Source organism: Carassius gibelio, chromosome A21 (genome assembly GCF_023724105.1).
Source record: "Carassius gibelio isolate Cgi1373 ecotype wild population from Czech Republic chromosome A21, carGib1.2-hapl.c, whole genome shotgun sequence".
Taxonomy (NCBI): Eukaryota; Metazoa; Chordata; class Actinopteri; order Cypriniformes; family Cyprinidae; genus Carassius; species Carassius gibelio.
In genome coordinates this window covers 4353797-4425885 of record NC_068391.1, presented here as the reverse complement: position 1 = coordinate 4425885, position 72089 = coordinate 4353797, and the positions used below count along the sequence as shown (strand labels likewise).

Below are 72089 nucleotides of genomic sequence, written 5' to 3'. Positions count from 1 at the left end.
CCAGCACGGAGCATCAGACGTGGGGGGAGACAGAGAGAACGTGACTGGACCCCTGGACCACCAATTACACACTGGCCCCTCATAACACCAGCCGTCTTCTTCAGTCAAGACGTTTTTCCCAACCACCTCTCATGTCTTTCCATCATCCTGTCCAGACAATCATCTTTCCATCTAAACATTCATTCTTAAGCAGCAGGGGCTTCCCTGTCAGATGCCTGATCAAAAATCTACAGGGGTCCTCACAGCTGCTGAACGCCTGAGAGTGAGGAAAACGTATGTAAAGGTGTTCCTGTAGCTCAATTGGTAGAGCACTGCGTTATCAAGCGCAAGGTTGGGGATTCGATTCCAAAGGAACACATGATAGGTAAAAACTGATAGCCCGAATGCACTGTAAGTCGCTTTGGATAAAAGCGTATGCTAAATTAATAAATTTAATTTTAATTTAAATGTGTCAGCACATTCTAAATCTTCTCTTACCTCAATGTTTTTGCTTGCAACATTCTTCACCACTGCTGGGAAAAGTTCAGATGCGTTCTTTCCCTTGGCAATCAACTATATAGAGAGAAATAAAAATTTTAATGAGACAGAATGAAGCAACAACACACTGACGCTGAGTGAATGTGTTCATAAAATCACAGACTGAATCTTAAAGGGATAATTCAGCCAAAAATAAAAAAAAATAATAATTTAATCTCCCTCAAGTCGTTCCAAACCTGAATTAATTTCTTCTGTTGAACATGAAGAATGCTGGTAACCAAACAGTTGTTGGTTTCCATTTACTTCCATAGTATAGAAAAAAAATACTATGGAAGTCACTGAGAGCAGTAAATGTTTGGTTACCCACATTTAGAATTTTTGGGTGAACTGTCCCTTTAATACCAGATCACTGTCTCTCAGAATGACGTACCCCAACTATCCTCTTCATGGCCTCCAGCTTCAGAGACTCTTTGCTGCTTTCCAGCATCTCTTTCAGATCTTCATTCCTGCAGAGAAACCAAAGGATTCAGCATTACAGCAAATTCATCATACTAACCGTATCGTTTTACTTCAAATGAAAGTAGGGCCATCAATTCACTCCAATTTCATGTCAGTGATTTACCATTATTCACTCTTCGTTAACAGCTTCAGTTCTTTTATGGTAAATGAAATAAAAATTGTAATAAAATAATATCTGTATTATCCAAATACACACACACACATGTATACATATACACACACATATATACATGCATATTTATAATTAACTTTTAATATTTTTTTTTAGAATGAACATTATTTTATTATGAATGACATATTTATGCATAATTAAAGATTTGTATATGAACTATATATTTATATTATGTAATTGTATATTTGCATTTATATTATAAATACATTTTAAATTATATAAAAATCAAATAATATATGTATTATCTCTCTCTCTCTCTCTCTCTCTCTCTCTCTATATATATATATATATATAGAGAGAGAGAGAGAGAGAGAGAGAGAGAGATATTCATGTCATATATATATATATATATATATATATATATATATATATATATATATATATATATATATGACATGAACTTGTACCACAAAACCAGTCATAAAGGAAATTATATATATAATTTCCTTTATGAATATATATAATTTCCTTTAGACTGGTTTTGTGGTCCAAGTTCATGTCATATATATATATATATATATATATATATATATATATATATATATATATATATTATAACATTTGGCCAATATACAGCTATTTGATAATCTGGAATCTGAGGGTGCAAAAAATCTAAATACAGACAAAATTTCCTTTAAAGTTGTCCAAATGAATTCTTAGCCATGCATATTAAAAATTAAGTTTTAATATATATACATTAGGAAATGTACAAAATATTTTTATGGAACATGATCTTTACTTTAATATCCTAATGATTTTTGGCATAAAAGAAAAATCTCTAAATTTGACCCCTACAATGTTTTTTGTTTTGTTTTTTGGCTATTGCTACAAATATACCCCAGTGACTCTGGTTTTGTGGCCCAGGATCACAGACATACACACACACACACACCTTTTTATAATTTTATTTTAGAATCTATTTTAGATTTAAACATTATATTATAATAAACGGTATATTTATACGTAATTCAAGTTTTATATTTGCATTCATATTATAACTAAATTCTATAAAAATGTAAAAAAATATATTATTATATGATATAAATATTATAATAAACTCTACATTAACCGACAGTAAATAACTGTGAACATACAAATCTATATTTTATTTCTTTATTATCGTCTTAACATCTCAGTAGCTAATTCAAGGAAATACTTTATAAATATAAATATCCCTTTGCTGCAGCTCCAAAAACACAGAATTCAGGAAAAAGCATCTTAATTCAAGCTAATGGAAGACAGTCAAAGACACATTAGATGACTCTGTCTGCACAGTGCTGTCATTTACATTGGTATCATGTGAGAGCCACATTCTTCAGCCAACTTGAAGATAGTTCATTATGTCACAGAGATATAGATGAGCTATTATTGAAGCAAAGGAACAGAACTGGAATATAAGGATGCTCATACCATCATATCATGTGAATGTTTGAATGAGTAAGACGACTGACCCATGCATAATTTTTCCATCTCCCAAACAAATGCATTGTCTACATTTTTATTTATTTTTTGCCTTTACTTGAGCATTTCTCCTACCCTCTGCTTGGTTTCTTCTCATTACTGCTGCTGTGCTTGTCGGTCAGAGCCTGTTCCTCTGAGCTGAAGTCTGATTTCAGTGTGAGCTGAAGGTTCTCGGCCGAGACGAGAGCGTTTCGCATCACTCCAGCGGCCTCTAAACGCAAGCTGCCCAATCCTCCGTTCATCTTAAACATGTACAGAATTACTAGAAACCACAGCAGTAGAGAAGGTCGAGATGATCCACACAAAGCCTTGCATCAAGCCATTCATCGCAAGAAGTTCCTCAAGTCTTGTTTATCTATACAAACATGACTATGAGATTGTCCATTTCTCCAAACCGGAACCGAAAAGACAAACTCGAAGAAGCTGAAGCCAAGAGAAAATTAAACCGGGTATGAAAGCCAACGTCTACTGGTTTCTTTCTTTCCACCGATGCTGTTGAGAAGACAAGAGGGACAATACAGCACTATCCTCCAGACTCGATCAACAGGTTAATGTGCAGCAGTCGCACAGCCGTCCAGTGTGACCATCACACACCAATTAGATCCACGAGCGCTGAGAGAGCAGCCACGGTACAATGGTTCACTCTTATCATGACCTAGAGGCTGAATTCTCTTCATTTCCTTCAACGTTCTGCTGAGATCCGGTCAGTTGGCAAAAGAAACGTCTCACTTATCGATTAGCTTGAGAGATGCTTTGACGATACGAAGAGTCCCTTTGAGTGCTGGTTGCGAACGAATAAAGGAAGTGGGTAAAATGGAAAGGAAGTCTACTGGGGTCAAAAGAGCACCATCTAAAGTGCTGAGGAGACTCATATCTACTCCAGACATGGTCATTCTTCATGGCTGTGGTCACCTCCCTTTAGAGGAAGCGTGAAGGCTCTTATCTTCAGACCGAGGCTTTCATCACCTCTGGAGAACTGTGTTCAGCAGCTCTGCTTATCCTGATAACATGAAACTTCCTCCTGCCAACCAACGAAAAAAAAAAAAAAACAAGTCTGAAGCAAAATTCAAACCCAAATAGTAAACGAAAGGAAGGAACGGGAGGAATATTTGGCAAACATAGCCAGGCTAATTTTGTTTCTTAAAAACAAAAATGGGGTGAGCACACTTACATTCTCATTTTAAATTATTTAAACATCGATGCCACCATGTCAATTGATTAATATGCACGAGGTAGAGAGAGAAAGTAAGCGCTCGTGTTGTTTGAAGACGACGAGTCTCGCGCTCTCTCTCGCGCGCGCTCTCTCTCTCTCTCTCTCTCTCTCTCTCGCGCGCTCTCTCTCTAGCTCACTCGCTCGCTCTCTCGCACTCTCTCGCGCTCTCCATCAAGGGCCGGGGAGCAGCTGGCCCGTACAGTTAATGAATAACGGATCAACTACGACAGCCTACAACGCACTTCCTGCGATGTGACTATTGTGGATTCGTAAATCGCGATATCGATGCTTAAACGACACATCGTGCAGCCCTACAAAACAACACTTTCGGCTCTTTTCACAGTTAATAGTGAACACTGGCTTTAAAGCTGCAAAAATGTCCACAAATGTAGGCCAAACAACTTGTGCAATATATTCAGGGTCCTGTCAAGGCATTTGAAAGCTTTCGAAGAGAAACCGATCGAAATGAAGCCATGATTTACTGATAAACCTCTCTTCTAGTGAGCAGTTGACTCCAAAACTGCTGCAAAATCACTGAATCAACTGAGTTTAACCTGGAGTTAAAACTGGTGCAGTTAACAAATTATCTTATGTTCTTATCAACAAAAGGGATTAATCGAGTTTATACCAGGTTTTTGAATAAAAAGTAGTCCATATGACTCATAGCCTAAATGTATGTAAGTCTTCTGAAATCATATATAATTTAAATGATTAACTCATATTGCATCACTTCTGCAGTCATATAAAAGCTTTGAATGAGGAATGGACCACAACTGTAATTGTTATTTGCTGAAAAAATGTAAATATAGCTTATATCACCCTCCAGTGAGCTCTTAACTTGAGCTGCAAATGACACAAATGAATCAATGAGATGAACAAGAGAACAGAAGCAAACAAAGCATTGCTTCGATCTGGTTCTCATGAAAAAAAAGGACTGATGTTGATCTAGTTCTACATTTACAATGTGGGTTACAATATGAAAAAGACCTGTGTAAATATCTATAACATATATTTTTTAATCTAATATATCCAGTGGTTGCTTCCACAGAAGAAAGAAAGTCGTACAAGTTTGGCACAAGACATAAAGGTGAGTAACTCTATCCCAACAGTGTTGTTATCCCTGCTTCTCATTTTTAATGCATCTCTCTCCTTCCTCATGAGTTCAGTCTTCTGCTTGCAGTCATGTGAGAGTGAAAATTCAGTTAGGCCTAAATAACATTAACTATTCTTCTGTTAAAGCCACACACACACCAAGCAGCAAATTAAAATCAAGAATCAGAGATGAAACAATATTCAAACAATACTCTCTTAACAACAGAAAGGAATCCATACACTCTAGTAGCAGTTAATAAATAAATAACAACCAGCAGAAGTCTTTAACCGCATAATAAATGACACGATTCTCTTACGTCCCATTAGATTAAACAATTAACAGGCTCATTAATGTAGGAAGGAGCTAGAGACTTCCTGTCATTCAGGACTGTAATTTTTGGAACAGATCCCTTAAAGCAAAATGGGATTAAGATCCCAGAGGACGGGGACATGAGGGTTTGACGTCAGAGCAGTCGGCAGCTTTCACAAAGAGTCTGGAGAAGACAAACACTGGAGACAATACAACGTGAGGATCAGTCCTTATGAAACACCTTAAATAATCATGTTATTTAGAAGCCAGCGTGACCCAGGTCTAGTTTCACTAACACTGATGTGATATCTGCATCAAAAGGACAGATATGTCTCTGATATTACAGTCATACTGACCCCTGGAGGAGAGAGAGGGCTGAACAAGCATCGCCATTAGAATGCAACACAACACAAGATAAAAAAAGAAAAAGAAAAAACTGAACCATAAGAATTATGGGAATTATTATTATTTATTTATTTTGCAATATATATTTTTTATATGCTAGAAATTAAATGTAATATATTATATTGTTATATATAATTTAGCTTTGCATTTTCTTTTTTGCATCAATTTTTTCCTTTAAATTTATTTTTTGCATGTATAAAATATTCTAAATCAAAAACATTCCAAAGAAGCCAATATAAGTGCATATACATTATATCTGTATATAGAGAAAGAAAATGGTTAGATATTATATTAAATTAACTATTAAATATTAATTAAATAAATGTTATTTTATATCTCCAGCTATTCATGAAATATTTCAAATGTAAATCAAATTTAATTTTCATACAAAATTGTGTGTGTATCTATTTATCTAACTATAACTTTATTTATCCTCTGATAAATGCATGTGCTATATTTTAATAATGCAACTCCTTAAACTAATAAACATACTTTTACTGGAAATATTTAATTTGTATACCAAATATAATATGTGGGTGCATTTATATAGGATTTTATTTTAAAAAAAATTATATATATATTACTTATAGAGAAATATGCTTTTAAATTAATAATAATAATAAATGGTTTGTAGAAAAAACAAAGCTAAACTCTCACACAAGGCATGTTTGCAAATTCAACAGAACTCTTAAAAATAAAAATGTCAGACAATATCTTGTCGACAACTTTTGAAACAATCAAAAAGACAGAAAAGCGCACATTTAAGTTCTCAAGACATAAAATTTTATATGCATTTTAAGATGAAAAATTGTGTGTCAACACTACACTGACCCGAAATATACAATGACAGATCTGTGAACGAACCCAAAACTCTCTCACAGACTCACACTGGTCTTCAAGAAGAACTCTGAGGCTCATCTTCTCTCCATGCAAATATTACACAGGCAGTTGATCTTGCAAATGAAGTATAATAGTTCCAACCTATCGTTTAACAGCCCAAATCAGCAGTTCACAAAAAGGAGGCGTGTCCCATCAACTTATACTACAGTATCACACAGAGCAGGGCATCACCTGACACCCAAACATACACAAACACATCTTCTTCCTAGGCTAGAATACACTTTTCTCACAGTAACTGCTGTGGAAACTGAAACGCATGTTAATGGAGATCATGTGAGCGTGTGTTCCGGGTGTCTTACTTCTTGTAGTCGGCGCTGAAGAGGCTGAAGGCGGCCCCGCTGCTGCTGCTGATGCTCCCGGGGATGCTGCTGTTCTCCTGCGCCGCGTCCACACCGGACTCCACCGAGCCCTGATCGTTATACGACACACTGTTGGCGGACATCCCGAGCATTTACTCGATTCACACGGATCACAACAGCACGCGACCTTATTTATCCTCCGATAAACGCAGATGTGCTTAAACGATGTTGCGTTTCTACTTTCCGCTGAATGGATCGAAAGAAAAAAACTTTTTTTACTTCTGACGTGCAACTTTTTTTCCTCTTCCACGCAGAGTCGGAAGTGAGCTGGAGTCACGTGACCGTCACATGACAGCAGCGTGACGAAGATCAAACAGACACACACACACACGGTGACGGGACAGCGCGTTTCAAAGTGAATATGGAAGAAAAAATTTCCCCTGGGACACTTAATCATTTATTTTGGGAGTGTCTCAAGACCCAAATGTTTTGGAAAGAACTCAGTGTTTACTTACAAAGAAAGACTATGATGTCTGTTAACCTTGAAGAAATTGATGTTATGTTAAAATGTTTTTCATTTGATGGTGACAGAAGTGTTCTGTTTATATTTGATTTCTATATTTATATTTGTTTATATTTAATAAAATAAAAAAATCAAGTGAAATAAAAATTTTGAAGAATTTAAAATAGATATTAAAATATATTTAGAGACAATATCCAAAAGCAGAAACTTGAAAGCAATAAAAACTACAGTTGTTTAATAGATACAATTTCATGTAAAATGCCTTTTTCCCACTCTCTCTTTTGTTTACTCTTTTTTTTTGTATATATATATATATATATTTGTATTATCCCTGATATGAATGGTTGTACTCTGGTTTGTAAGTCTGTTCTTGTTAATATTCAATTACACACACACACACAAACACACACTTTTTTCTTGTTCTATGACTATATTTTCCTTTCAAAATATTTTATTCAACTTTTTAATTTAATTTACTATCGTATTTTTATCCCGTTTTATTATTCTTTAAATAATTTTTAAACAAAGCAAAAGTTAAATGTAACTCTGTTTTTATAAAAAAAATATTTTACATGAAGTACTCCATATCAAATAACACAATTATTATTCGTTTACAAATAATTATATTAATGTAATTGAATAATTCTAAATACACACTTATATTAATATAACTAATTATATGTAATTTAATACTATTAATATATATTTTTCAACAATGTTATCAGCAGCGTGGCACACTCGTCTTCTCTCTTGTTCTGCGTTAATTTTTATAAATTTAAATATTTTTGTATTTTTATCTCATATTATTATTGTCATTAACTTCAATTATTTCTGTTTTTATTAATTAATAATATTATTTAACGATCCTAATTAATTATTAAATACACCCCCAACGTTTTTCTCACTCTTTATATTTGTATATTCTTCTTTATTAATTATTTAACGGACCGTTAAACTTTCTTAAATGGGAGATGTAATATTTTGTCAGCTTCTTATAAAAAAAAATTCTGTGATGGTTATTATGACATAATTATTTATCAGATGCCAATACCGTGGATAGATAAATAAAGATAGATAAACTATGTATAATGTGCGTGTTATTTTTTTCCACATGGAGCACCTGAAACCCGCAGCGATTCTCATAATAACCTGCAGATGGCGATAAAATTCGGTTAAAAATATTAGTAGTACGTGTCCTGTTTTTGTCACGTGCTGTTGATTATCTAAAATTATCTAAAATACCAAATTTGTTGCTACTAAATATATGTCAATGTAATAAATCGCCCATTTCACTTATATATTTTATATACTAAAGTACTAAAGTAAAAAAAAAAAAAAACGTGACTTTTAAAGTTTTTTATCTGCAACAACACCCTCACACGCTAAAAACACTTCTTTACTTCACCTCTTTCTTTTCTCCTGACTTTCACGTTTGACCTTTTGTTTTCTCCTCATCTCTATTTTCTTTCTTTTCTTTTCTCATCATTCCTATTAAATGAATGACCCTAGAATCTGAGAAAAAGTCGGAGAGGTCAAGAGTTACTCTTTAAACCGTAGCAATCAGCTGATTGTTGACCAGAGCTGTACACATGTATCTTCATGAGTGGTTTTGAGGATCGTTTTATCTTGTAATGTTTGTAGAGTAGAAGGCCACAGGTCTGACGGTCTCAGGGTCAGTTAACAGACACGTTTACAGTGCTTCGGGGAAGACAACAGCTTCAGATTTCACTGTGGGTCATTGTGACATCATCGATGACCTCAAAATAATTCCTGCTGACTGTAAAATATCTGAGGTTTAAGAGTTCATGAAGACACACACACACGCACACACACTTCGCAGAGAGAAAGAGAAGGAAAATATAGCTTTATAAGTAACTGAAAATATTATTTATGCTTTTGATAAAAGACAAAATCTTCAGTGTGTTCGTCTCTTTCTATGGGCAAGAATAAAAAGTTCGTTTATTTCTAGTAAATCTGCAATCCCACACCTGCAAACCTCAAATTGTGCAAAATGAAGCCCAGTTCTTCTCAAAAATAGCAACCAAAACAAATTTAACCAAATAAAAATAGTTATATAACAAAATAACTCTGTATTATATACGTCTTAAATTCTACATTAATTCGTTAATGTATATTTTTTATATGAATATTAAAAATATATATTTGAAATATTAAAAAACATAGTTAAAGAATTGAAATGAGTGTACATTAATCACTAAAATAATATAATTATTATATTTTACAAATAATTATAATATAATTCTATAATTTTAGATAAATATAGCAATATTTTATAAATGCAATTTAATAAAATCAATTTAATTATTCAACCATATTTTATTATCTTTGATTTAGAAATATAAAAACTAAAGAACCATAACAAAATTAACCCGACAAAATAAAATAGCAAATACACATTAGAAAAAATATATGCATACAATAATAATTATTTAAAAATATATATTTTATTCTACAATATTTATTTATTCACATTAAATACAATATATTCTTCATATAATCCATTTAAAACTTTTATTCCTGATTTCATCTGCTATTAATCAACAAACACACATCTGTTTGTCATGGAGACTTTTATTTTACCGCTTTCAAGCTGCACAAATCAGACCAAATGTCTTTTCTTTCAGCAAAAGCACCAATTCCCAGTCGATGGGTTTATAAAGTTCTTTCAGTTTATTTGAAATGAATTATTTGTAATAATCTGGGTATCAATTTATGAAAATACACTGAGCAAAAGTCAAAAAGTCTAATTATGTAATGAATTTATATACTGAGTGATTTCCTTGAAGAGTGTAAACATTGTGACGATGTTCTGTGTTTTTGAGATAGTTATTATTAATAATATTATAAAACAGTCCTTCACTGCTGAAACAACTATTTGAATTAAATGAAATATTAACAATATAATAGTTGTTCATCATAAAAGTGTTGAACAGTGAAAAATACATTTAGACATTTTTTGGACATGATTTGGAAACATACTCTCTGCAGGGTAACATAGATATGCTTTTCATAATAGAATAGTAGAGGATCACGAGAGAGAGAGAGAAAGAGAGAGAGAGAGAGAGAAACAGGAAGCTGAGATTCCATTTCCTGATATTCCCATTCATGCTTGGCAGTTTGTGCCACAGCGATCCGACTTCATCCAAGCTGGAAATATAAACAAGTTGGACATTTTTTTATTCTTTTGTCTTTCCCTTCATTTTGTTCCTTTCCGAAAGTAGGGGTTTGTTTTTCTGGAAAAGAAGTGAAAGATGATTTCCTGATGATTTGAAGATTTTGATAGATTTATTGGTCAACTCAGTGAAAAGTGAGATTAGTTTAATTTGTATTTTGTTGTTTTGCGCACAGATTCTAAAAGCTGATCCTAAATGTGTAAATGTGTAAAGTTCAGATTTAATGTGAGGAAGTTAACATTTTCAAAGTCTTCTTTTTAGGCAGAACAGGTCTTGATTTAGACGTTGGATTGATACGTAAAAATGAGATCAGTGTGTGTGTGTGTGTGGTTGTGTGCGCTGAAGTGTGTTTAAACAGTGATTAGCAGCTGAATGTTCCTGAATTGTCACTCAGAGAGAGGTGAAGCAGAGCTCAGCATTAACCCTTTATCTGTCGCTCTGACCTCTGCCCTCTGCTCTCTTTCCTCCGTCCTCTGTGGAATCTCAAGATTGTCCCGTCAGTTCATTCATCCTCCAGCAGTCAAGCTGCAGAGCTAAAAACACTAAATGAACACTAAACACTTCATTATGCACACCATTACTGACTACACAATACAACTGCATACTTCACTTTACAAAGTCATAGAAAACACAATTATTGCAGCACACAGTGGTAAAAATACACTAACAAAATAATAAAAAATACTGCAATAAACTAAATTTGTTGCACACTTGCCATACACACACTAATGGTAACCTCTAAACTCATAAGGACTAAAAATATCATTTTAAATATAGTAATTTATAATAGTAAAAAAATAAAATAAAATAGTGTGTGTATATATATATATATATATATATATATATATATATATACACGGTATAAATAAATAAATATACATATACATACATACATACATACATACATATATATATATATATATATATATATATATATTTTTTTTTTTTTTTTTTTTTTTTTTTTTATATACATTTTTTATGACTCTGTACTGTATGTTTCCATTTTCTTCCAATAGAGGGAGTAATTAATATATATATAGTTATTTTTAGATCAGCATATTTATTTTAACGTTCCAGTATTTATTTTATGTAAACATTTAAATTCTTAAAATTATTCAAACCGATTTACACAGGTTTAAAAAATCAGGTGTCACTGAATTTGAATTTAGTTTAGTTTTTTTTATTATTATTAAGGAATTAAGATGCTGATCTTTTGATTTTAAATCTGCTCCTTTGGGAACAATGATTTTTCTTTGGGCTCATCCGCTGCACCTGTCCTCCCTCAAATTCACACACACACACACACACACACACAGACAGTGATTTATTGGAGGTCGACTGCTGTGTTTGTAAACACATTGTGGGCCACGTAACCTCAGACAGCCAGACTTCTTATCTACGACACACACACACACACACACACACACACACACACAGAAACCAGCAGAGAGATGGCAGAGAAACACATGAATCTGTGTCCTGATGATAATGAAGTGCAGACGGTCGGAAGTAAGCATTCGCTACAGATAAACTTAAACACCTGTTAAACACATGCACAGAAACACACCGACTGTCAAACAACATCATGAAGATCTGCCCTGAAAAGAGAGAGAAGCCAAAGGCTAGACAAAATTATTTTAAAAATGGAATTTGGACACACCAAAACATTACGACTTGCTAAAAAACAGTGCTTCTCAACTGGTTTTACTTCAGGACACAGATTTCATACTTCATTTTACAAACATCAAACAGTTAAAACAAACATAGAAAGGGGACTTTAAGAAAGGCTCTTCTGACCAATAAGAAACCATCTAGCAACCACCCAGATCACCCTAGCAACCACAGAGTTCAGTTCAAGGATGGTCCACTGACCCGGGGTCGAGGAGACAGTTTCAGGTCACATGCAAACACTGCAAACTTAAACATTTGGTTCTCTCTGATGTTTTGAATGTGATGTTTTGCAAATCCTACTGAATTTGGTTGATACCAAAAAAAGTAAGAACAAAAACAGGTAATGCTTTCTTGACGGCTTATACAGAGCTTGGAGAAATTGTATGACTTGATAATGTCATACAATGATGATAATGTATGTATATGTATATCTATCTATCTATCTATCTATCTATCTATCTATCTATATATCTATATATATATATATATATATATATATATATATATATATATATATATATATATATATATATATATATATAATGCCATAAGTTTGCATTATTTTATTTTTATGTTTTCCATCATTTGTTTTTTTTTAGTTTTTTGTATATATTATTTTATAATAAATGATAGAAAATTATTATATTCATATAGTAATGTAAACTAAATATAATCTTATATGTATATATACGTAATATAGTAATGTTTTGCACTATATTCCATAATTGTAATTTTTTTTATCTTGTTTTAATAAAATGCAAACACGCATTTAAAATGATATATTAATTAGAAAATAAGTAAAATCAAAAAGAAAAAAATATATATCTTGTGGATGGCTATCTACCTACAGTAGATATGTGTTTATAATTAATAAATGAAATAATTTTAATATTATAATAATGTAAAATAAGTAATTTTTGTGCTCTCTTTTGTTTTGTGCTCTTCATTGTATCTGCTCAAAGGTCAGACAGTTGGATGGATATTGTTTTTTTTTTATTGTTATATATAAAATATTTATAATATAACAATGTAATATATATATATATATTATTACATCATATTATTTAAATTACAAATAATATGATAATTTATAATGTGCACACAAACGTTTTTGATATATATACATATCACTGAATGTCTGGTCATCATTCTGTCACATTTTAAATGATTATCTCCCTCAACTATCTCTTTTTAAATTCTGAGCACTAATAATGAATTAACAATGGGAAAACGTTGACATGCAATCGTTCTGGTCTGATGGGACGACTGGAAAGATGATGTTACAGGAATGTATCACACTTCTGCTGAAAACTGATTTCTTTTTGTTCATTGTTGCCATGGAAAAATCAAATCCATGTGCATACACACTCGCTCATAAAACACATCCCAGAATGCAGCAGGGAAATGATGTACAATGGATAGGATGTGGTGAGGATGTGCAGAGAAACTTTAGGGAGTGGGAGAGAAATGCCACCCAATAACTAACATAATCAACAGCCACCGCTAAATTTACCTCATGGTTAAGTGACCTCATGGCCTTCATCCTGTCCCGTCTCGCGGCTCTTTTACCCCGACAGGAAAGAACCATCCAGCACACACAAACTTCAGGTGACCTTCGGCGCCCTACGTTCCCTCTCGGTAGACGTCGTGCTCATCCAGGCCTCATGAGCACATGATCTCAGGGACAGGAGTGTGTGTGTGTGTGTGTGTGTGAGTGAGTGATTAGTTTTACATCCTGAGGGCCATCAGACAGGATTTCACAACCCCGTAACTCTTAAGAGACTCTCTTTCTTGTGATATCTCTGCTCTGTTGCCTCTATTCAAAATGATCCATATGAAAGTCCATGCAGATATTGAATGTCAGGCTGATATTAAAAAGCTCACTCATAGTTACGTGATTTTGACCCTGCAGGTTTAAAAGAACAAGATGGATGTGACAATGTGTAGAAAGCAACTCCATAAAGCAGCAACAGGAATCTACAGAGGGCAGACAGAAAAATCAAGCAACTTTGATCCATTATTATTAATATTTCAATCGGTGGTAAACATTAAAAAACTGATCGTTCCGGTCGAGAACTTTGCTAAGCTGAAGTCACAGGTCAGAGTTCACTAAACTTGAACTTTGTAATGCAACAGAAGACAAAAGTGCTTGTGTTTCTAGTCTCCTGTCTTCACATATTTTTATAAATTATAAAATGTTATATTCTATTTATTATTTATTATAAAATATACATATTTTGTATAATCTTTGAAGTTATGGAAACACAACACTTCAAAACAGTACAACTTAATTACATAAGTAGATAAATCACTCCACAGTTACAGAAGAGTCACTGTATGCCTTTAATGGAGGAGATTTTATGATGACTGACATTAGTTAAATATTTTCTCAGACACACATGATTAGCTAATGAAGCACATGGATCGGGTTCAGAGGCAGCGAGAGAGTGTGTATCTGTGGGAATATGTCTGTTTTAAGGTCTTTGCCATCTGGGTCCACATGCTGAGAGCAGGAACAAAAGGCCAAGAGAAGGAAGTTATGACCCAAAATAAGAAGTGAAAAGAAAAACAGCAGGAGGCAGAGAAAGAGAAATAAATAAATAACAGGTGGAGCTGAGACGAGACGCTACGACGTACACCTGACAACACAGAGTCACAGAACAACACCAGCACACACTCCTGTAAGTCCAGATCTGTGTCTGTGCTACTGTTAACACAGAGTAAATCAACCCTCTCCCACACAAACACAAGCACACTGGACGGGAACAGAGGTCATTCTCCGCAGACCAAGCATGTGGGGTGGATGTGATTGTGTACAGCGGCCCCAAAAATGATTTGGATGCTTAAAAGAAAAGTTCACCCAAAATTAAAAATGTTCTGAAATGTACTCAACTTTATGCTATCCAAGATGAGTTTGTTTCTTTAACAGATTTGGAGAAATTGAGCATTATATTACATGCTCATCAGTGGATCCACTGCAGTGAATGGGTGCCGTCAGAATGAGAGACTAAACGGCTGATAAAAACATCACAATAATCCACAAGTAATCTACATCACTCCAGTCCATCAATCTATCAACTATTGTATTGAAAAGCTTTGCGTTTTTAAGAAAAAATACAATAAAAATCCTTCAAGACGTTTTTAACAAACTGTCGGTTGTGGCTAAAATACGAGTCCATCATTTGGGTTTCTCCAGTGAAAAAGACATCTTGTCTGAATCAGGAGTGAAATATGCACAGATCAAACACAGTTTACAAGTGAAAACATCCAAAACTTTTCTGGTGGATTTTGATGCGAGAGGACCTCAAAAGGATGGACTCTTTCACTAGACTCATAATTTGACCAGATGTGACTGTTTAAAGTCTTAACGATGCGTTTGTTTCTTACAAACGCAGCTTTTCACAAGAAGTTAACTGATGGACTGGAGTGGTGTGGATTACTTGTGGATTATTGTGATGTTTTTATCAGATGTGTGGTCTCTCATTCTGACGGCACCCATTCACTGCAGAAGATCCATTGGTGAGCAAGCCATGCTACATCTCTCCCAATCTGTTCTGATGAAGAAACTCATCTTGGATGTCCTGAGGTTGAGTGAAGTTTCATCACTCTGAGGCCACGGGATGTTTATGCATCTAAACAGATTACAGTCTCTTTGTGCAATCTCACATTGATGATAAAATAATAAAACATCCAATGTGATTTGTTTTCTCCATGATGTCACCACCGTTCTGTGTGTTTGACTGCGGCGTACCACAGCCATTTGCTTTTTTTTGTAACATTAGTAGCGTGTGTTTTGCCATCCTGCAGTGAAATACTATCCTCTGCACGCTGTCTGCTTAATACTTCTTCAAATAAACTGCTTCAGCTTCTTCTTTCTCATGCTATACCAGTGACATGTTTAGTACTGCTGATATACTATTGCAGTTTTTTTCATATCTATTTTAGTTGTGTTTCTGTCATTTCTCATTTCTTTATTAATTTTTGCTCATTACCTTTTGTTAGTTTTACTATATTAGTTAGTGTTAAGTTAAACTAAACTAAAATGAGAACGAGAGCTGAAATAAAATATTTGCTTTAATTTTTTTCATGTTTAATGATAATAAACCTGATGCTAACTGCAACGAATTCCCTCTTTTTAAAGTGACATTTAAACATGCAAATTATTTTGAAGAATGGTGGCAATCAAACAGCTGATGGTAGCCATTGACTTTAATAGCACTTTTTTTCCATACTATGGAAGTCAATGGCTACTGGTAACTGTTTAGTGGTTACCAACATTCTTCTAAATATCTTCTTTTGTATTTAACAGAAGAAAGAAAGTCATACAGGTTTGGAAAGAACAAGAGTGTGAGTAAACAATGACAGTTTTCATTTTTGGGTGAACTATCTCTCTAAACAGGAGATGATGTGCAATAGAAAGTTGAGCATATCTGTGCTGGGTGTGATTCAGGATTCAGTATTGTTGGCCATGCTGGAGGGCAGCAACGCTGACATCACTTCCTGTCTTTGTTCCTTGCATTATTTTCAGGCTGTGGAATGTAGTTCCCCAGAGACTTGATTGTAAAGGCCCTGAACAGCTCATTTGGAAGTTTAAACTCTATGATCATCATTTTTCATTCTTGTCCACCTCATTTAAAGCATACAGTTGTCATGTAAAGATGAAATATGGTGTTCGAGCATGTGTTTAGGGCAACATGACATGAATTTTTCAGCATTCATAGTCTGTGTGAGAAAGATGGATCTTTCTCAGTAGGAAACGTCTGTCAGCACTGAAGTGATTTGAGGGTTACTGCACATTTTCCACCCAACAATAATATCACTGTGTGTGTGTGTGTGTGTGTGTGTGAGAGAGAGAGAGAGAGAGAGAGAGAGAGAGAACATAATTCTTTCTGTTGAACAAACCAACAAACCTTCAGCACAACATTTCTTTTTTTGTTGTTGTTGCATTTTAACATGCATTTAACATTACATCTGATTATACATCTAAATTTCAATTTGAACAAACAAAAAAAAAAACTCCCTAAAAAATAAAGTAAAACATGACACAAACTGGACTTGTACAGTATGTACAGTACGTGTCAGCCAAAAAAAAAATTCTGCTTAAAATTTTTCTAAGTTTGTGTGACAATTTAAAGCTTGGGTTTATCAAACGTAAAACTAAATAATGTTTTAATGTAAATATTTAATGTAAATATTTTAATGTATTATCAAAAGTGTCACACTTTACATTAAGTTCCTATTACTTACCGTTAGTTACTGCCTTACCTACATTTTGCAATACATTTGTTACAGAATTAATATTTGGTAACATTAATACTGTTCATTGTTAGTTCAAGTCCATTAAATATTATGATCAAATACAACTTTGGATTTTAATAGTGCATTAAACATTGAAAAATTAACAATAACTAAGATTAATAAATGCTTAATAAGGATTTTTAATTGTTTGTTCATGTTAACTTATGTTAACAAATAACACCTTATTGTAAAGTGTTACTAAATAGTTAAATACTAAATAATTTAATAATTAATTCACACAAAAACAATGAATCACCAGAAGAATCATTTAGAAATGTAAAATAGGCTAATAAGTAAAGTACATGCCAGTGTTATTTCAGTATCACTGAATCATAATTTAAATGAATTTTTATTGTACATTTTGTTTTCATTATAGTTTTAGTTTAAAAATTTTGAGTGTTTTGTCTTTTTTAGTTTTATTTTCTAAGTATGTCTACAGTCATGCCCAAAAAATAAGGAAACCCTTGGTAAATATGATCAAAGCTGTGAAAATTAATCTGCATTGTTAATTCTTTTGATCTTTTATAAAAAAAAAAAATAGATATATTTTCACAGCCTTTGATCATATTTACCAAGGGTGTCCATATTTTTGGGCACTGAAACACTGAAAGCATGTTGAGACCATCAATACTAATGTCACAAAAACACTCACACTTATCTTCTACTAAAGTCACACATCCAGGGCGCCAGGTCCAGTAAAAACGTGTCAGAACTGACACTATCTGTGACTTTCTGTCAGCAGAACTATTAACTAAAATAAGACACGGCACACACCTGGGGGTGGGGGTGGTGTTATGGTAATGCTTAGTATACATCATAAACACAAACACAGAGATCAGTTGTTTAAGTGAACAAAATGCATGTCATTAGGAGTCAGGTGAAGCAGATATTTGCATTTGAATTCTAATGAATTTCTAAGGAATTGGTTCCTTATGGAACTCATAACAGTGCAGACAGCCAATCATCTGTGAGATTTAGCATTGAGATGAAACGCATGATCTCTGATTCAATGTGTCAGCAACTGAGCTGCAATGACACGCATGAATGAAAACTGAGCAGCCAAACTCCAAACACATGTCTGGAATGAAAAACTAACTATTAAATATCAAAGAGCACTACCACTGAAAAGTGTGGAGTCAGTAAGAATTTTATTTTATTTTTTTGGTGGTGGGGGGGGGGGGGGTCTCCTATGCTCAGCAAGGCTGCATCGATTTAATAAAAATGTTTATTTCTGTAATGCAAAGCTGAATTTTCAGCATCATTACTCCAGTCTTCAGAGTCACATGATCTTCAGAAATCATTCTAATGATTTGCTCAAGAAACATTTCTGGTTATTACACTGTACACATGTACGATTCAACAATCCAGTAAAACCTGGATTACAAATTATATTTGCATTCTGCTTCTGCATTCATCACACTTGAAATATAAGGTTAAGTGCAGCTATATGCGTATATATGTGTATGAAAATTTCCATAGTGTGCTTAGTATGCAGTGTGCTGTTATATTTAACAGTAGTTATAATTACACTATTTTAATACTCTAGGCAGTATTTAGTAGGCAATATGTAGTATAAACTGTGCAGTAAGCATGTTAAATAAGTGAAAGAAGCAATGGGAGGGTTTAAAAACACTTGTCAAAGCTGGGAACATGAACATACTATCCTCTAAGTGTGTGTGTGTTATTGAAGGGATTCAGTGTCTAAACAATGTAAAGTCCAGTAGTCAGTGTGAGCTCAGGAACAGCACACACGTTCTTCTGCCTTTCACTCGGTTTATTTCGCTTTTCTTCTCTCCAACTCTTATTTTCTAATGTTTTCTCCCAGAGGAACATTACTCATAATCCACTCTTAGATAATTAATTTCTCAGTTATTATTCATTAAAGTATCAACTTTGTCTTAGAGATTTCTCCCAAAAAAATTTGGTATAAATAAGAGAAAAATGTTGACAACGTACAACACGGTAAGACTACAGTGCATCAAAGTTATAGAGAGAGCAAATATCACATACTTGATCAGAATTATTTCAGTTCAGTGACTTCAGATTCTGTATGTCTCACCAGCTTCCTTTTACAGTAAACAGTACAGTTAGTAATGCTAAGGTCATGGGAATGTACAAACTTATGAAATGTATACCTTGAAAGCAACGTAAGTTGATTTGTATAAAAGCGTCTGCAAAATTATTTATTAATGCTATTAATAAATATGAATGCAAATTGCATTCTGTCATGCTGAGTGACCAACAGCTGCTGATTTTGAGCAAAGTTCTCCTCTTCTCTCTGAAATTCAAAGCTGACACATTGTAGACCGAGAGAGAGAGAGAGAGAGAGAGAGAGAGAGAGAGAGAGAAAGAGTGTGTGTTTGTGTGTGTGTGTTGTTCCACTGCTTCCCTCAGCACTGAGGAATCTGGTTGCTATAATGAATCCTCATTTTGCCATGTTTCCACAAACACACTCACACATGTAAAACCATATGCGCACACACACACACACACACACACACACACACGTCTTTTCCAATATGTGAACGTGTATCACCAGTTCCTGTTTGTTTCTGTTTGACAGGATTTTGCAAAACTGCTGAAAGTTGGAGGATTTATACAGTCAGATAATAAGGATTCACCAACTGAGATCTACATGAAATATTAATGCAGCTCAAGATCATTTACTGATAGATATACTGCTGTTCAAAAGTTTGGGGTTAGAAAGAAGTCTCCTATGCTCACCCAAGGCTGCATTGATTTGATCAAACAATCCAGTAAAACCTGAATTTTAAATATCTGTTTTCTATGTGAATATATGTAAAAGTGTAATTTATATCTGTGATGAAATCCGGAATTTCCAGCATCATTACTGTCTTCAGAAATCATTGTAATATGCTGATTTGTTGCTAAAAATATTTCTTCTTAATAATGTTCTCGTTGAGGTTTCTTTGATGAACAGAAAGTTTTTTGAAATAAATATTAGCCTAGATAGATAGATAAATGTGATCCACTGATTAATCATTCAAATTAATGGCAGAAGACAATAAAGTGGCGTTCTCTGAAAAAAAAAACATGTTGTTTTTATAATTAACAGTAAATGAAGATGTTAAATGAGCAGTACGTGTGGCATGATCACACTGAACAGTGAAGCCACGAGAGACCATCTTGCCTTCTCTCGTTCAGCTCTCTCTCTCTCTGAATCCCCATCCGCTGCTCTCACACTGACGCAGGCCTCTTTCCTTCAAGCTCTTACTCTCATTGTCCACTGTGACCCAAAACACAATCTTCCTCTTCCACACACTTCCTGCTTCCTGATTCACAGGAAACACTGTGCAGAGTCTTTTCCTCCACTTATCTGGACTATTAGATTCAGAATCAGGCTCTTTCATTCTCTTACACACACTTACTCCACAAGAATAATGTGGATCAAACTGCTTTTTCAAACACACATCACAAAGCGATTAAACCTGGAAGCATTACAATGTGAGTGTGTTAGAAGTGGAAGCATGAATGCTACGCAGACCTCTTTTCTGGTCTGATTTAATCTGATGGTTCAAATCACCAAATCATAACCCCCACCCACAGCCATTAACCAGCCTTAAAGTGATAGTTCACCCAAAAAGGACATGCTGTCATCATTTACTCACCCCCGTGTCCTTCCAGACTGGTACGACTGACTTTTGGAATGATGTGGTTTAGCTCCAAAGAAAGACAAAATAGAATCATAAAATAGTGCAAACGTACATGATTTTAAAGCAATACTCAACATAACATACAATACACTTGATTTCATGAATATTTGTCAGTCGTACATAAATGAAACGTGCGATTTTTGTAACAGTACAAACTTAATGTGTCATAAATACATAAGGCAAACTGGATTTGAACCATGTTCATACATGTTCACTAAATAAATTTGATTTCACAGTGAAAAGATTTATGCTGATCCCAAACAAATTTGATTAAATGCATTTTGAAAATATGATTATTTAAATAAAATGAAATAGATCAAATAGTCAAAAAAAAAACTATGCCATGATTTTGAGTACAGAAGAAGTACTTGTTTTATGTTAAAATTGTGTAATTTAAATGGATGAAAATTTTATATGCAATTAAAATTCACGCTATCTAAATTTAGGTGTAAATATTTTTGGAATACAAGATTTTCTTATATAATTACGTAATTAAACAAAGACTTAAATAATGACTAAAATAATATCTCTCTCTCTCTCTCTCTCTCTCTCACACACACACACACACACACACACACACACATATATATATATATATATATATATATATATATATATATAAATATATATTGTTAAATATTTTTAGTTTTTTATAACAGTGTAAAAGTCTTTACTGTCACTTTCGTTCACTCATATTCGGGTAAATATTGTAAATATTGTGGTTAAATCACGGGCCGTACTCGCGCTGTTTCTCCAGATCATCAGTGTGTTTGTGGTCCGGTAGAGACGTGATTACCCGTAGAGGGACTTGAGGATCACGGGGGGGGGGGGGTGTTTGTGCAGACCAGAGGGGTTTATCAGCTCCAAACACTTGCAGGATTTCCGCTTTGGGATTGTCCGTCCAATTCCTGAGTTCCACAGGAAGCGCGGAATAAAAAGCAGGAGAAAAACGCCCAAAAGCATCTCATTCCTCGCCAGTCGGATCACGGGAGCATCGAGGAATTGATCGTACAGTGCTCTTTATCAGAGAAAAGAAGAGTTTATAAGAAATGTTTGCGATGGAGAAGCGCGTCAGAGCGCGCGACAGGTGGATCGAATGGCCTCGAGCTCAGCGCGACATCACGTGATCTTTATGAACAGGGTGAGTGTGTCAACTTGTGTTAAAATTATATTGGCATGGGAATTTTCTTTGATTACACTTTCGGTACGCTATTGAACAGTAGCTCATATATCCTACAATCCCATATGAGTGACTCGTTTAAGTTTCATAGTCTATTTAAACGGACGATTTAAAAATTAATGTGCAGTGTGTTCTTTTTTAGAAACACTTAAAAAATACATTAAAATAATTAAATACATTTCGTTAAATAAAAAAAAGACAAAAACTTATGAAAGTTAATTGTATATAGGCTATTAATTAAAAATAAATAAATGTAGACAAATGGTTTATCAAATTTTATGTTAGTTTTTAGTGTGATTTTTGGGTGAGGCCCTAAATGTTTTATAATTTATAAAATACATTTGTTTACACACACACAAATATATAAACTTGTTTAATCTTAGAGACGTGCATAAGCATTTTAGGCATTCGTATTTGTCTACAAACCTAATTTCAAGCATTTAACTATTCATAAATCCAGTCACGTGTTTCTTAATGTTTGACTTGTGTAGGCCATATAAGTAGGCTTTGGTATTTCTTTATTGATGTGCCATCTTTTAAACTACTGTATATTGCCCGGAAAGGGTTAAAGCTTCATTGCTTTTCTCCTTTTTCTGTTTTCTTTCACTTTCCTCTTTATTTCTCGGTGTGTGACCCGGTAAACTGAGCTGCTGCGGGTGAATTCCAGCAGCGCTGACGTCACGCGGCGCGAGGGTCTCCCGTGAGCTCTTGTGTGAGTGTTTCTCCCGGGACGTCCCGGTGAAGGAGTGGCAGTAGTGGTGTGGTTACCCCCCTGCACGCTTTGACAGTTGTGAGAGAACTGAGTGTGCAAAAAAAACAAAAAAACTCCTAAACACGGAGAGCCGAGCCACGGGAGGCGCGCGCAGGAACTGCAAGTCTCGTGCCAGTGCGCGTTTGGGCATATGCGTGTTTTTGGACTATTTATAAGATTATTCAAGCCCCGTCCTCTGAGTTTGGTGGGAAACTTTGTTTTTAGGACGCGCCGGGGGACCAGTCTTTTTCTTTCCCCTTTTACATCCACGCACGAGCTGTTAGTCTCGTGGACAGGAGTGATTCAGTGAGTAACACATATTTTTATATTTTAAATCGTTTATGTAAATTCAAGCATGCATCATGCACTTCATTATTATTTATTTGCGCATGCTTTTGATGAGTACAGGTCATTATGTGTGTGTTACTATAATTATAATTAGATTAGTCTGAACTGGATCAACACTTGAATCTGTGAATGGTCGCATATAATGTTGAAGAGAAACAGCGCCACCCGATGGTCATTTACAGTTAAAGCAGACAGACTGCATACTGTACTTACAAACCGTGATCAGAATCATATACCACTTTAACTATTTGAATTATGCAGCATGCATACTATGCATAGTTTGAGTAAAATACTTGCATAACTAAAATGGACACTGCAGAATACTATTTTCCATTATCTTCCGTTTCCAGTGTGATGAATTGCTTTTTGAAAAAAATTAACAAAATACTATTACAAATGGATATTGCACGATATATTGCATTTGTTTCAAATGTAACTTTTTAAGAAATAGTATGCAGTGTAGTATTCCATTCTAAATATAAGCACACACACGTAACCGCTTGCCCTCCATTAGTCATAACTGTTTCCGTGTCTAATCAGTGCCATTATTTGTGATTGTATGCAGTGATTTGGATGTGTGTGTACATACAGAGTTTTTCCATTTATTTTGATACTTTTTTTGTGGTTTGGCATTTTGTTTAAATGTACACTTTCTAATTATATTCACACACATACAGAATTATACACAGATATACAGACTGCTATTTTTTTGTTTATTTACCATTGCAAATATCTAAAAATCTTAAATTAAGATGCATTTACTTGAGAAGGAAAATAAAATATCCAAACTGGTGAATATATGTTTAAAAACGTAAATATATGTATAAGGTAAATATATGTTTAAAATAACTAAAATGTCTGCAACTTACAGCATTTGTTCCTGTTTTAAGCATAAACTCACTTAATTTTGATAAACTGTTCAGAAAACAAGACGAGTCATTTTCCACTGTATTTTTTTGCACTGTTCACATGTAGCTGTGTGATTGTGATTTAATGATGTCGATGGAAATGCTGGAAGTTTGCACCATTATATATTTTCTTAATTCTTCTTTAAAGGAAGAGTTCACCCAAAATGGAAAAAAAATGTTTAAATTTTTTTTTTATTAATTATATATATATATATATATTATTATTATTACAAACATGCAGCTTTTCACTGCTCTAGGCATCAACTGATTGACTGGAGTGGTGTGGATTACTTGTGGATTATTGTGATTTAGTTTTTATCATCTTTTTGGACTCTTATTCTGACGGCACCCATTCACTACCGAGGATCCATTGCTCAGCAAGCGATGCAATGCTAAATTTCTCCAAATCTGGTTAAAAAACAAGCTTATCTACATCTCTGATGACCTGAGGATACTTTTTCAGTAATTTTTTGGGGTCAACTACTCCTTTAACTTTTTAATAGCCAATTATCATCCCTCAGCTTGCTTGAGAGACTCATTTACTGTAAATCAGTTGGTGTTGCACAACCGCGGGAATGTAAACAGGAGTTTGTTTTCAACGATGCACATTGTGCAACGCACATCGCTGGCTCAAACAGTCAGAGTCAGAGATCTGGCAGCATTTACATACGACACGTGGTGTGTGTTTACATCTGACGGCGATCTGAGAATTGTGGGAGACAATTGGGAGAGCTGTACAGATATACAGTGTCTGTAACTGAACCAGCCTGTAGGTACGGACCTGTAGAAACCATTAGACGTCTGGCAGGAGATCTGTATGAAAGCCCTAAACCACTGCCTCATTATGGTGTTGGATGCTCTGTGGTGGGCCGGCCAGCTCAAACTGCAGACATATGAAAACACTATCTGACACACAATCCTTAGGCTGAGATGTCAAACCTCTCCAGTGCTGCGGAAAGTGTTATCTTAACAAATCTGCTAGTACACAATCAGGCGCACATACAGAAACGAGGATTCACACTCATCAACACGACTCATTCTGTGATGCTAGTGTGTTGCTAAGCTAAGAACACAATTCTCAAAACAAAAATTCATTCAAAAAACTTGGTTCAATTTTAATTAGTTTTGTCTAAAAATTTTGTCTAGACTTTTGCGTTTTATTTGAGATTTTTAAACTTAAGGTGTTGACTTTGACTCAAGTACACATTTTACTGTATATCATTTCAGAATTACTTCTACTGTCTTTGAAATATGGCTAAAGTGGAATATCAAAAGTACTGACAAACATTTAACATTATGACTAAAATTTCTATTTCCATTTTATGTCATGTATTTTATTTGTAATTACATATTTCCAAAGATGCAGTTGCAATTAAGTACATTAAAAATATATTTATTTCTAAATGTAATATTAAATAATCAAATACAACTATAGTTAAAACAAGTGTACTTCTTTAAAGCATGAGAAAAAATTATTAAAACTTATTGATTTAAAATATATTTTAAAGTAAAGCTTAGTGTATTTTAAGTGCATCCAATCGTTTTTTTTATTTCATATATTATATTAACTTCAAGTATAATTTTTATTTTTTTTATTTTAAGTACACTACAAGTAAACTTTTAATACTATTAAGAACACTTTTATTTGAGATTCTTGCAGTGCATTCTGGGATTGTATTTGATTCTGCGTTAGCATTTAGTCAAAATGTAGTATCTTCGAATTTTAAAAGAAAACTTTACATCGAGAGCAGTGATGTCTTACAAAGCTGTCTATAAATCTCTAATTGGGTTTTGTTAGTCACATTTGGAAAGTTTTCTAAATTCTACAAATAAACTCACTAAGTTTTGCTCGCTAACATACACTTTACCTGAAGTAAATCTAAAAATGAAGTGCAGTTACTCAAGCACACACACACACACACACACACAGGTGTGGTAGATATAATGGCTGCGGCTTTAGGGTTGTTGTCAAAAGCTCCCCGGGGAACACAGAGATCCTCTAAACCTGAACTCATTAAAGCAGAAATAACCTAATGATTACTGTAAGCTGTTCAAGATGAGAGAACACACGTGTGTGTACGTGGTCAGAGAAATGAATTTTAATATAGTTGGCTTTGCCAAGTCTCATTTATCCCTGAAATAGAGATTTGTACATGCATGTGTGTGTTTGAGTAATCAAAGACATGTTTTTATTAAAATAATATTTAATACCTGTATAACCTGAAATCTTCACATTACAGATGGAAACACAGAAATATGTCTTCATTACACCCAAATGAAACCACACTAATTTTAGCTGCATTATGAGTTATAATCTGAGTGATCTTAGTTTGAAATCATCTGTATCGTTATTAATGCAAGTCTGTGCAAACATATACATAAATACACACATTTCTCAGAACCATGCTCATCTCAGTCCACTGTGATTTGCAATGAATGCACTTCTTAATGATGATTAACTGTCTCAAATTGTCCGCCTTTAAAAGTGCACTCACTCTCTCATGTTGAAACATGAAACGGGTCATAACTGTGTGCTTTTTGAGAATGGTTATAAATGCATGTTTTAATTCTTCATGTCTGGCTGAAGAACAGTTGTGTGTCGTATGTATGATGGGATCCAGCTGTTACAGCATAAATAACATTTCCTAAATACTAGTTTAGTGCTCAGATCTGAGGTGAGGACAATACTGTGCTCTGATGTGCTCATTTTCAACTTAAAGGAGTCATAACATATGCATTTTATTATTATCATAAATCATTGTTAGTATTATATATTATTTTAAATGTATTTTTTCTGTTATATATAATAATAATAATATATATATTACTTTGAAATTAATGTTATGATTGTGATTATCTATCTATCTATCTATCTATCTATCTATCTCAGGTAGCTGACAGAGTGTGGATACACAGCTGAGCGAGTGACAGAGGGAGAGAGAGAGAGAGAGAGAGAGAGAGAGAGAGAGAGATGTACACAGTGGTGCTGCTCTCCTCTTCTCTGTTTCTCCTGCATGTGACCTGCACGCCTCAGATTCACGGTCACCGCGGGTAAATACACACACAGTTTGTCTGCAGTGTCAGGGAATGTCACTTCTCATTCTCTAAGGTCTCAGGGGTCAGGGGTGAATATAAGGTTAAAGGTCAACGCATATAGTAATTACATCAGACTCTCATGTCCAATTAGAACTTATGGACAGCAAGATTTTGACACAAAAAGAACCATGCAGTTGTCTTTCCCCACATTGTATGTAACACACACACAGAAAGATTAATACTTTTATTCAGCAAGGACACATTAAATTGATCAAAACTGTCAGTAAAGACACTTATAATGTTACAAATGATTTCTACGTCAAAAAATGCTGTTCCTGAACTTCCTATTCATCAAATGATCATAAAAAAATTTGTTTCCACATGAATATTAATCAGTATAACTGTTTTCAATATAGATAATAATAAAAAATGTTTGTTGAGCAGCAAATCAGTATATCTGAATGATTTCTGAAGGATCATGTGACTCTGAAGACTGGAGGAATGATGCTGAAAATTCAGCTTTGCATCACAGGAATAAATTACATTTTAGAATATATTCAAATAAAAGGCTGTTATTTTTTTTATTGTAACAATATTTACAAAATATTGCTGTTTTTGTTATATTTTGATCAAATAAATGCGGCCTTGGTGAGCATAAAAGTCTGCTTTCAAAAGCAAAAAATCTATATTATAGTGACTATAGTGAATTAAAGTGTAAACCGTAGGTGTAGGAGTATGTTGAGTATAATTGTGTGTGTGTGTGTGTGTGTGTATCAGGAGGAGAGTGTGTGTTGGAGATGCTCGGAGTCGTGGTGTGTCTCACAGCACAGAGTCGTTTCTTCAGCCCGTACACAAACCCTACATCACCATGTGCCAAAACCACCGCATGTGTAGCACGTACAAGTAAGAACACAAAGACAAGTGAACATACACATTATACTGCAGAACGTATCAGCGTTTCACCGGACTGTATGTTTTCCAGGACAATCTACAGGGTTTCTTACAGGCAGGTGAGCAGAGCAGCTCCCAGTTCACACATTTACCCAGAATGCTGTCCGGGATGGCGACGCATGCATACACACAACTGTAACCGAGGTAAACGTATGTCATACTGCTTCACGTGAGCTCTGAATGTGGATCTATGCCTGCATGTGTATGTGTGTGTATTTACATCTCTCTCTCTCTCTCTCTAGCCGTGTGTGAGCAGTCTTGTGTAAATGGAGGCTGGTGTGTAAGGCCTAATCACTGCGCATGTCCGAGAGGATGGACGGGACGATACTGCCAAACAGGTACTCAAAAACACACACTCATGTTCATTTAATTATGTGCTATCTTCAGATATATATATATATATATATATATATATATATATATATATATATATATATATGTGTGTGTGTATATATATATATATATGTGTATATATATGGATATGGATGGATGGATGGATGAATAGACACTATTTTTTGGTTTTGGAAAAATAAGTAAATAATAATACAAATAATAATAATAATAATTTATTTATTTATTATTATTATTATTAAAACAGGACTTTTTATTTTATATATTTTATATATATGTAATTTAAATTATATAACATTTTAATACATTCATAAATAATTTAACAAGTCTACAAATATGTTAATATAATTATATAATTAGAAAAAGCTGTGAAAATGTGGTTTGGAGGAGTCATGAAAAGTTTAATTGTGTACCAACGTAAATGTGCTTTATGGGAAAAAGATTTTATGATAACATTGTTTAAAGGCTTTCAAAAGACGTCTCTCTCTCTCTCTCTCAGATGTGGATGAGTGTGAGGAGGGTCAGCGCTGCTCACAGAAGTGTGTGAATACGGTGGGGAGTTATCGGTGTGTGTGTCAGGACGGATTCAGTCTGGCTGAAGATGAAGTAACATGTTCAAGACTTCCTGCTTCGTCCCCGCGGCCCGGCGACGAACGCTCATCCAGAAGCCATGCTGGTAAGACATGCATACATTATCACCAGCCGCAGACATACCTGTACTGACGCAGAGACACACTACAATTAGATACTTTGTTTGTGACAATATCAGGACATAAATTACATATTTTTAAGTATGCAATCATTGGGACACATTATATGCACATTAAACACATTGTAATAATACCACAGATCCCTGTTTGTGTAGATCTGAATGCATTAGTCCATAATTCATCAGAAGTTTAAAAACGGCTGTAGCAGTATTGACCCCATATTTCTGACCACGTTTCTGCAGCTGAAAGTGTGGGAAGACGACGGTCTCAGATTCCCGCTTTTCCACTGCATAAGGCATTGTGGGCAATATTAACCCAAAACGCATGCACAGATGCATACTTCACAAATCCACTGGAAATCCCGGCACTTTTTACATACTGCTTTCAAACGAATAGAGACTAAACCTGCATACAACTTCAGATGAATAGTACATAAATAAGTGTTGGTCTCAAAAACACAAAAGTAAAAACGGTATTAAGTGGTAATACATTACAGTGTGAGAAACGTTTGATTGTGGGTAAGTGTGGGGTTTTCTACCACGGTATATGAGTGTGTTTCCCCTCTAGCGCCTCCTGCAGGTGGAGCACTGACCAGCCTCACGGTTCATTATTACTTTTGGTACGCGCTATGCCACTCTCAACTCGTACCGTGAGTAATAGTGCACTGTGACTGGTGACCTCAGCGACAACATACAGACCAACCACCAGACCTAGACCACATCTGTCTGAAAGACCACCTCAAAACCACCATCTCAGACCACCTGAACATCCAGCAGCTCATACTTGAGTTCTTTAGAAATACCAGCCCAGGGTGCAATGAGCATAATATCTCTCCACAGATTGTATTATATTTATTGAACAGATTTTGACAATATACGCCCCCCCCCCCCATATTTTTACCTGTCCTTTTTTTTATATACACATCGGTAACATTTTATTTCTATGTTTTATTTTCATACATTTTTTTAAATAAAATTTTTTATTTTATTATATAAAACTAATATTTAATTATTTAATAAATTATAATATTATAAATAAAAATTTAAATAAAGAAATAATGGGAAAAAATTACATAAGACAACTAAACTTTTGCTTGAAAAATATATATTTTATTTATTATTAATATTTCATTATTTATTATTTTAATATTATTTAAAGTCATTAATATTTTGAATTAAGTTTAATTAAATTTTTCAGATTCATTTGAACTTTAGTTTAATTTGTAATCATTTTGTTATGTGATTTTGTCATTATTATTATTATTATTATTTTTAAATATTACTTTTTAGGCTTAATTAATTTTTTCTTTACGTTTTAGTTTTAGTTAGTCTATATGACAACTAAACCTATTTTCTCTCTCTCGCTTTCTCTCTCTATCTTTTAAATATTTCTATGTAGGTTTCATCTATTTTAAGTGTTAGTGTTAGTTTAAGTTCAGTTTTAGTTTTCATTTATTTCCATTTTAGAGCATTAACTTAAAAATATTTCAGTTAGTTGCCAAGACGAGATGTCAGAGTTGAGTTGTTTTTCACGTAATATTTATATCTTAATTCAGCTTTATTTCAATTAATCATTTTTTATTATTATATGATAATTTTATATGAAATTTATTTTTAATTAGAACAACCGTGTGCAGAGCAAAATGTAACTGATGTCAGCCTAGTGACGTTTCTTTGAGCTGAGAAGCATCTAATGTCCCTGTGAGAACCTTCTCTCTGCTTTGCCGAAACTAGCTTGTGTCTATAAGGCTGTTGGCAGGGTCTCGCTCCTCTCCTCTCCTCTCTCTGTCTTTGTTTCTTCATTTTTTCTCTCTCTCTAGAGTATTTCACTTCTGTCTGCAATTTTAAAATAACAGCAGGATCAGACTCTCCTCTGGGCCGAGATAGTCACGTTTCATAGCAACAGGCTAAAATAATCGCCACTGGTTTAGATGGTTGGCTGGACCCCAAACACACATTCCTGAAGTTTGCACATTTCCAAATCTCAGCAATAATGTCTGAGTCCAAGCTAGTAGTAAGGTCATGGAAATGTGAACCTAGGTTTGTTGAAAACATCTAAGTGACCCTGTGCACTAGTTTCTCTGTTCCTACACTAGTGTTGAGTTTGACCTAGAGTCACACACTCACACATCAGCATCTGTGTGTGGGACGTCCGCTGGGACTCAAGGTGCGAGATCAGATTACTCTAACCTGTCATCAGCCTCACTGACCAGCTAGAGCAGTGCACATTCACCATGAGAACTAGTCTACACCGAATACTTTATCTGCTACAGTTATGTTGCAGCAGTTAAAAAAAGAATCAAAGATGAATTAAGATTAATGTAAAAAAAAAAATTATTGATGACAGTGATAGCTAATACCAAATTACTTTCAACAAACCTCAAAGTGAAGGCTGTTTAGGCTATTGTCCTCATTTTTTGGATGACACCTGTAGCTAATAGCAGAATACTTTCAACAAAATCAAGGTGCAAGATAATTTTATTCAGTTTACACCAAATATTTTATTTGCTAATTACTGTTCCAGTAAAAAAAAAAAGAAGAAGAATATTCAATTATTATTAATTAATAAAATCAATGTAAACTTTAAATTAAAATATTAAAATATGAATTAAATTAAAGAATTAAAGAAAAAAAATTAAAGAATTAAAATATTTAATACAATTTTCATTTTCATGCATGCATGTGTTGGCTATTATTGGCTATTTTTTATATTGTTCAAGGTATTAAAATAAATGCTAAAGGTGAAATGTGTAATTGCTTATTCAGTATATGCATATACAGTTTATATATATATATATATATATATATATATATATATATATATTCTGTTTTATAGTATATAATTTATAGTTTTCAGTCCACTGTTGGACAGAACTTGCTGATTTTGCACATTTAACTGAAATAAGACAGTATTTTAAATAAAAAAAAAAAGATTTTCTCTCTTCAGGTAAATTGTTTAAATCTAAAGGAACAGAGAACGATGGAGAGAGAGAGAGAGAGAGAGAGAGATCATGAGATCATTGGATTAGTCTGATGCTCTGTTGAGTTTATGGGGCTTGAATCCCCTGAAACCTTGAGTTTATAACTACATTAGTGTCATCAGATAAAAGGACAGGAAGTTGAATGTTTAGTTGTATGATGATGGTGATTTTGCATGCAGAGGCCACCGCCAGACACGATTTGTAGCTGTTGTTTCTGTTTTGGTTTTGGCTCGATCCAAAGCTCACATTCCAGATCTATCCAACTCAGACTGCTGGGGGTCACTGCGTACCCTCACACAAATCACACACACACACACACACACACACACACACACACACACAGTGGCTCTCACTGGCTCCCACGTGTCTTCATAACACTACACATCTGGGACAGATTGCCTGAGTTTCAGTGCGTTTCTGTTGAAACAGCCGAATCAAACGCTGTTCAAGTATGTGTGTGTGTGTGTGTGACCCATTGACTAGTTTTTAGACCGTTAGAGCTCAAAACATTCTGAGTAACTGCCAATGGGTGGGACTTACTGGACTGAGCTCTGATATGATTGGGTCTCAATCACATCCATTTACAAAACATCCAATAACAGTTAACGGTTATTTTTACTAAAACGTGTGATGAAATATGACCTGATTTCGTGTAGAGTGGGGTGCAAAAGTCTGAGAATTTATTTGTTTTTTTAACCTGGAAATATACAAAGTTAATATTTTTAAGCAAAGAAACATGCCATTACATGAGGACATGTTCCAGATTTTGTGCTCTTTGTAGGTCACAATAAGCAAATTATGTTGTTTTAGACAATTCACACTGAAGAATACGATTTTGATCATCAGGTTTGTATATATCACATTGAGTGCTGCTATTTTTAAAGCAATAATATATAAAAAAAATAATTTATGAAAATAGAGTTGTGCGCTGCATTACAGGTTTTAATTAAGGCTGAATGTCAGTGTGTATGGAAGCATATGGGTAGCAATATTCAATTTGGGATGTATTATGCAAAATGACAATGCAATATGTAAAATGGCAATGCATTTTTGTATTTACATTTACATTTTGACATGGCGGGAGGGGGCAGAGACGTGATCAGCTCGGAATGCATTTTCAATGTGTAAATTGAATTTTGCTACATTCATTGCCGGACACTGAATGAAAATGCAATCGTAAGTGTCTTGAATGTGAGTGTTAATGCATTTAAGAAAAATAGCATTAAAATTATCATTTTGCCACAGTTTTTGCTTGAACATGTTAGACATATCTAATAATTTCTGTAATACATTTTCATTTTAATTTTGCAACTTATAAAGCATTAAAATTAGTTTTCAATTTACATATTAAAACTGGAGTATGAAATGGCAAATGAAAATTATGTAATTATTTTTCATTTTGCACCAAACGTTGCACAAATGTATTGGAAAATGTAAATGTAAATACAGAAATGCATTGTCAATGCATTGACATTTTGCATATTACATTACAAATTGAATATTGCTACCCATATGCTTCCGTAAGTGTGTGTGTGTGGTCCGTCTCTAATTTCTGTGTGTATTTCTTCTTTCTTCTTAAAGGTGAAGGTTTGGGATTGGTGGCAAACGTTACTGAAGAAGTTCAGATCCTTAAAACCAGAGTGGAACTCCTCGAGCAGGTCAGACACACACACACACACACACACACACACGCATGCATGCACGCACGCACGCACACACACCCTCGGGACACTTCAAACGACAGGAATCTGTCGTGCATTTGCCAAAACAACTCGCTAATAGTTTAATGCAAAACAGTAGTCAAGCTCACACATCACAGGCTCTGAAACATTAATTGAAGGTTTAGTAATATTGTTGTTTTTTCCTTTTTATTAGTGCGATTTTAATAGGTCTATAGAGGTTTTATTCCCTATTTTTATTTATTCCCTTTAGTTAAATTGAATTTGAGTTAAGTACTTCCAAGTTGTTGTTGTTATTAAACTAAAACCCATTAAAAAGCGATTTCAAATAAATATATATTTTTAATAGTTTATCATAACCCTGGCAGTATGTAAGGATAAAACAGTAATGTGCATAATACATTGCATGTTCTTGTTCAGAATTTTTTTTTTAATGGTTTATTTTAGTTCATTTAAAAACCCAGCAGTGCACTTGTATGTTCTCCACCAATGCACAATGCATCTTTTAGATTTTCATTAAGATTAATCGATGTAGAAGTATTGTTCATTGTTAGTTTATGTTACAGTTAGAACTACTGTGTTAAACTTCATTTTCTATTCCTTATTATATGACATTTATAAAATCACAATTTCAGTGATTTATTTCTCTCTCTCTGTAGAAACTAGAGATGGTTCTGGCTCCCTTCACCACGCTCTTCCCCTTGGATGGTGTGGGAGACACTAACAGCTTCCTGTCTGATAGGAACAACTTCCTGTCGCATTCTCTGCAGCAACTAGACCGAATCGAGTCACTCAGTGAGCAGGTCGGGTTCCTGGAGGAGCGTATCGGAGCTTGTAAGCATATATTTATGTGTATGAAACTTATCTGTACAATCGTTTCAACTGATAAAGTAACAGAAACATCTTTATTAGGTGCCTGCCAGGAAAACTAGACGATCAAAGATGGGCTGCATCCTCAAGTGAAACCAATATCTGTGAAGTCTTAATAAACAGCCGCAGCACTAAAGGCCTGAACCCTGTAAACATATAGGAAAACTCAATATCAAACACACGAACTCCTGTTTGGCCAAAATTGAGTTTTCTGGCCCATGAGCTGGAGCTTTGATTGTTTCGTTATGTTTCTCAATGTATTTCTTTCATTTAATTATTTGTGTAAATGCAGCTATAGTCTTAAGTTTGAGTCAGGAGAAATGTAAATTTATGTATTTATAAGTCCATGTTCTTCTCCTGAGTATTGCTATTGGGAAAACAATGCAAAATTGTATCTTTTTAAAAAAACACTCATGTTGTTAAATGTTTTTAAATAAAATTGCTTAAACTTTTAAGGTTTCTGGAGTTTGTGGATTCAGAATATTATGATGTATACAAAATTGAATATCTGTGGTTTATATGATCTGTAGTTTGGAGAAAACCCTGTTTTTACTATGGAGGTACAATAGTTTCAAAATTAATGCATTTAGAAAACATGCAAACAGCAATTCAAAAACTCATAACTTAATTCACCTAACTCTTAGGTTATGAATTTGTGTATTACGGTTTGCAAATATATAAACTTGTTAGGGTTAGGGAATGTGAATTGAGCATTTGTGAATCCATTTTGTAACCAGATTAAGCCAAATGTGCAAATGTTCAAACAAATTTACATTCACAAAATATTTTTGTGCATTTCAAAAGTACATTTTGTAAGTATAAATAAGGTTATGAATTTCAGGAATTTACTGTTGGCAAAAACAAAATGTTTTATCTGTGAAATTGAATAAGCCAAGTATGAAAATGCACAACAAATTTAAATTCACACAATATGTCTGTGCATTTGCAAATCATATTTTAGATCAAGATTAAATTAAGTAGAAGTATGTGAGTTGCCTTTTGGAATGATATGTACTTTTTTTGTGAATGTGAATTAACTTTCACATGTGTCAACAAAATTTGTTTAATACTTGAATTCTGATACTATTTTAGCTCCATATTGTGTATTGGAACATCTTCAAATGCATAATATTCATCTATGTGCGTGCATGTGGTGTATATATATATATATATCTGAAGTTTAGGCCAAGTAAATGTGTGTGTGTGTGTGTGTGTGTGTGTGAAAAAATAAATCAAAATAAACAGAAATAAATTGATAGACAGATGACAAAGGTCTAGAACAAACTCTACCAATTCTATTGGAAAAACAGACGATTTATTGACACTTTGTCCTAGATGTTCTTACCACAGGTCGCACCCAGATTATACCACAAACAACATTTTTATGTATAATCATCGTCTTATTTGACTTTACAGATTTTACAATGGGCTATTTGTGTATCAGGTCACCTTACAAACACATTCAGCGCACACAATGGACACACACACACACACACACACACACACACACTCACTCATACACACACACACACATACACAAGGCTGCCTGTGAAATGTCTGACAGGTTCGTCTAACAGGTCTTATAATCAAAATGTTTACAAGCTTCACCTGTTGTACATCCTTAATAGCTTTGGTGAAAAATCACAACACACCGTTTCATGAACGCAGCACGGTTTTCAGTCGGCAGAGCAAAACTGACATCGAAAACAGTGCTTAAAGAATCTGTGACCTAATACACAACATAAAAGGGGGGTCCAAAATTGCATTGGTGTTTAAATTTGTACTAAATAATAACAACAACCGGGTCTAATTTGGATATTTAGCAAAAACAAAACTTAACATTTCATTCAAAGTAAACCGTCTTTCATTATAATAGGATACGTACAATTCAAACCTCTTAAATAATATTGTACATATTAAATTAAAGATGTTATACATTCTTAACAAACAATAAGAACCGCAACACCAAGTATTAAATATAAAATTCAACAATGTCTTTGAAAGTAATTACAAATATTAATCTTAATTTACTGCCATAAGGTGTCAATACAGTCTGGTTTATTAAATATGCGTTAAATAATTTATCATTTTGAGTTTAAATTGTTAATATAATTTTCAAATATTTAAATATATCTATTTTAAACTTAAGGTTCAGGGTCAAGTTTAATACCTGATCACGGAGCAGACCTCAGAAATAAGTGCATGACCATTTTATGTTCATCTTTCGATGTCTCGGGTCAACATCCACTTAAAAAGATTACAAACCTCAGCCATTTAAAATATAATAACCCCATGGGACAATTTTACAGCAGGTTTTGAAAGAAAAATGATATCATCTGTAAACAAATGTACGGTAGTTTGTCCTTCAAAATCTGAATAATAATGGCTCTTAAACACATTTAAGTTAAACTGGCTATATAACATGTTAGATAATACTTTTTCCATTAGTTATTATAATAATAATTCCCTTGTAAATGGATTTTAGTTTTAAGAAAAGGATTGAACAATGTTTTATATAAATGAAAATGGCATTTTGTAGCCTGAAAACAAACCAAAACAGGAAAGGAGCAAAGCATTAAACTAAAGTCAACTGGAAAGTATTGCGATCCTAAACACTAATCAAACAATCCTCATCATCAAGTATAGATCATCAATAGTGTTTCCCACAATATTCCTCCATTATACGCAGCCAGCGGCTGAGACACTTTGGACACATGGCACAGGAATAAGCCACACTTGATAACGGTGACAATAGAGATATTTGTTACAAACTAAACCTTTAAATGGCAAGCAGGAAACAGAGCTAATAGTCAGCAGCGCAAAATCAGTTTGCCTCTTCTGAATCCTTAATTGTGATGACACAAAAAGCTTTACTCTGGAATGTATAGGACATTTCCAAATCTATCTTTTTGGTCAATAAATGAAAGTTATATAAAACAGTAAAGGGAAGTCTTTAAAGAAAAATACTCTTGCATAAGACTTGAATACAAAAGCAAACAATGACAGAAGAAAAACGCATACAGATGGCTGTCCAAAATGCAAGCAAAGTACTTTGAGGAAAAGGCGATCTACACAAATGAGTCTTGGTAGATCAAAAGGAAGGAAGAGAAACAGAGAAAAAGGCATGCATGTCGAATGAACATTTACGATGTTCTCAGGGCGTCGCTGCAAAACGCAACCCAAACCCGTCGCTGAACGAAAGCAGTTTGAACCAACATCAAAGAGGACGCAGTTAAAGCGGCACGCCAGAAAAACCCGCCGTTCTGCCTCTTAGCGCCCCCTGGAGTCCAATGGAAGATCAAAACTAGGCTAAATTAACATCTGCTGTATGTACTGTATTCAAGGTGAATGCATGTGTCTGTCTGTATGGACATGTGTTCCTGCTTCATGAGGACCGCGGGGAGGACACTAAAGCGCCTGGTTGGCATGATTACCAACGACGTGGTCTCAAGCCATCCTTGTTGTCGGAGCGAATGAAAGGCCGCTCAGTGGGAAGACGGCCCATTGCTCTGCGTGGTTTGGCTGGAGATCTCCATGAAGGCCGAATGCATGACACTGAAGGATTTCTCGGAGAGCGTCGTCACATCATCTGCCGTCAGTCCCTTTGTCTCGATCTTTGGTAGGACTTTCAGAGTAATGGTTCCTGTTGGAAAGAATTCAGAAATGTTTATTATTACTATATTAATAGTAATATTAATACTATATTAATATTTCAATGGTTTTTCATAATCATAGAAGTTAAGAAGGAAATGAAGATGATGAGTAAATGATGAAAGAATCAACTTTCTTTCTTTTTTTGGGGTGAACTATTTCTTTAATTTACACACAAGGCCTTTTGTTTCTCCATAACATATATTTGTAACATGCATCACCTGATTTGAACTCTTTCTCTTTCCGTAGGTAGAAGTTGCTGTAGGAAGAGAAGACGATGGGTATGATGGGAACCTGAGAGAGGAAGCAAAAGCAGGCAGTAGGTCAGCAGGGATTAGAAACGCTCTCACACACAAAACTAAGATCACACACAGACTGAACTATCCTCCCAGACTAATAATAGACCCAGAGATTCGCCGGTTCTCATGATGACATAGCTGTACAGTGTGTGTGAAAGCATGTCAGATCAATCATCATTAATATTAAAACAAGTGACTCCAAATTATAAAGGACTAGGAATACCACAAAAAAAAAAAAAAAAAAAAAAAAAAAAAAAAAAAATTAAATAAAGATGTAAATGGACAAAAACATTTTACAATGTTTAATTCATGTCTGAAAATGTAGTTAAATATAAAAATAAAATCTTTTATCATTTTACAAACATTTCATATTTTACACATACGCATATATTAAACAATAATAATAATAATATGAAATAATCAACTAGTAATTTATTTAAAAATTCTAAAAAATATAAATAGACCAATATAAAATCAATCTTATTTAAAAATGTAGGTAAAAATAACAATAACTGTAAATATTGTTATGTGTATATTATATTATATTATATTATAAATGTATACATATAATACATATACATATATACATATAATAAGTCATAAGAAATGATCGACTACTTAATTTAAATCTAAATCATACAAAAATGTACAAATAAATATTTAAAATAATTTAATTTGTGTTTAAATGTAGTAAAATATATAACTAAAATTCTACATTAATAACATTAAATTGCTTCCGAACATTTTTCTGAAATCTGGAATTTAAGCCATTCCTATTTTATTTCAAGTCTAGACCATGTATAATACTCCTAGGGTGCACATTATGTCTGTACAATGCCCAAATTGAAAACACAGATATAAACAGATAAGATAGGTCTCTCAAATTGTTCAACTATTTTATTTTAACTAATGAGAACCATCAGGTCTCCATTATTCTCTATTGTCTATTCTAAAACAAAAAAGAGAAGCATTTTGTTTTTTATGACCTGCCCTATCATCCTGTTTCGAAAGAACATATGTCAAAACAACAAGAACAACTGAGTTCAAAACTATTTCAGGGGACCTATAAAGCACTAACAAAAAAAAAAAAACAAACAAAAAAAAAAAATGTACAAATCACAAATTAGCATGAGCATGAGATTAAGAGACCATCCTGCCATGCTTAAAATGTAAAAACAATAAAATGATGGTCAGTTGAAATATGAATTACCATTTTAAAAGGTTATTAATTTTGTCTATACTTGTATATTTTACATTTAGAAATATATACAATATACAATATAATATTATATATAATAAATAATATATTTGTTACAATTTGAAATAAATATAAACCGGTCAACAAATACGGAGAATTGTTTAAATCACATTTAAGATTGTAGTTGAATAAAACAATAAATTAATTAATTTGGATATTAAACTGCTTTTTGAAAGGTAAAAAAATTCTTGAATATATTTTTACATTTTACATTTGTATATATATATATAAAAAGAAAAGAAAAGAAAGAAATCAATCAACCATTTTTATTATAATACCATTTTTATTATAACATAAATCTAAATTAAACAATAACGTTTAACAATAACAATAATGTTTAAATGTAGTTAAATATAACTAAATTATGCATCAATAACATTAAATTGCATTTTGAAACATTTTGTGTATATATATATATATATATATATATATATATATATATATATATATATATATATATATATATATATACCAATTAGAAAAGAAGCTTAAAAATGAAACGAAGTATTTAACAAAAAAAAATCTGCCATGTATTTCATTGTTCCAATACAATCCAATTGGCTTAATTCTCAAGTTTATTCGCAAGCCACAGGAAAGAAAGAAAGAAATGCTGAAGGAATGTTTGATGTGGCTTTGGAAATGAGTTCAGATCAAATGCACAAGTGTGAAAGTTTCTCTGAGGCTGCGCTAAAACAACACAGGAGCCGAGCACTAAATAACACAAGGATCGACTGCTCTCTCTGCTGGTGAACACAAGACGCAACACCATGAGCAAAGAATCTTAAATAGTGTTGTGTATTATACTTTTATTGCCAAGTTAACTGTTCCAGTCAGTCTCCCTGATGACCTTTGACCTGTGACATCAGTTTCATGGTTTAACGAGGGACCATTGAGTTCAAGCTTGTTCTGGTTATGCTAGGTAAATGACGAAAGCTATGTACTTTGCACTTACAGGTCAGGTTATATCAGGTCAAGTGTAAGTGAAGGAGTCGAGGAGTAACACTCACCTGTGCTTGAATGGCCAGGTGAAACGCTCCCTTTTTGAAAGGCAAAAGCCCGCCGTTCTGATTCCGTGTGCCTTCTGGAAACACCCACAATCGGATCTAGGGGAAGTTCAATGCAATCACAAAATGAGACCTCTTCTTTACAACATCCCTGCAACAACACTAACAGACTGATAGTATCCATTTAAATTATATTTTAAAATATTTAAAAATGAAAACTATATAAGCAATATACATGTTTCACATTCTTTCATGGAAAAGAATGCATCACTACAGCATCTGAAAGTGATGAGCAGTGTTTTAGCATTACATAAAAAGTAATGTCACAAATAAGAAAATGTCAATGTAAATAAAATAAAAAATAATAAAAAAAATAGGATGCCATTTATTTTATATCAGTGTAACTTTGCTTTTCGTTTATTACTTTAAATAAACTAAGCTGTTTTGTATACTACAGTAAAAAACTAACATGATAAAAAGGCAAGTGAACGGTCAGTAAAAAAAATAAAAACTCTAATCAAATACACAAGTCACAAGCATAGATAAATACAATTTAACTGTTACAAATACAATAAGGTACAAAAATGTAATAATAAAGTGTAGAGTACTGCATAGTGTTTGCTGTATGAATTAAATTTAGATGAATCTTTGTTAAAGCTGTGTTTTGTTGTTTGATTAACATTAAGGACATATTCAGCAGCAGGTATTAATGCGCTGCTGTCCCTTTAAGACCGACTGCATGGATCCTGTATAATGATACACTGATCATAACTGATTGCGTTCACAAGAATGATCGTGGAGATGGAGATGTTGAAGCATCTTTTAAAAGTTTTAATTTATTTTATAAAAACGGTACTGTATGAGGACCTTGTCCTGATGTTTGCCATGATTTTCTCTTTAAGATTCATGGGTAGTGTAGTTTTTCATCTGGAATTTGGCTCTTAAATACAACTTTTTAAAACTTTTCAAGTAAATGAAGAAATGATGCTTCAATAGGATCACATAACATATATTAATAACCTAAAAGCTCATGCTAGGTGGTTCAGAGTTACAGAATGAATTGTGAGGTAAACCACCATTTGTCAGATGTGACAGACCTGATCGGCCAACATGGTTTTAGCGGCATCGCTCATGACGTTCTTGGCGTCCCTGGTCTTTTGGCGGTTAATGAAGACGATTCCTCCCAGCCAGCAAACCATGCCCACTGTCCCGGCCCATACCAGCTCCTTCTTAGCGATCATCGTGCAGCGGTCCGGCAGGATCTCCATCATACCTGCAGAGAGGAGGAGAATCAGCACAGGAAGACTGGCAGCACAAGTATGATCATGTGACTCATCTGGGTGTGCACTGAACACATGCAGGTCTGGTCATGCTGGCAGGAGCTGTTCTGCCAGACTGTGATCCTAACCATGCCTTCATAGATTAAAGTGGTAGTAATAGTAATACCGAACACACTCAGTGTTGATTGGTTGTGGGTTTTTTTCATTCACCTAGCACATCGAGTGATGACTGGTGGTTGGAGATGATGACGTATGGTCCATCTGTCTGGAGATGTTCCCAACCGCTGACCTGAAAGCGCAGACCAAGGAAGTACTTCACATGGCGAACCACGAAGCGGATGACCCTACAGGAAGCAAAAAGACATTTCAATCCAGAACGTGTCCAATAACAGTCACTCAAATAATCCATTTCTTCCTTGCTTCTTTAATGTAAGTCTATGGGAATTTTATCTAGGGGTGTAATGGTTCTCTGTAAATAAAAGACTCGTAGCGTACTGTTCTCCACCAATGCACTTTTACCACGTTTCAACTTAATTCTGACGATCTCTGTAATTTGGCTTGTTAAAAATAACAACAAGTCCAACAGACAGAGTTCGGCTAATCTATGTTTCTGTTGATGGATACACATTCTGGCTTCCCAACACATTAACAGCCATGAAAGAAAAATGTGGAGAAACCAGTCACTCTTTGTAAACTCTGTTCAATGCTCGGAAATGGCCAGTCATTCAAACTATACCCAACCCTATCGGACACAAATAGGATTTTAGAAATGTGACAGACCATCAAAATTGAGCTATTGCTCATGTCTGCAACAGAAATCATTTTTGTCCAAATCTCTGGCTCCAGGTCTGAGCAGACATAGACAGAGGCACAAACATGACCCCTAAAAAGTGCAGCAGAAATATTATTTTTTTTTTGTAGGCCAAAACCCAAACACAGACACAAGCATTTTAGGACTTATGGCATAGTTTTGCCTTTTTTTTTTTTTGGGTTAAAAGCCTGATGTCTGCAGAGATCAACAATATTTTTTTTCTACAACATCAAATACATCAGTAATTACCCTTTCACATGTTGTTTATAGTCTATGCTTAGCTGACAAAATAAAAATGACAAAAATACACAAAAAAAAAAAAAAAAAATGTAAAAATAAAAGATCATTTAAAATACCAATATAAACTATGATAATGTATAAATAATGTACAAAAATATCAGTGATGAGACTTTTATCAAATCAAAATTATATGATGTTTATCATGGGATGTTGTGCGTTAAACAAAGAGATAACAGATACAGTGTCATGAGAGGCTCATATCAATAATGTGAAGATGTGGAGCAAATGTGGGCAAAAGTCATGGGCGGTTACATAACAGCACAGCTGAGAAGAGTCAACACAACTCAGAGCATTCGTCCATTCAAACACTTCCCGATCCTGAAAGATGATTCAGATATGAGAGGGTTATAATGAATGATGGTGAAATATTTAGTACTGTAGGTTATAGGTGAAATGTTGTTCTAGAACAATTAACCTCTGGTTTCATCAGAACAAGCGTTGAAATCTGATGAAATGTTAGGTTTCGGAGTTTACACTGAGAATAATTTCACTAAAGCTCTGACATGAAACTCTGTCCGCACTACACGTCATCTCACTAGTGATTATTGAGAAATTCCCCCGAGGTTTTGACATGTTCTGAATCTAGTGAAAAACAGCTCACTGCATGGAGATCCTGCATGTGTGTGTGATTTGTAATACAGAGTAAAGCATATTTAAGACAAGACAGTACTTGTTCTGCAACAAATCTGCACTGCTGTTGTTACTATATATGTGACCCTGGAGCATAAAAGCAGACTTAAGTCACTGGGGTATATTTGTAGCAAAAAAAACAAACAAACAAAAAAAAAACATTCAATTTTTCTTTAATGTCAAAAATCGGCAGGACATAAAGTAAAGATCATGGTCCTTGAAGATATTTTGTAAATGTCTTCCTGTAAATATATCAAAACTTAATTTTTGATTAGTAATATGCATTGCCAAGAACTTTATTTGGACAACTTTAAAGGCGATTTTCTCAGTATTTTGATTTTTTTTTTTTTTTTTTTTTTGCATCCTCAGATTCCATATTTTCATAGTTGTATCTCAGCCAAATATTATCATATGCTAACAAAAGATACATCAATGAAAAGTTTATATGCAGATGATGTATAAATCTCAATTTAAAGAAAATGGCCGTTATATCTGGGTTTGTGGTCCAGGGTCTAAAATGTAGATCATCTGAATTTGTTTAGATTAATTTAGCCAATCACATTACCATCACACATTTATTATTATGATTTTTTTGTATATAGTACCAAGGTACTGTATATTTTGAGGTATACTTCTGTTCAAAAGCTTGGGCTTGGTAAGATTTTTTAAATGTTTTTGAAAGAAGTCTGTTATGTTCATCAAGGCTGCATTATTTATTTGATCAATAAAACCAGTAACATTGAAAATATTATGATTTCAAATAGCTGTTTTCTATTCGAGTACCTTTTAAAATGAAATTTATTTAATTGATTCAAGGCTTCATTTTTAGCATAATTCCTCCAGTCTTCAATGTCACATGATACTACAGAAATGATTCTTATTAGCTGATTTGCTGCTCAAAAAACTTTTCTGATTATTCAGTGCTGAATTAAAAAAATTTCAGTATTGTTGATGAATAGAATGAAAAAAAAACATGACACAACAGAAATGCAAATGCTGACAACATACGTTTAATGACAAAGTGTCAAGCATCCTTACACAGACAACAAAAATGCACTTTATAAAAATAAAATCATAAATTTTACCATTTTGTTTTGGACATTTATTTAGCTAACATCAGGGTTTAAAAGTAGCTCAGTATTACAATCAGCTATGGAACCGCATATAATACCATCATTTAATTATTTGTTCTAGTTACTACACACGTCCTAAATAAACTCTGTTATCACAAATGTCAACCTGTTCTCTAACACGTTACCCTGCTGGTACACAAGCAGAAAGGAACACAAGAGTATAAAGCCTGCCAAGCTCGGCTGTTATCGTATATCTTAAACTTCACAAGCAGTTTATCAGCATTACAAATCAGGGTTACTACAGTTTATGAGATGTTTATTCCATCATAATTTACATTTCAAACCTCCTTGGCTTTATTAATACTGTGAAACATAAATAAAGATGATCTGGTATAAAATATCAGTGAACTTCAACTTGGGAGAGATGATTGTGTTTAACTGCAATAAATGGATGTCTGTTATTCTTTGGCGCCCAGTGTGTTCATTGTACCATGTGTGAATGAACCAACTGTTTTGAAGAGCAGAAATTCTGTAGATTTTAGTGAGCATGTGAAACAGTCTCTAGCAGAACATCAGGACAAGCGCTGACGGAAAATTTTGTGTGTATGCAGACCTCAGGTCTCCAATTTTCATATCACATGTACTCTATTAGTGGAGAACACACCACAAGACTGCTTTTCATACCAGGTGATGCAGAACACACTGAACACAACAGATCCCGATCCAGAGTATGCAAACAAAAGAATGAATCAAATATTTAAAAAGCACACTGGTCATTTTATTTTAGTGTAACTTCAAGATCTAAAATACCTAAAAAAAATATATAGAACTATAAAACCTAACTAAAATGTTAGCCTGAATGCACTGTAAGTCGCTTTGGATAAAAGAGTCTGCTAAATGCATTAATTTAATTTTAATTTACTACAACTACAACAGTATATCAACTTGTACAGGTGACATCACGAGTGAAATGTCTTACTGCTTCTAAAACAGCATTTTGAAAAGTATTTTATAATTAGCATGGATACAGCCTTTAAGGCCTTTTAAATGAGATTACATGGAATATTAGTACTTTCAAAAATGTCACACTCATGCAGCTTTACACTTTTTTTTGTGGAAACTGAAATTAAAGTTTCCATTTAGCCAAAAAACGACAATAAAGTTAATTTAATAAAGAACATACTTGTGTTGTGTAAGGCTGTTTTTATATCAACTTTTTATTTAAATAATTATATTTCTACTCCAATCTGTTGCTGAAATATAAACATTTAAACAGCTGCTGTGCTAGAAACCTGTTTCATTATGATTTATTTAATTAAACAGGTTAAATTCCATTCTGCTCAGTGGTTTTGGCCCTGTGGAATCAAAATTTATATTTTTTCTGCCAAATATTTTTGGTTGCCTTAATTTCAGTGTATCATCAATTCATACTTATTTTACACAATTTTGCTTTTTTTTTTTAGGGGAAAGGAGATTTAAATCACTTCTGTTTAAAATTTTTGTAACAAAACGACACGGAAAAATCTAACCACTTTTAATTATTTGAAGATAATGATAGTATTATTTTGTGTCAATCAATGCTGTGAGGGACGTTCGAGTTCTTTTCTAGAACGTCCGTTACCATGACAGCGACATTCTCGAGTGTTACGGAAGGTTTTAAAGCTACTTTCGGCGCGAACATTGATTCTAAACTGATGGCCTGGAATCCATCGATCAACTGTCCAATGTGTGGAACGAGTTTGACTGCTGGTTTTAATCTAGCGCCATCGACCAGGACGAACTCTGCACGAGCGGAGCCGTGTCACCAATCCATCACGACCTCGTTATAACAAACTACAGAGTCTAGAGCGTCTGTAACTAGCAACTAGTATCGTTTTGACACCTTCCCATATCATATCATCAGAAAACAAACACGCTTTGGTCGCCATATCTGGCTTGCACGAAAAGCTCAAGCATCTAGCTTGCAGCTTAAAGACCCACAAGCGACGAAACACGTGCGATAAACACATATTTGCATCGCTTTGTGTTGTTATGCCACACAGAGCTTCATTTTATTCATGCATCACCCTGATATCGTATTAAACATACTATACAGAGGCCTGCATGTGTTCTCGCGTGAACTGCAACGTTACTTGGCGAGCTGGCTAAAGAGTCACTACTGTGATCCGAACATCTGTCCGGGGTAACGTTAACTTAAACAGATGCAATGCATTGCGTTACAAATGCTTTCTTATTTCAATAGTAAAAAAGCATATGTGGGTGCATAAACGAGCAATTAAAAATGTGATTGCATGTATAATTTAATGTATATGGTATGTTCCATTGCTTATTTGTTGCTGTAACACCATAACCACGTAAAATGACAGCCCAGTGTCCTAAAGCAATCCACGAGTGTAGAAACAAAACATTATGTGTCTTGCGTTGTTGAAAACTCACCTCATATTCTCAATGTCCCTGCCGCCGCTTTTAAGAATGCAAATCGGGATGGTGATAACGGCCAGCAGCATCATGTACGCCACATAGAAGCACTTTTTGAAATAGAAAACGAACGTGCTGCTGGTCAATAACAGGAGCGGGAGCACCAGCAGCACAGGGAGCATCCACACGGCATCCATGCCCGCGACCAGCGCCTCTTTCCCGGCTGTCGAGAAATGATAGAAGGTCAGCGGTGTGGAGTGGAGGAACCGCGCGGGATCAGCTCAGAACCGAGTCTACATCAGACACCACGTCCAAGTCGCACCCTTGAGCAACTTTGGCGTTCGCTCTACTTCTCGTTTACGCAATATCAGGCGAATGAGATGAATGTCAACAAGAACAAGGCGTGGGTTATCCACCGAGAGCGATGCGTGCGTAACCTTTGACCGTCTGCTGTGTAACTGACGCTCTTCGATTCGCGAATCATTCTTATGAAATGGTTCTTTGAGAAGATTTTGTCTCGGCATTTGTGAACGACTCACGCACAACTAGAAGTTTACAGCAAACTACTAAAATTACTGTTACTTCGATAAAACTGTTAAGAGAAACACAAGACTACACTAATAATAATATGTATTAAGAACGGTTCTGAGGTATAATATACGTTTAAAACATTTTTATGACATTGAAACAATTATTTATATTTATATAACGCAGTAAAGTGATAATAATGAATTTTTTGTCAAATGATTATTAAGTTATTGTTGTGTCAAAAAGCATAATTAAAACAATATTTGAAAATACATTTAGGCCACATTGCTAGTGAAAAACCTCTAAACAATCTTAACTACTAAAACATCTCTGATGGATGATCGGGATGAATTGGTCAAATTAGTGAACCGTTTTCTTTAAAAAGATTTGTTTTTCACACAAACGAACCGTCCGAACGAACCGATTCGCTCAAGTGAATCGGACTTCCCCCACGCTTTCGTCTTGTGCATAAAAAGCCTTCTGTAAGTTTGAATCCCTCCCTATATGTGTGTTTCCGGGTACTGGTTGCTTGTGTTTCCCTGTCATGCGTGTTTGCAATTTGCAGTGTTACCTGAAACTACTTTATTAGAACAAAGACACAATATGCGAACATTTGTTGTATGGCTGGAATGTTCTGGAACAGTGTAAGGTGCAGTTTCTTATGAACATTTTAAGCAAGTCTTGAGCACTGATCCCACCGAACTTGAGAATTTACATCTGATTTGATTATGTACAGGTGTCTCTGCATGATGTGAAGACTTTGTTCTATAAAATTAATTCTGGCAGAAAGTTACCATTACATTTCCCTTCCTTCCTTCCTTTCTTTCTTCTATCCTTTGTTTTCAATCACTCCCAAAAAATGAAAAATTACCCCATGATTTACTCGCACTCAAACCATCTGACTTTCTTTTTTTTAGATGAATTGGCATCCAGAGGACGACATGGATGCAGGCCTTGCAAGGCCGTGAGAAGTGACGAACACAGAGGAGAGAGCAAAACACAAATTAAAAGTAAAAAAAAAAAAAGGATTTGTTAATAAATTTTTTTGATATAAGACAAATTAATAAATTAACATTTATAAAGTTTTGAATATTGATATTTTTCTTACACAAACACTTCAGAAGGCCTTTATTAACCTCCTGGAGCCATGTGGAGTACTTTTTTTATGATGGAAGGATACACTTTATTTTGCTTCGAAGTCTCAAACCCCATTCACTGCCATTATAAAGCTTGGAAGAGTCAGGACATTTTTTTATATAATGCCCTTTATATTGTAAGAAAGTCATACACACCTGTGATGGTTTGAGGGTGAGTAAATCATGGGATATAATTTAAATTTTTGGTTGGGCTATCCTTTTAACTAAAAAATCTAAATAGTATTTTGATGAAAGCACTGCTGTAATGTAAAATAATTTCCCCCAAAATATTTTTAATTGCAATTTTAGAATGCCTATAGGAAAAATCAAGATACCAGGTATTGAGGAGCGGATAGGCAGATTAAGGATTATAGGAGGTTAACTAGAGTTAGTTAACAAGATTAAACGGCTGATCAGGGTGTGTAATCTGATACAGCAGATCATCAATGCTGCGGTCACAGAGTCACTTAGGTATTTAAATGTGACCTGACCAGAGTTAAGATTTGTGACACTGTGTGAGTTTATTCCCATAATTCGTCTGAAATATAAGGGTATGTATGGATTTTAGTACTTACTTTATACAAAGTACAAAGTATGTATGAACCTTCTTTCACATTTTGAGTCACAATGAATTAACATCTTATTGTGGATGATTATTATTGATTAATCTATGGAAAGAGTTGTCTTTTGATGTCATAAACAGCCAATCACATCAGAGTTTCTTCATATCATGAAGTAATGATTCCAGAAAAGTAATGTTCCAGAAACCACATTATGTCACCCACTACAGTAATAATTTTAAGCAAAATTTTGTCCCAGAATTGATGTTGTCACACTGATGAGATACTGTATGCACAGATGGGCAGTGTTTCAGATACATTTATTTAAAATATACGTATTTGAAATACAAAATACCTTTTGGTAATTTGTATTTTAAAGCCTTTGGTCTTTGATCTATCTATCTATCTATCTATCTATGTATATATATATATATATATATATATATATATATATATATATATATATATATATATATCATAACATTTTGCATTCCTTTCTAATTTTAGACAAGCAAAATTCTCAATCAACCTTTATCACCCTCTGATGTCCATGACATGAATTGTAAGAATATATTGCACATATTTTTGCACTTGAGAACTGTGTGCATTATGCAACCTGAAATGATCCATTGAAAGTAAGGAAATGTGAAATATAAAATACCACTAAAATATTATTTTAAAGTCAGATAAGAAGTAAACACACTATCCATGGACACACATATGCTAACTTAACCTATATTTGCACTTGTATTGATCACACTCTGTTGCACGGTCTCTGCAATGCAGAATGTTTTGCTCACAAAGTGGCGCGTGCAAGATAAAACCTGTCCAAACACAAACCTGGCTGTAGAAGCAGTGTGAAGGCTTGACGTCAGAAAAGTGCAACCAGAAAGACTCAAACAGCCTGAAAGTGGCCTGTATACAATGCTTTATAAAAATCTATGCACAGTTTACCTTTATATTTTAATAAAATAAAACCGCCAATCAAACTGAATTGGTGTGTGTTTTCACATTTTAGATGTTTACTTAAAAATATTAATAATAATAATTCTGACACTTCAATCAACAGATATAAGGTATATGGTTTTCTTATTTTGTGATTTTGTAACAAAAAGTATTCTATAATATGTTGAATCCAAAAGTATTCTTTATAAGTATATGTTTTTATTAAGTCTCATTTTGTCCTATTCTATTGACTGTGGTCAAATTGTAAGTTTTCTTTTTCTTTTTTATTTCACCTTTAAATAAATAAATAAATGAAATTAAAGATATTTAATTTCATTCAATTCTGCTCTTTTCTATTCATGCAGACTGTAATCTGATATTTATATAAAGTTACTTTTTTATATAATTATTAATGATAAATTTGTGACACTTCAGTAGCTTATATATTACTAATTACCCAATGTAAAGAAAATATTGTTGAATTTATATTTTTTCCTTATTTTCTATTCCATTCTATTTAAAGTATGCCTCTATTTTTTTGTGTTTCATTATAAAATATTGTTGATGATTCATATTAAATGGATTTCATACTATTACCCCCACCCCCCTCGGTTTTGTCCCATGGGGTTTGAACTTACTCATATTGAAATTAATTTAAAATGAAAGGTAATTATCTATTTTTATTTTATTGTATTTAATCGCATTTAAAGTGAATTTTGTCTTAATTATTTCATATTGTCTGTGAAATCTAATGGATATTCTTGTTCTTTTAATATAAAAAAAACGAAATTAAAGGTATTTAAAATCTAAATACATTTGATCTCATATTTATTATATTTTATTTAATGATATTTGAATATATTGAATTTATATTCTGCTGTAATCAGTGACATTTAAAGGTACAGTGGGAGTTTGCTTTCTGTCGGTAGCGTAAATCAGGGTGTCTTCCCCTTTAAGGCGCTTTGTAGAGTCAGAGAGAGGCCGAATCTTCAGCTGATCGTCAGTGATTTTCATCTCAGCACCACCGACATCCTCATCCAGCCGATTCGCGCTGATGTTTGGGACAATGAGTCCCTTTGAATCAAACATCGGTCTTTGTAACGCGCAGATGTCAGAACTGTTTTTTAAAGCATCCTTGGCCGTGTCGCACCTTGTAGCGCGAGGATGATGCCTGGAGCTCGCGCGTCTCTGGATGTAGCGCATGCAAATTGATGTGTGTGCTCGCGCGTGTCCTTGAGTCGAGCACCACCAGCTTGGGATGTTTCTCCTTCTCACAGCCGATTGTATCTTGAAACGAAAGCACATGGCGATAAAATAAGAGTTTATGTGTATTTTAGCTCTTGTATGCGCTGGAGAACACCGCTGGCGCGTCGCCTGTAATGGAGGAGACGAGATGAGAAAGTGAAGGCGTGTTTGGAGAGCAGTCTTTATTTGTGTTGAGAATCATCTGTGTTACTGTTAAGATGCCGAGGAGTTTACGCAGAATGGTGCACCTGGTGCTCTTCTGTCCCCTGTCTAAGGGTTTACAGGTAAGTTTCATGCTTGAATGATAATGTTAGGTGTTATTTTTCCATCAGAAACCTTATAAAAATAAAAATAAATCGAAATAACACAAAAGTACCATGGCATCACCTTGTTTTGGAACATGGCACCATAAATGTTTCATAGTTATGGTATTTGCATGAATAATACATAAATACATGAACATGGAGGTATTTCAGCACTATGATAAGGAAAACTGGGGCTAGATGTCACACTTTTTAACCAGGTAAACATTTTAATAATAATAATAATAATAAAAAAAGTTTAAATTTGTCGATATTTTGTGACAACCCTGATCTGCCATTAAATAACCTATCATAGGCTTTTCAGCAAAATGCACACAGTAATTTTTTTTAAATGCACAAATTAAGGAAACGACAAATATGCAAAAGGAACCATGTAAAAATATTAAAGTGAAAATACGATTGCATAATCGTTCTCCTAAAAATAAAGTCATTGTGGCAACTTACCCCAGCTTATCCATATACATTGATGGCCATCACTGTAGCTCCTGATTTATATGCATTGCATTCTTCTGAATTTTAAAAACACTAATAACATAAATAATAAGATAGAGGATCTGTCATTTTAATTGTTAAAGTTAATTCCAGCTTTAGCTAATCACACACACACACGCACACACGACTGGTCTGAGTGCTTAATGCACACAGTATGCTGACAGTATTTCTGTAGATGGGCACTAAGAGCCCTCTTTCATAAGTGCACTCACTGTAAGTGCACACTGTGAACGTTTGAGACCGTGTAGGTCAACTCTGTCAGATTCATTGCTGAACCCTGCGCTGTAGATGTCACAGATGACAAATGCATCTTTCATTTCTCCCGAAAACAGCAGGGATTCGACCTGAAGTTAAACAAAATCTCAGTTCCTCAAGTTAAACAGACAATAGGCCATTAGTAAAGGGATAGTTCATAAGAAAATGAAAATTGTCAAATTGGCTCATTTTGTTGCAAACATGTATGACTTTCTTTCCTCTGTGAAACACAAAAGGAATAGTTTTTCCCCCCATTCAATGCTGAGTCAGTCTTCCAGAATTAGCCAAAATCATTATTAAAATATCATAATAGTGGTCCATCTTACTTGTAGTCCATATTGAAACTCTTCAGAAGCCATACAATGTTTTTTATTCGAAGAACAGACTGATATTTATTTATCGAGTTTAATTTGAGAACCAGAATCAGTTAAATTTGTGAGCAAACCATTCAGGCTGGAATTAATAGATTCATTGACATGATTGGACTAAAAAAAAATGACTATTTCATGTATACAACATCTCTACTTTCATGAGCTTTAATACATGCCAAGGAGAGCTACAATGCAGTGTTTCAAAACTGTCAGTTTCCATTAAATAATGAATTACATTTTTGCCATTTTCATTTTTTGCATGTTTTTTTTTTAAAGCTCAAAAGCCTCATTTGTTGTATTTGTAGGAATAGTTCACATGAAAATGAAGATTGCTTAAAATACTCACCCTCAGGTCATCCAATATGTCAATGAGTTTGTTTGTTCATCAGAACAGATTTGTAAAAATGTAGCATTAAATCATTCGCTCACCAGTGGATCCTCTGCAGTGAATGGGTGCCGTCAGAATGAGCTGAGAAAAACATCACAATAATCCACAAGTAACCCACACCAGTCCATCGGTTAACACCTTGTGATACAAAAAGCTGCATGTTTTCATGAACAAACAAACTTATTTTTGAGTGCACTATTCCTTTAAAAGTTTCATATTATTGTGTTTGAGCCTTGTTTCCAGCGAGTGCACACACTGAGTGAATTTAGGTATCTGATAACAGTTGTCTGCATCAACAGGCAGTAATCAGATATGTGTGTTTCACAGAGTCACACAACACAAACACACACTCTTTCCCACTCCAGCACAGAGAATAGTTACTGCCTTTGGCATTCAGTGCCCTTTTACACCTGAAAACTGTCCAAGAGACTTCATTTAATCTTGTAAAGGCACATGCTAATGACCACTAATATCTCTTGCTATCACTTTGTCCCTCTCAGTCTGTCAAAGTAGCATAAGCTACGTTCACATCACAAGCCAAAATTACCAATTCTGATTTTATACTCAAATAAAAAAAATTTGTGAAGTTTTTCAAATGACCTTTTAAATATTGTGCATATCGCATATGCATAAAATACCTGGCCCTGGCCCTGGCATATTCATAACAGCGTCATCAACACATTTTACAATGTAATTCAATATTAGTTGTCCCTACTATATGAAATAAGAACCACATTGGGCATAATCTATCTTCACTGAAGTCACATTGCAAAATTCTAATATGTTTCCAATTTATTAAGTGGAAATAAGATGTATAAAAATGTAATAATTACAGCGTATCTATGTCATGTGAAATAATATTGTTTTGTGTATATTTAAGCTTATTGTGTGTGTTTTTTTTCAGTCCCGTCTACCTGCAGTTAAGGTCAAGTACCTGTTGGTGGCGTGGTTTGGGATTCTGGTGGCCAGCTGGGTGATCTATATGCAGTATTCCTCTTATTCAGAGCTCTGCAGAGGACACGTTTGTACCATGCTCATCGTAAGTCACTGCATCCTCCATAATGCATGAGTTTAGGTCCACATCTGTTCCCATGAGCGCCATTCCTCACCACTCAGGAGAAACCAACGTGGAATAGAGAGTAGTTTAAGACGGGGGCCCTATTATACACCCGGCGCAATGCGACGCAAGATGCAGCGCAAGTGTGTCTGCTAGTTTCCCATCCAGCGCCACGTCGTTTAATTAGCAAATGCATTTGTGCTTATTTTTGCGCACATGGGCATGTTGGTCTAAAAAAGTGGTTTGTTTAGGCACTTTGCTGGCGCAATGCTATTTTAAGGAACTGAAAACACCTGCGCCGTGCGCTTTACACTTCACGTTTAGATCGTTATAATAGGGCCCGGAGAGTGAGTGTCTGATGTTTGACATACAGTACACTTCAGTGCATTCGCAGACGGTCCATACACACAGATGGTGTGATATTTATGCTGTTTTGCCTTTTAGCATTTCACTGACAGGAAGACATTGCACACATATGAGAGAGGAACTGGAAAATTAAAAGGAGGAAGCAAGAGAGTTGACAGATCATAATTCTACCATTATGGATGCTAAATTTAAATATTCACTTTTTTCTAACAGTAGGCTAATTATGCAGTGTTATTGTGTTTAATTACAAATTCTGTATTCATGTTGCAAACACAAACCCCTCAGGAACGTAATTATTAACGTAATGATTTATATACACAGTCATTTATTTTTTCTTTAAAAGATCATCTACTTACTCTTATGTTGTACCATCCTGTATTTTATATATCGTGGAACAATCAGATTGTTCGTTTCAATAAAGCACAAATGTATTGTAACTAGTGGGGTCAAGCTTCAAAATGATTAAAAAGTACCATGTTTATTTTGAATGCACTATCCCTTAATAAACTAAGTGGCTTTTAGTGCCACAAGATGATGGTATAATACACATCTATACATATGTGACCCTAGACCACAAAACCAGTCTTAACTCACTGCGGTATATTTTTAGCAGCAGCCCAAAAAAAAAAAAAAAACATTGTATGGGTCAAAATTATTGATTTTCTCTTATGCCATAAATCATTAGGATATTGTGTAAAGATCATGTTCCATGAATATATTTAGTAAATTTCCTACCATAAATATATAAAAACGCAATTTTTTTTCAGTATTTTTTTGTGTTAGTGTTGTAATTTAGTCACTTCGTGAAGCCCAGGGGAAGAAAAGCCCTTTTTGGCCTTCGTTTTGCAACATGTGCCCTGAAAACAGCTTTGGTAGATATCAGAAATGAAACGAGAAAGAAAAGAGAATGCAGATGAGAAGAAGCAATATGCTGCCTTTAGTCTGATCACTGTATTTGTTGGTCATTGTCTGCCCAAGCACCAGTCCATCATAACATCATGAAGCCCTCTGTCTGGCTAGTTTGTCTTTCGTTTGTTTCCACATGGCTGTTAAATCAAGAAAAGATGACGACATTTGTGGTTAATGACTGTCTGTTTCCTCTGTGTGTGTGTGTGTGTGTGTGTGTGTGTGTTTTAGTGTGATCACTATCGCAGAGGTATTATCTCGGGATCAGTTTGCAAGTCTCTCTGCGAGGAGAAAACTCTGTCTCTTCAACGATGTCTTTCAGTGACACCAACGTACCAGGTAAACCCATCACACACACAGTTTATTTTCAGTGTGAAAAATGCATATATACAATTGCATCTGGCCCACATAATATGTATTATTGCAGGTATACAGTGCTGTGTGGAAGGAGAAAGCTGTACTGGTAAAGTGTGGGATTGAAGAGAGCATGAGAGGAGAAAACGGTCCTGACTCTCTACGGCATGACAACAGCCTCTACGATAAACCCACCCGCGGGACATCCATGGATGAATTCAGAGCGATGCTGCATTCCTTTCTCAAGGTCTTATATGTTTTTATACATTTTTTGTGTTCTTTTCACATTATACACACACATAACAAAAAAATCAGACCTTCAGTTAATACAGAAACCAGTTTTTATACTCGTATAGAGTTCTAGAACATTTGTCCTTTAATTCTAGAACTTGATGTTTTGAATTTGAACTTGAATTGTTGTCACTATTTGTATTTCTTAAACCTTTGATGACAATGAATAGATACCCCAAAATGTATACATTTAATTTGAACCAATATTTGAACCTAAAAGCCATTGATTTAAAGTAAATTCCGAATGTCAAATGCAAGTAAGAATCTGATTCAAAATCAGTGCTTCCACTTAACAGCCATTAGCATATTATATTTGATATTTTGATACATAACAAAAGCATTTTGATACATGACAGATGTGGTGACCCAAAAGAATCAAATCACCAATCAAATGGTCAGAAATATATCATGAGTATTTCAACAGATCACCCAGCACTTGTTGTGAATGATATCGGAGAGGTTTATGTCCTGCTTAGCAAAGCAGAAACGGATCTAAGATAATAATCCCCTCTCTGAGCTTTCGGCTGTTCCTCAAGGTCCCCAGTAGAAGGGTGAAAATGGAGAGAGGCGGGGAGGGAGTGGGGTAACAGGGTAGAGAAGCCAAAAATAACTGAAGGAACTTGAAAAGGTCACAGCCAGAACAATCCACTCACTCTCAGTGTCACAGGGGAAAACAACACTAACACACACTTAAACACAACCCACACAAAGTGCAGTAAATGGCCGTGCATGCTTCAGTATACACGCATAATGCTGATAAAGACTGTGCTTTAAAGATTTCATGAAATAAAAATGAGTTTTCTGGTTTGTAGTCCATGCAGGTTAGTGTTGATGCTAATCTGTATGTTAGTGTAAATGCTTGCTACTACTAAAATTGAAATATTTTAATTTTTTTTCTTCTTTATCTTGAAAATGATCTCATACAGATATGATTATATAGATTTATATTTATTTTTCTCCAATAAAATGCTCTCTAGAATGAAAATGTCCCCTTCTAAATTATAAATACTACCAACCTCTTGACTAAAAATAGAAAGTGGTAAATCATAGTTTGTGGCGTAAGATAAAGGTTATTGTTATTTAAAAAAAAAGTAACAATCCTTTCAATGTCCTACCCCAGTGAAGTGTGAATTTAGAAAAACATTTAATTGGATAATTTAAATTGCTTTTCACATTTTTTATTTATTTAGTTTTTGGCCATTACTTTATTTATTATTTCTGTAAAAACAATTAAAACATTTTGTAATTCAGTTACCAATAAATATATTCAGTCTACAAAATAAAACATTTTAGGTTTTACCATGTCTTTCTCCTTCTTCCATGCATTTACAGGACAGTGTTGGTGAGCAGTCATCTCTTGGCACACTTGTAAATCGTGTCATTTCTCTGGCGGATGTCAATGGCGATGGCAAAGTTTCGTTAGCGGAAGCTAAATCCGTGTGGGCTTTGCTTCAGATCAATGAATTTGTTTTAATGGTGGCACTGCAAGATAAAGAACATGCTCCCCGCTTGCTGGGGTTCTGCGGAGACCTTTACGTGACTGAACATGTAGCACACAGCGCCCTCTTCAGGTTGGAGGTGCCCGGTTGGCTGCAGCCAGTGTTTCGTGAGGCACTTAGTGTCGCTCTTAACCAGTGGCTTGCTCCTGCGTGGCCCCGTAGGGCTCGGATCACCATCGGCCTGCTGGAGTTCATCGAAGAGGTATTCCATGGAGTACATGGAAGCTTCTACATATGTGATGCAAGCCCAAGACGGGTCGGCTACAATGAGAAATACGACTTCAAAATGGCAGACCTTCAAAGCATAGCATCGGAGGCAACAGTCAAGGGGTTCCTGCGAGGGAGGACTTGCGAGGCAAACGGCGATTGCACTTACGGGCGGGATTGTACCGCAACGTGTGACCGATTGGCAAGGCAGTGTAACGTGGAGGTGGTGCAGCCCAACTTGGCCAAGGTCTGCGCGCTCCTGCAAGACTTCCTGCTTTTCGGAGCACCATCAGACCTGAGGGAGGACCTGGAGAAACAGTTACGCACCTGTGTGACTCTCAGTGGACTGGCCTCGCAGATGGAGGTGCATCATTCCCTTGTTTTGAACAACCTCAAAACATTACTGTGGAAGAAGATCTCAAATACCAAATACTCTTGAGACCAGCATGATTATCAAGAGAAAGGCAATGAAGAGCAAGAGAATTGGAGACTCCCAAAGAACAAAAGTGGGATCAGTACAGTAGGTTCTGGGGCGTCATCACAAAAGCTGAACTCATCCACTACAGACTGCAAATTCGTCAAAAAATCAATTGCGAACATGGAAAGTTGGTGAATGGAAGTTTTGAAAGGGCATACACTACATCCCCACCCTCTGTTTTACTTCAACAACTCAACTGAAGAACCTTGAACCTTATAGAAACACATATAGAACACTTTTTTTCTTTGCCCAAAAGGTTCAAGGTGAAGACATTTTTCTGACCATGCAACTCCTTCCCAAACTAGTTCTTTAACTTTTGGTTAGGGATCTGGGCTGCAAGCACAAGGATTGTAGGGCTAGTTTCTAGTAGAAGAAACCCAAGGAAGGAGTTTCCAAGAGAAGCAGTCTTGCTCTATATCCCCATTTTCTTTGACTTTAGTGACTCAAATGAAAATCCTTTAATGCTAATAGGAAAACCTTCGGAACAATCTTTTTCTTTTTGCTCAAATAACCAAGGTTAAGTAAGACTTAATTGGAGAAAACCAACTGTAGGATGTTTCTTTGAACATGTATCCTCTTCACGTATGATATCTTGTGTTCTGCTTGGTGTAATTGTGGGTAAGGATCTGGGTTGCAAGCACAAGGATAATAGGGTTAGTTCCAAGAATTAACCCATGGAAAGGAGACTTTCAGATAGGACCATCTTGCTCTACATCTACACCCTCTATTTTACTTAAAAGAATCTCCTGAAGACCCTTTAGCCCTATAGAAACACCTTCAGAAGAATCTCTTTCCATTAGCTGAAAAGCTGAAAAGTCCAAGGTGAAGTAAGGAACAAAGATAATCGAAGGACATTTCTTTGACCGTGCAACCCCTTCTGAAATGACTCTTTCTTGGTGAACTTCTGGTTAAGGATCTGGGCTGCAAGCACAAGGATAGTAGGGTAAATTCCAAGAAGTCACCCAAGGAAAGAGTATGGTCTGGCTCTACAACCACAACACCCTTAAGCAAGACATGCAATGTTTGGTTCAACCAGCAGGATTGTTCCTGGAACACTACTCTTGAAGGATAAACTATAGCCACACCTATTTTGACTTTCACTACAGAAGAAATGTATCTTTAGTGATGTTTGGAAGCGCTCTAACTTTGAAGTCAGGAAGTGTTGGGACTGTAAACCAAAACATCCAACACAACCAAGAAGTCAACACTGAATTAATTAAATAGAAACGAGTGAAAGCTATATATTATGTCTTTTTACAGGGTGTATGTTGTTTTAAGTGTGTGTGCTTGTTTTAGAATGATGTTTCACAGGAAGTACTTTTTCAAGCAGTCTGGAGAGTTTGTGGTTGGATTTGTACTTGAACTGTGAGATTACCTACTGTGTTTCTCAGGGTCTGAATGTGTTTGGAAAGAAAATTACTATTAAAGGGGTAAGTTCAACAACAACAAAATGAGGCTGTGTTTTACTCATCCTTGAGGCATCCTAGGTGTATATGACTTTCTTATTTCAGATGAAACCAGTAGGAGTCATATTAAGAGTCTATTCCAAGCTCTATCATTGCAGTCAGTGGGTGTTGCAGTTGAACAGTCCACAAAATCGTCAAATACAGCACATGCATCCATAATAAAACATTTCTCACACGGCTCCAGGGGGTGAATTCTCCTGTAGCGAATTCATCAAAAAAAATTATGTTTGAAATATTGATATTTATATTCCAAAAATGCACTGATTCACTATAAGAGGCCTTTATTCACCCCCCGGAACCATCTGATAAACATTTTATTACAGAAGTGCGAACTTTATTTCACGTCTTCTGAACTGTTGACAACCAACACTTGTTTACCTCCATCGAAAGGCTTGGAGGGGCCAGGATCATTTTTAATATAACTCTGATTGGATTTGTCTTAAAGAAGAAAGTCACATTCACATAGGATGCGTTGAGGGTGATTAAAACTTGGGGTAATTTTCATTTTTGGGTGAACTAACCCTTTAACATTAATCCTAGATTCAATGGAATTATGGTGTCAAGGTAAACAAATTACACCATTAAAGGAACCAGTCTAGTGTGACTGTCTATGTGCAGGCTTATAAAACATGTCTGCATATAAACCTGAAAGTGTGTGTGTGCATACTGTAAACCTCTCCTTGACTGTCAGTAGGCAGTTTTATAAACATCTCTTACAATAGTGTAACAAATCAAATCTCATTTTATTACTGCTAAACAATATACACATCCTACAAATAACCAACTAGTATCAAGTGCACATTTAAAAACTTTGGTTTGCACTTTTCACTTTCAAGATCATTCTCCTCCATTAACTTGGGAACGATCCTGACATTTTTTTGTTTCCTTGCACAGATTCAGGTACATTTAGGTGATTTTGAGTTGATTTCACAGACATAAATCACAAAGGATAATGAGTTTCTGTCATAGTGTTCAGTTATCTTTAGTACAATTTCACATTATGAAATGATTTTATGCACTATTAAGTCATGTTTATTGTGTTACTTTGTGCATCTGTAAGGAGAGCAGCACAATTACCATGGGTTTAGTGCTCAAGGCTCCTAAATACTAATTTATTTTCACCTCCATCCATTTGTTCAGCTGTTATTCACTGATGAGTAAATGTTTGAAACTTAAATTATGTGTGTCTGTTTTTTTTTTTAATACATGGGGTTTTTTTTTTTTTGGTGAAGCACAGGCACACAAAGTACAGCATTTGTTCTGAAGACACAACAGCACGTATCCTTTTACTCGACCTTTAGAAAGAAACAAGGAATCAGCATATATTAGTCCAGGGAGACCTCCAAAACCACCTCACTTTAAAAAGGACGTGTAACTAACAGGACAAAAAGCATGTCAATTCATAAGCTGAACAAACCTAAAACAAGTCATTTATTTAATAATTTTTAATGGTAGTAGGTAATAAAAAAATATGTATAATTACATGTGTCAATTTGTTGGTTTCATAAAATATGCTGTAGTTAAACACTGCATTATAGCATATTTTACTTTAGAGATTATAAAAAAAAAAAAAAAAAAAAAAAATCCTTTAAAAGAGGGTTCATTCTGTGAAAATTACTAGTTGACCTGTCCTTCAAAATATTATGGATTATTGATTTGAGTGAAACAACTGTACAGTTTGTAGCTTGTTAAAAAAATAAAAAAATAAAGTATGCACTAATGTGGGTGATCTTGTTCAGCTGGTCTACTCCATCATGGCCCAAAAAGCAAGTGTAGATCAAGAACCGCAGACACAGGTACATAACACATACAAGATGTAAATGTTGCAGTCAGCTGACTTGTTCCATATTGTTTGTCACATTTCTGAAATTAAAGCAAAATAAAGTACTAAGCAAACTAAGAAAAATTATGCAATTTGGTGCTGTTGCTGATATTTATATGGACAAAAAGTAGATGAAATTCTGAATGGTTGCAATGTAAATCAATTTATAATCTTTATAACCGACTACTTGCATTAAATGCATAGATATCTCAGTGTTCATATCTCCCAATAATGCCTTAGAAAGATATTTATGCTTAGTTTTATGATTAAACCGTGATGCAATACAATAATTGAAAGATGAACAAACAAGCATTCTTAAAAGGCCTGATGATTATTTTTGATACTTACATTTTAACATGAATTTTCTAAAAACTGATGTATGGATAATCAAGTGAACCTATGCTGCATCAGTCCAGTCAGTGTTCATCTTAAAATATTACTATGATAAATATAGCATATTCCAGCATTACAGTTGTGTAAAGCTTTATGGGAATGGGAAATTTTGCTCTATTATTCAAACCATCTCTATTTGTCAGGTCTTTCAGATCACGCTCAGTTCCCACGTCCCTGCTTGAAACAGGGTCTCATGCTGGTTTGTAGGGGCTGTCATTCATTCTCTGCACTGTGGAATTGTGGGTACAAAGTGTAGTTTCTAGTGCCCTGCTGCTCTTTGCTTCCTCATGACAGACACAGTACATTAATCTGCAATGCAACGCCTCGAGGAGCAACAAAGAGTGTGTGTATGTGAGTGTTACTTACTACTCCAGCTTGCTGCAGAGTCAACCTTTGACCTATGTGCAGAGTTGTACTGTTTTAAGACTCTAGGTCACAACCCATGTGAAGTGCAGCTCCATTTCATCTATTTCTTCTGCTGTCTTGAGTTCATGAGTCACACAGATACAAAAACACGTTAGAATCTACAATACTCAAATACAAAGAAACATTTATGGGGAATAATTAAGTATTTGGCAAGGGTTTCACAGACAGACATGGGCACTAACACACACAGAGGTCTGGGTTGGGTTATCTGGCCTCGCTCCAAGCCCCCGGTCCACCATACAGGACAGCAGGGTCGATCGCAAGCCAGTTTCTTTCTGCCCACCTTTAGCACAACAGTGGCATCACTGCCAGAGTTACGTCTCATGGGGCAAAACCAGAACACACAAACACACAAAAACTGCCCGCATGATGGCAGCTGAAGTGAAACGCCATGCTAGACTTCAATAAAAACATATTTTTCTTATTCGTATATAATTATTATGCAGTTTTATGATATTGAGAGATTGTTGAATACTTTAAGTAATAAAAATTGTGTGTGTATATATATATATATATATATGTATATATATCAGGGGCGGATCTAGAAAAATATTGATGGGGTGGCGAGAAGGGGGCAGGACTTTTTGAGGGGTGGCAACATATGGCAGACATATATATACTGAATTTAGTCACAGTTATCACAGTTTGATGATAACTATATGTGCCCACTACAAAAGGACACAGGCTGCCATTTACAAACTTAATCTCATGCAATCAATGTCTTGCATTTGAACAGTTTATATAAGGAATAAGTGACCATACCCCATAAGCACCACCACACTCACTAATGCATACAGTATGCATCAACATGTAATTAAGAGCATTATAAAAGGTTCAGTGTTATCAATATGTCAGTTTATTATAAGAAACACAAGACTATAATAGCAATGACATTTCCAGGGGAGACTCAACTGATTTCTACTGTTTAGTGTTAATCATCATCTAACTCAACCAGTCAAGAGCTACATTTTGCCTTAGATGTTATATGAATATGGTCCCTGAAGCATAGGTTTTATTAGCTGACAATAATAATAAATAAATAAGCATTATAGGCACAAATACAAATGTACTTTTAGAAATTGTTTTGGCAAGTTTAAATTAAAACTTCTATGAAAACTTGTGTGATATTCCTTTAAAATAACATTTAAGTATATCTTTTTAAAGTATATTTTACTAAGCAATTTCTTACATAATTTCTTCGAGTTAGACCAAACTTTTTTTTTTTTTGGTGGGTTGTAACCAGTGTTTCTGTGTTTTTTAATTAACTATTATTATAAGCTATTAGGCCTACTTGAAGTATAGCATACTCTATGTGCAATAGTACTACATTTCTGTTTTAATTTCTTCAAGTTATACCGGAATTTTATTTTGACAGGTTGTCATAAAGACATTGCCGTTCTGTCAGTCTGTGTATACGATACGAATGAATGACGATAGTTGTCAAATCAAATGGTGAAATCCTCTCATAGCGCGTGTAATACTCCTGTAAAGGATGATATTAAATGAATGAGCGTTCAAGCGATGTTTCTTCACCGATGCTTTATCATGAATCAATACAAATGATGTGAATTGCACATGTGCATAGTCTCACACTTTTCAACAGTATATTCACAAATGCATAGTATCAACACAGTATTGACTTAGATGCTGTTACTGTAACCACAAATCACAATTTATGACACAAGGCCAGGTATGTAAATAGGTCCACTCGACTACATAGTCTTCTCTGGGGGTCATACATACATATCAGTGAAAAAGCATGAAATAAACTCATAACAGAAGGAATAAGGAATAACAACATATATAATGAATAAAGTATAACATGAAATGCATATAACAGTACATGTATTTTACATCCGTGTCCTAATAACCAGCGTGCGATCTAATCACGGCACATTTATGCTAACCATGTGCTCGGATTTGATGGTTAACATTAGACCGAGTTTATGAACATATCAATCATATGCATCTCGAAAAACAAACAGTATAGAGAACAGCCTTTCTTACAAAACGATTAAAGCAGTGATGGTGTGTCTTGTGTACATTTTATACCTGTAAAGGATGATATTAAATGAATGAGCGTTCAAGCGATGTTTCTTCACCGATGCTTTATCATGAATGAAGCATATCGCGAGAACTCCCGCACACAGTGGCGCGCACCTTTTCATTCAACCAATCACACACATCCATCTCCAGCTGATAATATGCATATTAAATCGGAACGATAACTCTTATGAAAAATCCCGAAATAGTTGCAACATGTATTTTGATTAACACAGCATTTATAATATGATAGAAATTATATAAATCAAATATAAATCAAATCAAGGAAAATGGATATTGCCACATGAAATATATACAAGAATAAACTGAAAATAATTATAATTATGACAATTATTCAGGATACCACACGCTGACATGAACATGTGTAGCCTACATCATGTGTCAATATAGTGAAGAGCTGAAAACATTTGAGTCAGTTTGGGGCTCGCAAATCATTTGAATCAGTTCGGGAGTTCGGAGCGGGTTCGCGAATCATTTGAGTCAGTTCGGGAGTTCAAAGCGAGTTCGCGAATCATTTGAGTCAGTTATGGGGATCGCGAATCATTTGAGTCAGTTCGGGAGTTCGGAGCGGGTTCGCGGATCATTTGAATCAATTCGAGAGTTCGTAGCGGGTTCGCGAATCATTTGAGTCAGTTCGGGAGTTCGTAGCGGGTTCGCGAATCATTTGAGTCAGTTCGGGAGCTCAAAGCGGGTTCGCGAATCATTTGAATCAAGTCGAGAGTTCGGAGCGGGTTCGCGAATCATTTGAATCAGTTCGGGAGTTCGTAGCGGGTTCGCGAATCATTTGAGTCAGTTCGGGAGTTCGTAGCGGGTTCGCGAATCATTTGAGTCAGTTCGGGAGCTCAAAGCGGGTTCGCGAATCATTTGAGTCAGTTTGGGGATCGCAAATCATTTGAATCAGTTCGGGAGTTCGGAGCGGGATCACGAAAGATTCTGCTAGTAAATTTTCAAATTGGCCATAACCTTTAATTCATTGCTGCCAACTGGGGTGGGAAGGCTTTCTTTTAGGGTGGCATCTTTAGATCCGCCAAAGTATCTTATGCTCACCAATGCTGCATTTCATTGATCAAAAATACATGTAATATCATAATTATCACAACTAAAAAATATATAATCTCTGAATATATTTTTTAAGTGTAATTTACTCCTGTGATCAAAGCTGAATTTTCAGCATCATTACTCCAGTCTTCAGTGATCCTTCAGAAATCATTTACTTTTTTTATATACAAATTTAATGCACCCTTGCTGAATAAAAGTATTGATTTTGTTTTTTTAAATGTACTGACCCATTTTAATCTAGAAAAAAAAAGTATAAAATTGTGTACAATTTAGAAACTAAAGATAATTGCCAACTGTGTTTTAAATGCTTCTCACATATTTATGAGGATCTGTAGTGGAATTAAAGCATAATAATAGATTTATTTCCTCGGGTGGGGGCGGGGGTTCTTTTCATTTTTGTAATTTAGACCCCTAACTAGAGAGGGGTCAGTGTCATAGACATACATATTAAGGCCTTCATTACCAGTGCTTTCCAGCGAGTGACAGACAGTCAAGGTGCGCGCTTACGCCCCCTACTGACACGACCACGCTACTGCAGCCCGCGCTGCGTCAATTCAAAAGGCAGCATTCAGCGTTCCTGTGTGCAAGAATAAAAATAACCCACAGTACTTAAACACGACAGCTCCGTTGGATATTTTAAGATCTGAAGTGCAGATTTCAGGTTGTTTGCACAGCAGAGCAACGCTTTGGCGTTACTACCGGCTGACGCGGTCGCGCGCAACACGTGGGCGGTTTCAGACAGTGTTAAGCTGAAGGTGACAGCGTTGTCTCTAAAAACTGCATAACAATCGACCATACCTTACTGTGATTATTGCATCGTCAATACTATTTTACACCACGCTATACGAAAAACTCATAACCATTACTAATATCATAATACACATGATCTTATACATTATTAATAAAGATACTGTATATGTAATTGTATACATAATAAAATCGAATGCACCAAGTTGACACTGTCAAATCGAGATATATTAATGCATTATGTAGTTGTTGTTCTCACCTTCTTCGTAGAAAGAATACAGAACAAACCCAGTCAAGAGGAGTGGCTAAAGATATTTATAAAGTAGAACTACGGCAACCTGCTGGACCAGAAAAGGCGGATTTACAAAAGCCTCTGAAAGAAATTTGCAAACTTGACATTTATGTACATAAGCACCTAAAATAAAAACTGCATTATGGATTTGTATAACTTTATTGGGTACACATAACAAGAAATAAATGAAAATATACCCTGCCGTGCCTCACAATTGTGAGTTTATGTTTCACAATACTTTTATCTCAAGATTGTGAGAAAAAAAATCAGATTAGCAAGATATGCATAATTCTGAGAAGAAAAGTCTGATTTGTGAGATAAAAAGGAGTGATTACCTTTTTTTTTTTTTTGAATGTCAAGATGGAAACTTAGAAATCAGAGAAAAAGATTGAGTTGCAGGATACAAACTCAGAAATGTGAGATTATAACCTTAGAATTCTATCTTTTTCTCACATTTCTGAGTTTATATCATACAAATCTAATAAAAGAAAAGAACAAATGGTCACAAATGTGAGATATAAAGTTGCAATTACCTTTTTTTATTCCAAGGTGAAAATGGGCTTCCATAGTTCTAGGATTGTCACGTGTTTCAAGATTTTAGATACTGAACTTTAATCACAATAATACATGTGAATTTTAACTGCAGTTTCTTTTGTTTAGTTACATATTTCCACTGAACTTTCTATGTGAGGACAACAGACACACAGACTCTCATTGACCTCGTTCATACTGAGGCTGAAATACCCTTAAGAAGCTCCATCTGCCTCCTCTTGTCCTTTGCTCTATTAATGGTCATTTTAAACAGCCGGCAGTACATCTCCATGGCCACAGGAGTATCATCGTTGCCTGGCACTGGGTATGCGATGAGGCTGGGGTTACAATTAGAGTCCACAATCCCGACTGTGGGAATATTCATTTTGGCTGCGTCTCGGATGCCGACGTGCTGCTGGAAGACGTTATTGAGCGTGGAAAAGAAAATGATGAGGTCCGGCAGCCGGACGCCGGGGCTGTACTGGATGGGAGCGTTGGTGAGCAGGCCGCCCTTCCAGTAGCGTGTGTGAGCGTATTCGCCGCACTCTCGCGCCGTCGTCTCTATCAGGTGACCGAACTGCCGCCTGCGGCTGACGAACAGGATGATGCCGCCACGGTACGCAACATGAGCCGTGAAGTTCAGCGCCTGCTGGAGGAGTTCTGCTGTCTGCTCAAGATCAATGATGTCTGTATCCAGACGAGAACCAAACAGATATGGCTCCATCAGCCTAGACACAGAAACACACATCAGCATTCAGGAATATGCATGTAAAAAAATATTAGGTCAAAACTAGTGCCGGGACTCGATTAAAAAAAATAATCTAATTAATTAGAGGCTTTGTAATTAATTAATCGAAATTAATCGCATTTTAATCGCATATAAATATTTGACCTGAGAACAGTGAGAAGTAATTTTTTTTCACATGGATTTATAGTATACCATTGAATAATGACTGAATACATAAGCTTAAGCAACAAAATATTGTTTATTTTTGTTCAACCAAGTCTAGCAGACCAGTGCATTTTTGCCATGAAGTGTAGCAATAGCATATTTAGAAACAATTTAGAAATAGTACATTTCAGAAATTCAGGAAGCTTATAGGTGCTGGAACCTTTTTTTTTTTTTAAGTAAAACACAAAACTGTCAATTACATTCAGAACATTGGAAACACTGACTATTAGAAAACATCTCTCTGTCGCTTCAGAGGCCATAACATACTCAAGTCCAACTCTCAATAACCTTGGCCAAAACAATAAAGAGTTCAACATAAACTGTTGCACCAACAAAATAATACATAGTTCAACATAAAGTGTAAAGTCCACGCTAGCTGCTATATGTTTTGCGTTTAGGTGATACTTGAGGCTCGATGTGCTGCTGCGGTGATATGCGAACTATGATGCGAACGCTAGTTGGGGCTCCAGTATAATCGGTCCGCCGAAACGCGTCCAGTGAGAAACGTTCCACGGTGCAAAAATAAGTTATTAAAAATGCGGGAATTTTTTTTTCTGTAATTAATTAATCTTAGTTAACGCGTTATTTTTTGTGTAATTAATTAATCTCAATTAACGCGTTAAAGTCCCGGCCCTAGTCAAAACTGATTTATACATATATAGCGAAACAAATAAAAGTTAATAATAATAATAATAACCATTATTAATAACTGTGCACCAATAATCAGCATATTAGAATGATTCCTGAAGGATCATGTGACACTGAAGAATGGAGTAATGATGCTGAAAATTCAGATTTGATCACAGAAATAAATTAAATTTTTAAACATATTCAAATAGAAAATATTTATTTCAAACTGTATTAATATTTCACAATTTTACTGTACTTTTGATCAAATAAATGCAGCCTTGACGGGCCGAAGAGACTCCAATAAAAACATTTAAAATCATGTTTTCCAACCATTACTCTCTCTCTCTCTATATATATATATATATTTATAGATATACAAGTACAAAAGGTTCTCAATGATATGCATATACACACAGAAATAAATTAAATACAAAAAATAACAACAACAAAAAGTATCATTATAAGATTTTTTTATATTATTATAATTATTGATAATAATTCATTATTGATAAAAATATCATTTCACACTGCGAGCACTTTAATGTCAATGACCCACCTATGCCGGCAGCCTTTCTTGTGTCCAAGATGGACCCGGGCTTCAAACAGGTCCTTCATAGTGAAGAGCTCAGACAAGTGGAAATAATCCGGCTGAGTGAGCGGGAAGTTCAGGATCTTCTCTGTGACAGCTAAACAGAAGCAAATATGAGCTATGAATGATTAGTATTATGTCACAATCTTGTCATAAGGATCAAAAACATATCAAGCACATACTGTATTTACATTAAAGTCTACATACCAAATTAAGAAGAATAATTCTATAAGCAAGCTGATTCTTTATGAAACACCTGTATTACTTTATGTGATAACAGTTAAACAACAAATGGTTATTAAACAATGATTGCTGACATATTATGACACGGATAAAGAGCTATCAAAATGTTTATATACCAGGGTGTTTAAAATCTTTTTGATGTCACAGATCCCAAATATTATTTATTTTCTAAATTAGGTTTTTATGTACTACAGAGTACTGTACCGTTTTATGTATTTATTATATTGTATATAGTTTATTTAAACAATATTTACATTTATTTTAAATATATTTTATATATATTTACCTATAATATACCTTTTCCTCTCATCATTTCACACAGACCCTCAAGAATCCAAGTTAAATCCCTTTTACAGACTATAAACTGACACAAACTATATCTCTAGGTCGCTGGGTTTAATATATTCTGTATGAATGTGTCATAAGAATTTAATAATCAATTCTCTGGACAAACTCACCGGTGTCTGGCGCTGATTTGACTGCAGCTGCTGCGGAGCTGAATGTTTGTCCGTGACACGAGAACACCGCAGAGAGCAACCGAGGGCCCCGGAGAACCTGCCTTACTGAAACCAATCACATGCAATTTATTTATTAAACGGTAACGTACATACATTTTTGTCCAAATACGTTTGCATAACTGCTTAGAAAGTCATTGTAAAAACACGACTTCACGTGTAATGTTTTATGTCATTGCAAGACGTTATATTATGTTGTTGATTGGTATTATAATATGGTTTACATAATGAAATACACTGAATTAAATTAACGTTAAATAAAAACACATTTTATTTCACCTCCACTTAAGACGCCCGCTGCCATGTTTCCGCTACACATGAGTCTTAGGAAGAGTGCAGAGGATTGTGGGTAATAGAGTGCTTTAGACTGATAGAACCGTTCCATCACACAACTCACGAACTACAAGTACCACAATGACCCAGTTCTTTTAAACCAACCAAAACTTTATTGGACGAATCGGTGACAATTTACTGCATTGAACCATTTAAATAACATGAGTAAAGAACGCTCGATAGAATTAGTAATAGGAAAAGTAAAAAAATAAATAAATCGAATTCATTATTTTAAATATACTTCATATTATAATATTCTCATGAACACGTGAACCCCCTTTTCATTCTTTTTGCCAGTGGCTTCAGTTTATCTGTAATAAAACAAAACATTATGAACTAATGTTCCACTAATGCTTAACAACCAGAAATTATCTAAATACGTTTTATATAAACATCTGTAACATAAGCCGTGTTTCTATACCAAGTAAGTGTGATTAAAGTGAGCAGAATTAGTATATTTACCTGATCAAACTAAACTGTAACCTTCGTTTGACTGTTTTGCTGCTCTACAACATACACACAAAATCAAAAACTTACTCATGAGTTATATATACATGTACAAAAAATCAGATCTATTACATCAGTGTGTGTGCAAGTAAATGCATGATTTTTTAATACATTCTTTTTATGTACCTCCAGCTGATTTTGAATTTGGAGACGCCTGGTTTGGAATTTCAGACTCCTCTCATCCGTGTCCAGGGCGATATATAGACGTAACAACAACCCTGGGTCTATAGAGCTGGACAAAGACCTGGAGCAAACAAAAGACACAGATTTACACACACACACACACACACAATCAGTTTATGCATCTGTGAGCTGCCGACCAATCTGACTGCTGATGTTATATACATGTATACATTTGGCAGACACATCTAAAACAACATAAACTATATTTCATTAGAATGTGTTCACTGAGAGTTTGCAAAA

At 34.7% G+C, this 72089-nt stretch overlaps 5 protein-coding genes, 1 long non-coding RNA gene and 2 other non-coding genes across 11 annotated transcripts in view; 2 read left to right on the top strand and 6 right to left on the bottom strand.

Moving 5' to 3' along the window:
* Positions 1–7186, bottom strand: part of LOC127941820 (AP-3 complex subunit beta-1) — a 55266-nt gene extending 48080 nt beyond the window's left edge. Inside the window, exons 1-3 of the mRNA XM_052537262.1 lie at positions 6849–7186; positions 908–983; positions 478–552 (exon numbers count right to left, since the gene is read on the bottom strand). Of these exons, the coding sequence (XP_052393222.1) occupies positions 478–552; positions 908–983; positions 6849–7000 (303 nt within the window). The 5' untranslated portion in view covers positions 7001–7186. The remainder of the gene's footprint in view (positions 1–477; positions 553–907; positions 984–6848) is intronic.
* A 13462-nt stretch (positions 7187–20648) lies between these two features.
* Positions 20649–22139, bottom strand: LOC127942119 (uncharacterized). Of its 3 annotated transcripts, none has more exons than XR_008149262.1 (3): positions 22005–22139; positions 21164–21215; positions 20649–20983 (listed from the first exon to the last, which is right to left on the bottom strand). It is a non-coding gene; the product is annotated as an uncharacterized LOC127942119 (long non-coding RNA). The 3 variants fall into 3 exon arrangements; XR_008149261.1 differs by having other exon boundaries at positions 21949–22091; XR_008149260.1 differs by having other exon boundaries at positions 20649–20876; positions 21949–22091.
* A 47-nt stretch (positions 22140–22186) lies between these two features.
* Positions 22187–35427, top strand: LOC127942118 (epidermal growth factor-like protein 7). The gene is made up of 9 exons (XM_052537698.1): positions 22187–22349; positions 27286–27446; positions 28209–28334; positions 28414–28526; positions 28625–28720; positions 29233–29409; positions 34005–34081; positions 34762–34936; positions 35015–35427. Exons 2-9 carry the CDS (start codon positions 27367–27369, stop codon positions 35032–35034), a joined length of 864 nt encoding a protein of 287 aa, XP_052393658.1. The 5' UTR covers positions 22187–22349; positions 27286–27366; the 3' UTR covers positions 35035–35427.
* Positions 35428–36265: 838 nt separating this feature from the next.
* On the bottom strand, positions 36266–48158 carry LOC127942046 (1-acyl-sn-glycerol-3-phosphate acyltransferase alpha). The gene is made up of 6 exons (XM_052537573.1): positions 47715–48158; positions 42675–42808; positions 42282–42457; positions 41188–41283; positions 38845–38917; positions 36266–38615 (listed from the first exon to the last, which is right to left on the bottom strand). The coding sequence occupies exons 1-6, from the start codon at positions 47891–47893 to the stop codon at positions 38458–38460; spliced, it is 816 nt and encodes a 271-aa protein (XP_052393533.1). The 5' UTR covers positions 47894–48158; the 3' UTR covers positions 36266–38457.
* Positions 48159–51797: 3639 nt separating this feature from the next.
* Positions 51798–61740, top strand: LOC127941740 (divergent protein kinase domain 1B-like). Its single transcript, XM_052537105.1, has 5 exons — positions 51798–52394; positions 54844–54978; positions 56500–56607; positions 56696–56869; positions 58246–61740. The coding sequence occupies exons 1-5, from the start codon at positions 52329–52331 to the stop codon at positions 59056–59058; spliced, it is 1296 nt and encodes a 431-aa protein (XP_052393065.1). The 5' UTR covers positions 51798–52328; the 3' UTR covers positions 59059–61740.
* Positions 61741–62978: 1238 nt separating this feature from the next.
* LOC127942385 (small nucleolar RNA SNORA17) lies at positions 62979–63114 on the bottom strand. Its single transcript, XR_008149308.1, has one exon. It is a non-coding gene; the product is annotated as a small nucleolar RNA SNORA17 (small nucleolar RNA).
* Positions 63115–63407: 293 nt separating this feature from the next.
* LOC127942386 (small nucleolar RNA SNORA17) lies at positions 63408–63537 on the bottom strand. The gene has a single exon (XR_008149309.1). It is a non-coding gene; the product is annotated as a small nucleolar RNA SNORA17 (small nucleolar RNA).
* Positions 63538–67884: 4347 nt separating this feature from the next.
* LOC127941741 (28S ribosomal protein S2, mitochondrial) lies at positions 67885–71197 on the bottom strand. Of its 2 annotated transcripts, none has more exons than XM_052537106.1 (4): positions 71106–71197; positions 70770–70874; positions 70036–70165; positions 67885–68625 (listed from the first exon to the last, which is right to left on the bottom strand). In XM_052537106.1, exons 1-4 carry the CDS (start codon positions 71143–71145, stop codon positions 68091–68093), a joined length of 810 nt encoding a protein of 269 aa, XP_052393066.1. In that variant the 5' UTR covers positions 71146–71197; the 3' UTR covers positions 67885–68090. The 2 variants fall into 2 exon arrangements, with proteins under 2 accessions (XP_052393066.1, XP_052393067.1); XM_052537107.1 differs by having other exon boundaries at positions 70036–70156; positions 71106–71193.
* Between the last annotated feature and the right edge of the window lie 892 nt (positions 71198–72089).

Excerpts from the sequence above, each read along its gene's own strand:
- LOC127942118 (XM_052537698.1), top strand. The coding sequence starts at position 27,367 with ATGTACACAGTGGTGCTGCTCTCCTCTTCTCTGTTTCTCCTGCATGTG. Across the intron at positions 28,721-29,232 it reads GGGACGATACTGCCAAACAG|ATGTGGATGAGTGTGAGGAG; the intron begins GTACTCAAAAAC and ends TCTCTCTCTCAG. Across the intron at positions 29,410-34,004 it reads CTCATCCAGAAGCCATGCTG|GTGAAGGTTTGGGATTGGTG; the intron begins GTAAGACATGCA and ends TTCTTCTTAAAG.
- LOC127942046 (XM_052537573.1), bottom strand. The coding sequence starts at position 47,893 with ATGGATGCCGTGTGGATGCTCCCTGTGCTGCTGGTGCTCCCGCTCCTG. Across the intron at positions 42,458-42,674 it reads GTCATCACTCGATGTGCTAG|GTATGATGGAGATCCTGCCG; the intron begins GTGAATGAAAAA and ends TCCTCTCTGCAG. Across the intron at positions 41,284-42,281 it reads AAACCATGTTGGCCGATCAG|ATCCGATTGTGGGTGTTTCC; the intron begins GTCTGTCACATC and ends AACTTCCCCTAG.
- LOC127941740 (XM_052537105.1), top strand. The coding sequence starts at position 52,329 with ATGCCGAGGAGTTTACGCAGAATGGTGCACCTGGTGCTCTTCTGTCCC. Across the intron at positions 54,979-56,499 it reads ACGTTTGTACCATGCTCATC|TGTGATCACTATCGCAGAGG; the intron begins GTAAGTCACTGC and ends TGTGTGTTTTAG. Across the intron at positions 56,608-56,695 it reads CAGTGACACCAACGTACCAG|GTATACAGTGCTGTGTGGAA; the intron begins GTAAACCCATCA and ends GTATTATTGCAG.
- LOC127941741 (XM_052537106.1), bottom strand. The coding sequence starts at position 71,145 with ATGTGTAGCGGAAACATGGCAGCGGGCGTCTTAAGTGGAG. Across the intron at positions 70,875-71,105 it reads AGCGGGCGTCTTAAGTGGAG|TAAGGCAGGTTCTCCGGGGC; the intron begins GTGAAATAAAAT and ends GATTGGTTTCAG. Across the intron at positions 68,626-70,035 it reads AAGAAAGGCTGCCGGCATAG|GCTGATGGAGCCATATCTGT; the intron begins GTGGGTCATTGA and ends TTCTGTGTCTAG.